The 72089-nt window shown below is 36.9% G+C and overlaps 4 protein-coding genes across 6 annotated transcripts; 2 read left to right on the forward strand and 2 right to left on the reverse strand.

Moving 5' to 3' along the window:
• The first annotated feature begins 2837 nt into the window (after nucleotides 1-2837).
• On the forward strand, nucleotides 2838-3536 carry LOC109121877 (protein FAR-RED IMPAIRED RESPONSE 1-like). Its single transcript, XM_019217508.1, has one exon. The coding sequence runs from the start codon at nucleotides 2838-2840 to the stop codon at nucleotides 3534-3536; it is 699 nt and encodes a 232-aa protein (XP_019073053.1).
• Nucleotides 3537-8978: 5442 nt separating this feature from the next.
• LOC104877818 (protein MAIN-LIKE 2-like) lies at nucleotides 8979-10299 on the reverse strand. 2 transcript variants are annotated; one of them, XM_059735736.1, is made up of 5 exons: nucleotides 10210-10299; nucleotides 10061-10118; nucleotides 9864-9983; nucleotides 9662-9758; nucleotides 8979-9274 (listed from the first exon to the last, which is right to left on the reverse strand). In XM_059735736.1, the coding sequence occupies exons 2-5, from the start codon at nucleotides 10100-10102 to the stop codon at nucleotides 9066-9068; spliced, it is 468 nt and encodes a 155-aa protein (XP_059591719.1). In that variant the 5' UTR covers nucleotides 10103-10118; nucleotides 10210-10299; the 3' UTR covers nucleotides 8979-9065. The 2 variants fall into 2 exon arrangements, with proteins under 2 accessions (XP_059591719.1, XP_059591718.1); XM_059735735.1 differs by having other exon boundaries at nucleotides 8979-9758.
• A 23565-nt stretch (nucleotides 10300-33864) lies between these two features.
• On the forward strand, nucleotides 33865-35508 carry LOC104877817 (uncharacterized). Its single transcript, XM_010646900.1, has one exon. It carries the CDS (start codon nucleotides 33865-33867, stop codon nucleotides 35506-35508), a length of 1644 nt encoding a protein of 547 aa, XP_010645202.1.
• Nucleotides 35509-53718: 18210 nt separating this feature from the next.
• On the reverse strand, nucleotides 53719-58902 carry LOC100250684 (uncharacterized). Of its 2 annotated transcripts, XM_010646899.3 has the most exons (7): nucleotides 58718-58902; nucleotides 58511-58537; nucleotides 58230-58352; nucleotides 56966-57215; nucleotides 56592-56666; nucleotides 56221-56310; nucleotides 53719-54949 (listed from the first exon to the last, which is right to left on the reverse strand). In XM_010646899.3, exons 1-7 carry the CDS (start codon nucleotides 58771-58773, stop codon nucleotides 53903-53905), a joined length of 1668 nt encoding a protein of 555 aa, XP_010645201.1. In that variant the 5' UTR covers nucleotides 58774-58902; the 3' UTR covers nucleotides 53719-53902. The 2 variants fall into 2 exon arrangements, with proteins under 2 accessions (XP_010645201.1, XP_019073061.1); XM_019217516.2 differs by lacking the exon at nucleotides 58511-58537 and having other exon boundaries at nucleotides 58718-58901.
• Between the last annotated feature and the right edge of the window lie 13187 nt (nucleotides 58903-72089).

Raw genomic sequence — 72089 nt, forward strand, 5'->3', positions numbered from 1 at the left:
AACCTACCTTTCTCATATCTAGGATATATTATGAAGCATTAATTAAAAATAAATTACGTTCATTCATGGAAAAATATAGTGTAATGAACTCACTAAGATATAGTCACACCTATTAGATTAAAATTGTAATTAACTAACATATACTACCATAGGGGCATTAAAATTAATTATGGTTGTATGACAAATTGTTCGAATAAGTACGATATAGCATGGTGACTGTAATAAATTAATGAATCTGAATGTATTTAAAATTTCCATTAGTAGAATATCATAACATATCTCATTTTACGTAATTAAGTCTAATTAACTAACCTTTCTCATATCTAGGATATATTAGGAAGCATTAATTAAAAATAAGTCACGTTAATTGATGAAAAAATATAGTAAGTAGGAAACGGTATGAAAACATAGTTACAATAAATAGGCTAAACAACAGTAAGAAATGTCAATATTATCAATTAAGTCCATATCTCCCCTTTATATTTTGTTAAGTTATAGATATATCCATTGCAAATGGGTGTAAAAAATACCACATTAGATTGAGTTTCCAACCTGGTATAAATGTTATATTTAATGGCACCTAAAAAACTGATGCAAATATCCAAACTATCAACCACCAAGTGTACCATTGTGGTGGTAGGTTTTGAACATGTGGCAACCTATTAAAAAATCTAATAACTCCATCAACCAACCACATACATATGTTAGTATATATTTGGAAGGGAACATATTGTAAGGAGCTTAGAGACTGAACGAGGTCTGCTATATGTTGGAGAACAGGTTACAAAAAACATCCAGAAGACAAATCTTCAGGTCAAGCTGCATCACACTTGGACTTTCCATTTTAACGGTATGATCTTTAACTCAATAAAGATTAGGTAAACAAAACCATAGTACAGTTTTTAAGCTGAATGCCCTCATCTTTCAAATGGATGGGGAAATATTCCCAAAACCTAATAGTCATTTTTAAAGGGTATGTAATGATGTTAAAGAGTTTGGATTTTGATTGTCTATAGCACATTGTTAGTAATATGCATCAGTGATCTGTTGAACAGTTGACATTAATTTATTTAATATAAGTGATTCATGTTGGCTTTAAATATCACACTATCATCAAAATTATAGGGTAATACATATTCAACTGACTTAAAAGGAGATAATCAACCTTAAGAAATGTGTATTATTGACTCCCAATATGGGGTAAGTTTGGAATAAGTTTGGCGGCGTACCCAAAACCTTCCATGCTTTTAGATAGAATTATATAAAAGTGATTGTCCATGTTTTTAAAGAATGTGCATGAGAGGTATTAATTATTGTGACTGACAAACTCCTTGAAGATGGTAACTAAGATTAATGATGGAATTTTTGTTAACATAGTATGCCTAAATAGGGCAACATTCTAACGTTCTGATAAGGAATGAAAGCCTGAATGAAATGAATAGTAAACATTTTCTCAACCGGTTAACATATTATAGCAGTAAACATGTACCGGTCAACCGGTTAAATAAGACCGGTTGATACATTTTCTCAACCGGTAGACACTGCCAAATTTTGTAAGCAGCACCAAAATGCATCCGGTGAATTTGTAGGTCAACCACTTTCTTCCACATCATAATAGCTTAGAGCAAGGGAAGAGAATAGATTCGGTTTACGAGGAACCAAACAATTGTACCGATTGATTTTTTATGCTCATCAAGACCAACAACACCATCCCCTACAACGAAAAAGTTGGGCAATCTGAAATATTGTTCTTGCACGAGGACCTCCAAAAGCACTACAACCTTAGCCTCAACAGCAGAACCATGTCTAGGAAGTTGAATTTAACTATTACTTCACTTGGTTGTCTAAGGTCAATTTAAATTATGGTGCGTTTCTGTATAGATGTCAGACGTCGATCATTGTCTAACGCCATGTTTTTAGGGTATTGGTGTCGTATTTGCATTTTCAGAAGTTATTTCCTCAACATAATGATTTTTAAGTGATATGTAATGATTTTAAAAAGTTTTGCTTATGATTGTGTATAGCAGACAAGTATCAATTTTGCAACATATGACCTTTTAAATTGAAAATCATGGGGAAATTATCAAGTGTGCAGTCTACACCGGTTCTTTAATTTCTCAAATTCTCAATTTTTATCCAAAAATGAGAATAGATGACGTTGTCGAATTCGGTTTATCTTCAAGTATGCAATCAATTGATACAAAAGTGATAGGATAATTTGATAAAGTATTATTGGGGCACTTTTTTACGTTATTTATGTAATGTAGATGATGCAATCGGTGAAGGAGAAAACAATCAAGCGGGAGTTTGAAGTGAAGGAGGAGGACATCGTCAATGACGATGCATTTATCGGTGGCACTTACAACCTAGGTGGAAACGGTTTGAAAGAGAAGGTGTTGAAGGGTATTTCAGATGAAGCAGTTTACAAATTGCAATTCAATTGCATAGATGAGGCTGAAACATTTTACAACATGTTAGTAAGAGTAGCCGGATTTGGTATTCGAAAAGATGATTTGAAGCGAGACAAGAATGGAGATATAATATCTTGAAAGTGGGTGTGTTCTAGAGAAGGACAACGAGTGACAAAGTTTATTGAAAATGACAAGCGACAGCGTGAGCCACGATCATTGACTAGGGTTGGGTGTCAAGCTGCATTTCGTGTAGGCTTGAATAGGAAAGATGGAAAGTGGATTGTAAAGGAATTTATAGGAGATCATAATCATAATTTGGTCGATGCTATCAACACACAATTCCTTCGGTCTCATTGAACAATAAGTAATCCAGATAAGGCACAAGTTGATGTTTTGCGTAAAGTAGGTGTTAAAACCACACAAATTATGGACTATATGGTCAAACAATCAGGGGGACATGAGCACGTCGGTTTCACACAAAAAGATATATACAATCAAGTTGATGCAATGCGTAGAAGTGAAATTAAAGACGGTGATGCAGAAGCAGCATTGGCTTATTTGTGTGGAAAGGTAGAAATGGATTCTTCATTTTTTTATAAATTCAACATTGATGAAGAAAGTCGACTAGCAAATTTGTTTTGGGCTGATTCAACTGCTCGAATGGATTATGCATGTTTTGGAGATGTCCTAGCATTTGACACAACCTATAGGACAAATGCCTATAAAAAGCCTCTAGTAGTGTTGGTCGGTGTTAATCATCACCACCAAACTGTTGTATTTGGTTGTGCGTTATTGATAGATGAAAGTGTTGGGACATATGAATGGGTGTTGGAGACATTTCTTGATGCAATGATGAATAAGAAACCCATATCTGTTGTAACCGATGGGGATAAAGCTATGCGTAAGGCAATTAAAAAAGTATTACCCGATACGTGTCATCGATTGTGTTCATGGCATTTGCAACGAAATGCATTCACGAATGTGCATATTAAGGACTTCTCAAGCATATTTGCAAGGTGCATGTTCATGCGTGGGAATGAAGAAGAATTTGAAAAGGTTTGGCATGAAATGGTTGCAAATTTGGGACTTAATGAGAATCGTTGGGTGACCGAGATATATGGGTAACGTAAAAGATGGGCAAAGGCGTATTTACGTGGAAATTTCTTTGGAGGGATGAAAACCACACAAAGGTGTGAGAGTATGAATGCATATCTAAATAGATTCTTAAAAATTCGGTTGCGACTGTATGAGTTTGTACAACAATTTGATAGAGCCAAACTGAGAATACGGCAAAACGAGGCAAAGGCAGAGTTCGAGTCGAACAATTCTTCACCCGTGCTTTCAACCAAACTATCCATACTTGAAAATCATGCTGCAACAGTATACACAAAAGAATCTTTCCTTAAATTTCGTGAGGAGATAAAAAATGTAGAGTTATTCTTTGTGGTAGGTCTTGTAAGTGATCATTCAATGCGGGCATACACATTATCTAAGTTTAGACACCCGAACTTAAATTGGGAAGTACAATTTTGCCCATATATTGTAACATTAAAATGCTCATGCATGATGTTTGAGTCAATTGGCATCCCATGTTGCCACATGGTGGTGGTTATGAAGGTGGAGCATTTGGAAGAGATTCCTCAGTCATGTATTATGAAGAGGTGGACAAAGTTAGCAAAGGTGTATACAAGATCAGTACTAGTGAATGAGACGGATAATGACATGGATCGGTTTGTACGATATGATTCATTGATTTTGATGTGCAACAAGCTCTCCTACTTTGCGTCAGATACGTCATCTTCATTTATAGAGGCCAAAAATGAAATACAAAATTTGACGGCGAGAATGGAGGAACTCTATAACTATAATTTGAAAGGGAAGAAAATAGCAGCAGATGGAGCGACAGGTACTAACCAAGTTCGTGATCCAAATATTGTGAAGACTAAAGGGAATCCAGGCAAAGTGGCAATGAATGTTCAAAAGGGAAGACGATGCAGTCGTTGTAAAAGAGTGGGTCACACAATTCGAAAATGTCTAGAAGCTACAATCCCTCAAAATGCTCAGCCGGGTTATATGGTATGTCATATTCAATAAAAAATTGCCCCGAAGATTAATTTTTCTAGTTGTACTAACATAAATGACTAACATAATTGTTTTGATGGCATTATGAGTACGTAGGAGGAAACTAATTTGTTTTCCCAATGTGACATTCAAATGGAAATGATGCCTTCAACAAATTCATCAGTTGACATCTTTTCAACCATACATGTATGTACAATAGGCTTGTTATATAATTTCCAAACATTGATAACATCTAATTCAATAATAATTGACAACACTTAATTATTGAAAAATGCAGGGAATGTTAGGGGAGCAGTTGCCGAATGACCGATCTGACATGTACATAGATTGGGGTGAACTTAATAATGTAAGATCGGGAATGAAGAAACACTTTTGACATGAATTTCAGCTATGCATTATTTAATGATTAGGTTTAATTAATTGGAATGGAATTGGACAGCTAAAAAAAATAATGGAATGTGCATGTGCAGATAGCAGGATTTCAGCAACATGAACAAAATATGTCAACACCATGTCAAGGTGGGGATCCAAACAAATATCCAAATGAAAAGGATATGCAATCTTTTTTTTATTCCTCAACGGAGTAAGGGATGGTAGGTATTAAATCAGTATTTATATTAGTTGACGTTATCACTTCCACTAATGTGTACTTTTAACTTAACTATTTAATGAAAAGTTTGAATTTTGATCAAGAGTCAAGTTGATTGATAGAATGCAATATCCTCTACATTTATAATTTAATTGATAACAAGGGATAAAATGATTGGCAAATGGAGAAACCGATTCATTTATATCATGTCGAAAAAAATGGTTAATTATGCAGATTTAATTAAATTCAGTTGTGGTTAAAGTTTGACAATTAGGTGGTTATGAGTTAACTATAGGAAAGTAATCAATATGATGTAATTCATATGAAATAGGTAAATTTAGTGATTTTACTCAAAATTTTAAAATCGTAGTTAGGTAAATTGTAATGTCAGTTTCCATCAATTTCAAACCTTATAATTGAACTTAATGGTACCTGTCAAATGTTTACGTAGTGAAAAGTTATTGGTACAACTCATATCATACCCTTTTTGTGCACAATAGCATTGCATGAGGCAACCGGTCGTCCGAAGTGCCTCAACCGGTTGAGGAATTTCCTCAACGGGTTGAGGCTTTTTTTATCCAGTGGCTACCGGTTGAGAAATTTTCTCAACCGGTTGAGGAAATTCCTCAACCAATAACCACTGGTCAATAATTCCTCAACCGGTAACCACTGGTCAATAATTCCTCAACCGGTTGAGGCACTTCGGTAGACCGGTTGACGTTGGTTAAAAATCTCCTCAACCGGTTGATACCCATCTTCACCCGGTTGCCAATGGTTAAAAAACCATCAACCGATTGAGAAAATTTCTCAACCAATTTGCTATATTTGTCAACCGGTTGAGACAATTCCTTCATTAATCAACCGCTTTCCACAACTCAAAATATAGCTCACTCCCTTTAGAAAAATCTTCAATCACTCAATTGAACGCCGACACCGGGTGATTTTGCATCCAAAATTGTTTGAGGTGGTTGGGAAAAATCCTGAACGAGTTCACATTGCATCCATAGGGTCATTATCCATATGAGGAATGTTCTCAACCGGTACGAATAATGCGTATGCCTATGAAAAGTGGACATAGATAAATCGTTGGACTGGTTCTTACCGGCTGAATGTCATTCGTCAACCAGTCTACTAATGTACTAACTATATATTGTTAGCATAGATAAATGAATATTTACAAATCTGATTAGGTTAAAGATCGTACAAAATCACACATGTCGAACATGAATGATACCAATATATTACAATTTCATTTTGCCGACCATATTGAAAGAAGAGTATTTGGATATTCAAATGAAATGGACTTAATCATTAATAATGTATGGTCATCGAATCTCACAACTTCCCAATAAACATGACGATATGTGGAGATGGAAATGATAAATATTAGAAAAATAACAAATATTATAATAATAATTTTTTCATTGCTCGTGTCGACGTCTTTGTACAAACAATAGCCACAATGGTTTGTTTTTCTCTATTTCCCTCGTGTAAAACTAAATCACATGTTATTTCTTGACGTATTTTCATAGAATTACAAAAGTCGGAGCTCGTCATCGGATCACCATTTTTGAATCTCTGCATATGTCTAATGACATGCACTCCACAGTCCCACCTAAGAAAGAGAAAAGAAAAGCAAAACAACTTATTGAATGGTTGTCTAATTATACCTCAGAAAAAGAATAGTAATGTGAGTTATGTATTCATACTAACCCATTCTCTTGGGTCGGAATCGAAGGAGCCCAATCAATGGAGAATTGGAAGACATCTTTCCCTATGTCATACAGTTTGAAGAACGTTTGACAAAATTCAACCTAATTTATTATGAAAGTGTTAATAAATATGGAAGAGGAAAAAATAGAATAGAAGAAAAATATAAACATGAAAGCATACCACTGTTTTGACACTCTAAAACCGAAACTTGTCTCGATTCTTCAATCGTAATGAGTCCAAAATTTGGATATGAGAGTTTTTGAAGTCAATGACGCACAGATACCAATGACCAGGGCATTCATCATGCATTGGAATAAATAGCTGTAAAGTTAGAAAAACAATATATATGAGTTGGGGCACAAAAAATCTACTATATTATAGGTGAAAACAATATCTATTCTAAATTTCATATATGCAATTAAACATTAGAAATAATTACTAACCTTCTCGCAATCATCCAATTCACTAATGTACTTACTCACGATGGATGTTTTTCTATCGAAAAAAGGATGAGGACTCCCGCACAAAATCATTTGCTAATAAGAAAACATAATACGAACATTACTATATTGTACTTAATATGTAAGTAAACAACAAGAGAAATATGAGCTTATTGAAAATGTCGTGGGAAGATAGCATCTTATACTTCGTATGCCTATGAATTGTCTTTCAAAATAATTTAGCTTTGAGGCTTCTAGATTTATTACCTGTTGTTGAACAATAACTTCAATAAATTTATTTAACTAATATAGCATGCATTTGATATAAATGAAGTAGGTACTTACAACATCCATCAAATTTTGTCTAGGACGTAAGCATGCAAAATCTCCACGAACTCCATGTTCATGACCAAAGTCAACAAGAAGCTCACTAAAATAATAATATGTTCAAACAAACTTGAGTAAATTGGAAGCATATGAAGGCTAAAATTGTAACAACACATCTATGAATGTTCTAGACGCGACAAACCTTTTTGACAATGTTTTATTGAAAACATAATCAGCGATAAGAGATTGAAGTACATTGAATGATTGAGTATCCATCACGTCTTCACGAATGGACATGGGGATTGACTAATTCGAAAACAAGACATAATTATTAACTATATATGTTAAGTATCAAAAAATAAGAACAATGATATTAAACTATTTGTATTATACCTCTGATGCTTCACGTTTTACCATCTTCCTTAATTTCTGTACAAACGGGGAGACCTTGAATTTACTTGATTTCCTCTCCCTTGATGAACGTGTTTTCATGACATGATTAGGATAACCACATAGTGCTCGTAATGGTTCCTAACATGGAAAATGTCATTAATATACATCTATTTATTATGTAATGGTTAAGTAGTTGTAAAGAAAATAATTTTTTCTTTTATATGATACATATCTTTCCATAATCTCTTCTACTCCTTTTGATTGGAAGTGGTAAAATATTTTGATTTTCTTCTGGAATGATATGCACTTCAATTGATGTAGCACATGCATCTTCATTCTTTTCATTCAAGTCCTCGGTGCATAACTTCTCATTTGACAAAGTGTGAAGATAATGTTCATTCACATTCATATTGTTCCTATCTTCCAAACTTCTCTCGCATGAGAGCATGTCATTCTTCGTTCCTTCCTCGTGCATTCTCAAAGGTTTTCCGCTTGACCTAAGGAAGAGACCTTTCACTGTAGTATAATTCTCCTCAAATTTAGCCAAAATTTGATCACAACTACTACTACTTGCACCATAAGCCATATCAATTAGATGTGTCTTTAATTGTTGAAAGGTTTTATCCATCTCCATTAAGTTCCCACCATCAACCTAGTGATATATACGAACGTGATTAATAACATCATAATACAAAGGTTCAATGCTAATATAGATAGTCACGATGAATATTGTAAAACACTTACTCGTTTAATAACATCTTTGTTTACATTGGATACAAATTTCTCATCGTCCTCATTCTCACTCGCCATTGTCGTTGCATTTCCATCAACGCAATCCCTTATCTCATTTTCTATCACCCATATTTTGAGCTACAATATATTCATCAAAATATAATACATATCAGATTTTAAATCACTAAAAACTTAAATCAATAGTAAACGACTTTCAAAACTATAACTTACATTCTCATTTACATATCCACCAAGTTTTTTCAATCTTCGTTTCCTGTCTAATACTTCATCATCTCCCCAAGCAGTAATCCGAGGAGAAGGTCGAGTATATAGCGGTAGAAATTTCTCTTCAAATGATATATGCTCGTGGTAGAATAACTACAAGTATATTTGACATAGATATATAGTTAGTTCATAAATTATATTAAAACAAAATCGTATTTCACTATGATGTAAATTAATTACCATTAAAAACAATAAGCAACCGCAAACCCCACTTTGTTGTTTCTTCTTAAACTCTTCAATCCCGTGCACAAGATAGGACAACACAAATTCTGCCCAATTCATCTTCTTTATTGAATCGATGTCTTCCACAAGATGTAAGAAAGAACGATTCACAAAAAGCTTCATTGTTGGGCACAATAATGCACCCAACACAAATAATACAAAACGAACTTTAAAATCGTTTCCACCCTCTTTATCCTCCCTAATTTGATTTTCTAACATCACTAATGGCAATCGCCCTTTTTTATCACAATATTTTTTACATAAATCATTCTTATGGCCAACATCTTTGTTCATGCCAATCTTGAACCCTCTTGCCCTCAATCCCATAATAAATTCAACATCAATGGGGGATAATTTGATACAAGTATTATACAACTGTAACATATAAGTGTTCGGATTAAAACTATTTATCAACCAAAGACATAACCCATGATCAATTTTCCTACATCGAAGTTGCAAGAGGCTACCAAATCCTATTTCTTCTATGGCTGCCTTTTGCTTTGGTTCTAATTTTTCAATCACTCTAATCACTCGCTCGGGGGAGCATCGAGTCTGAAGATATAACTGAAAAGATACACAAACATCAAACATGTTTACATTAATATAATTTCCAACAAATACATAAGTAAAGAAATTAAATATTCATTACAAAAAAAAAAAAAAAATTACCTTTGGAACCACACCCTTTTGAAGTGAATATTGTTTTGAACTTTCTTTGGACTTTGCCATGAAATTTTCTTTTTCTACTTTTGAAAGTGCATTCCACTTCTTGCCCAATTTTTTCCTCAACTACATTAATTGGTCACATAATTTAAATTCTAATTTTAAAATGTAATTATATTAGACATAGCAATATTACTCCTTACATCATCATTTATCTTCACTCCTTTATCCTTCTCTTTCATCATGGCTAATTGATCGTTACTACAAAAAAATTTCAAACAAATTTAACAATAACAACCACAAAAAATACATCAAAAAACATATTATTTTACATATTTCTATTTTCCCTTACTAGTAATGTATCCAAGCGCCGATAGGCCTCTTTGGATTTCTAACAACTTCAAGACCATCGCGTTCGCTCCTAAAAATTAAATCAAATCATTTAAGTCAATTTTTATAATATGATTTCAAATATAATAAATCAAACATACTTTCACCACCACTACAAAATCCTCCCTAAATCTATGTACATTTTAAATGGTCACAAAATTAGCATATCAATCATTTTCAATCTCCAATTATGGATCTAACCACATTATTTTCATTAATGTCATCAATCCATAAATCTCACAAAAAGCATGAAATATAATGGCTACAATATTGTACAACACATTATCAATACTCACATTTTTTTTCCTTGATATAGAACTCGGCAAATAAGTACGACACAACTACCTTTCGATTAACAACAAAATGTGTCCTTTTTAGCTTTCTTTCTCTTAGTACTACATGTCTTCTTCTTCTTTTTCCAGCTATGTCTTCAATTCGGGTCTTCAAACCATGAAATTTAAAAGCCGAAAACACCCCTTAAACAAAATATAAAATATGAACAAAATACAAGGGTTATGGATAGGAGGGAGGGAACGGGAATATCGTACTCTTTACTTCAAAACCCGAAAAAACCCCAAATATGAAAACTAAATATGGACATAATCAAAGGGGATACTAAAAAAGCCAAAACTCACAAAAAGATGTTCCCCGAAACAACTACAATATCTCACCCGAAAACACCCAATAACACAAAAACATCCAACAATACACAAAGACAACTTAAAGCACCTGAAAATAACAGCCAACGGAGATGAGCAAAAAAAACAAGTACCTGAGAAGAGTCGAGTATGGAGAAGAGAGGAAAATATCGGGAAACTCGGTAAAAAATGGAGAAAACAGAAACTCGACTGAAGATTAATGTTGAGAGGGGTCTCTATCTCCTTCTTCAGTGCTTTCTTTCCTCCATTTCTTCATTGTCTCGCATTTGCCTCTTACGTTTCTTCCGAATATAAGATTTCCTTTTTTTTTTTCTGGAGTAGACTCTGGTTTTTAGGTTGGTTTTGAGTTTATTCCGGAGTTGTTTGAGGTGGGTTTTGGAAGATGATGAGATTGTGAGTGAAGATTGAGAGAGGGTTGTGATTGTGGAGACGGGGTGGTGATAAATTTGGCACTAGACACTCCTTGAATGAAGAGAGGAAAACAGAGGAAACTCGACCCGGCTGTCGAGGATGAGTGGAGATCAGAGCACGGGGACACAACCGACTATGGAGGACAAGACGACCGCCTATGGAGGAGTGTGGAGATGAGAGCACGAGACACAGCCACCATGGACCTATGGAGAAGTGTGGAGATGAGAGCACGAGACACAGCCAACCATGGAGGAGAAGACGCTCGGCTATGGAGGAGAAGAGAAGGAAAAACGGGAAAAGAGGGGCTGAGAGGGGGAGCAACAGGTAGCCAGTTTTTCTTTTTCATTTTTTTCTTTTTCTTTTCAATGGCTGAGATTTAATATCTTTCATCCAACGGCTACAAAAAATCTGAGGTATGGTACCTCCCTCAGCACCATAGAAGTTCCCTAAACATATATATATATATATATATATATATATAAACTCATTATATAAAGAAAATATTAAAAATATATGTTAAAGAAAAAATTAACTATAATTATTTTATAATTAAATACAAAATTTTATTTTAATTGATTACCAAAAATATAAAAATTATATAATTTTTTTTATAGTGTTTTTAATATCATTAATAATTAATTAAATATTAAAAAATTATACATATATCATAATTTATTTTATATTTTTAAATACAATTGAATTAAATGTATCATAATTTTAATATTAATATATATTTTAAAATTAGACATATTATAATCAAATAGCATAATATTATATGTAATTTAATAATAAATGTACACTAATAAAATTCATATTTTTATCGATGCATACAATATTATTATCAAATATGATAAATCATATTATATATATATATAAAATTATTTAATAAAATAACTTAAAAATATCATTATACTTCTAATTACGTTTTTATGAAGTTTTTCTTATATTTTTATAGGCTTATCAATATTTTGTTCCAAAATATTCAACGATATATCCATAAAATCAAAGTACTGATATATCCGTGATTACTGATATTTTCATCATTCGTTGAGACTTGGTAAGGGAAGGGACACGCGTGGGACGCAACATTTCCATTAAGCCGGCTCCCCGTCTTCCGCCCAATTTCTAATTGCACAAAATAAAAGTATATAATATATTAAGATATGGATATAATATCTTGTGATATTATTCTCAATATGATATATTTTGGAATATATATTCTACCATACCCAATCAATCTTAATTAATTAATAATCATATAAAATAAAAATATTTTTCAAAAAATATTAAAAGTGAAGTATACTAAATCAATATGTTTAAAGATGTTAAAGTACTTTTTGGAAAATAGATTATTTGTTAAGGGTTTGTGACAAAACTCAATTATTAAGGTTTTATGTTTTGTTTTTTAGATGGAATAAAAGGGGAAGTTGTAATATAAAATATAAAATATAAAACCTTTTCTAAAAAAATTAGAAATTTATGTTATGTCCCTAAAAATTGCTCTAAAAGAATTTAAGAGGTATATTCAAACACCAATTAATTCAATCATTTGAAAGAGTTGAGAACATTAGACTTAGAGTTGTTTTGGAATTACCATTTTTGCCAAAGGGATTTGAAAGGTAAGTCCATAGTTGAATGGATTTGGTGAATGATAATGATTCAATGCAACAATCAATTAGTCATGTTGCATAAGGAAAAGGTAACAAGGTTAACATACCAAGCACTTCAAAGGGTTACAATAGTTTGTGATAGATGTTTAACAACTATATATTTTGAAAATGGGAAATTATACTTTAAGGCAGATGGGTTTGATGGCCTAACAACCACTTAAGTTTCACATTTGAGCCTAAGACTTAATTAATGTAGGAAATTAAGTTGAAATATATTATCTTTCAATAATCCATAAAATGCCCTTGACTGTTAAAAATAAATAAAAAAATACATGGTGGAAATCCAAATATCACGTTGGAAATGGTGATTTGGATCCAAAAAAGCAATAGTTTTTTTTTTCCTTGAAAAGGTCAACTTTGTTGAAAAAAAAAAAGGAAAATTCCTAAAAGCGTTTGGTTTAGAAGCCCTACCTTTGCTTTCATCATACGTCTTCACTGTGGGATGCTCATCACCATCTAACATGATCCTCAAACACTGTCTAGTGCGACGAGACATATTATCATTGACATTAAAGATGATAATGCACAATCAAAGGCTCAATTAAGGCATCTGAGAAGATATTACAGTTGGACAAAGATAAATAGTCATTCTTGACCACAAGAAAGGTATGCCGCCAATTTTTCCACAAAAACTCTTACTTAAGTCTTCCATCTCTGACCTAAGCTTCGGAAAGGTGTACTTGAAAAACCCATTAAGATATTCCTTTGTGCATGTGCAATCGTCGTCTATGTTACATGGAGACTAGCCAAACACCTTTTTTTACTGGTCGTGCACCAACATTGGCATTGTCTATGGGAATCAACCACAAATGCTTAAAAAACATGATGGTTAACACTCCTCCTGCAACTCATTCTGCAAATGTTGACGAGCGATTCCAAGCTTGGCAAAGAAAGATAGAAAAAAAGCAAGAAGAATATGAATAACCTATGCAGTCCCTGTCTAACAGGCAGAACAACTACAGCAAGAGAACCAAGAGCTACGAGCATAAGTGGCTATGGGGTACTGATAAAAAAGTCATCACACCTCCAACCAATAGACAACTTCGAGAGTAGTTTGAAGCCAAACAAGGAAAGTTCTTCAATGATACACTAAGTCGTCTCTACAAACAGTGGATGAGGGACTGTCTACTAGCAGTTCACTAACATTACTTGAACTAGTGCATTCAGTAGCTGATCGAACTCAAGCGAAAGAGGTTGCAAGCTCTATTGGAGAAGAATGGAAAACGAGTTAAGAATGGGGCTTACGTCTCTCAAATGCCCTGAAAACTTATCTTGGGTATTAGGAGAGAAGAACGCTAGCACCACCACACATATTGGAGGCCCTGAAAGCACAATTAGGTCAATCAAACGATGAGGCATCACCAAACCGTCTGCCTCAATGTTCAGTACTAAAACTACAAACCACAAATAACCCATCAACAAAAGCCCCTCTCAGCTCCATAAGCAGATGATTAGATGACATGCTCTTCATGTCGTTTGACCCACATATCATTAGTTATGAGCTACCCAGGGGTTTTCGGTGCCCAAATTTACTATTTACTATGGGATGGTGACTTTTTTGTCCACCTAATGCACTTCCAACAACAGATGACAATGGATATAGACAACAACGTGTTGCTATGCAAAGTCTTCCTTGCCAGCCTCCATGGTCCAATTCTTTCCTAACTCCATCAACTCTCACAAAATCTATTAATTCATTCCGAGATGTTTTAAAGGCCTTTGTGGGCCATTATTTATGTTTTGCTTGCCAAAAGCAGAATATAAGCACCTTATAGAACATTCAGATGTAGGAGAATGAATCGCTAAGGGACTTCATGAAGTGATTTAGACAAGCGGTGCTCTAGATGGAATCCTACAACATGGATGCTATCCTACAGATCTTCAAATGGATCATCAGTCCAAGCACTCAATTCTTCAAGTCCATGGCCAAAAAGTTGCCCACTACAATGAATGACCTATTTAGACGAGTGGGCAAACATGTCATTCTTAAGGATGATGTTCGAGCAACCTCTTAACAGATCCTGGTTATAAACCGAGCAACTAAAAAAAAGGCTAAGAGTTTAAAGCCCTTAAACAGCCAGTCTAGATAGACCAACCATGGACAAGAAAGACAGCAACAACGATAATCGCCTTGGCTCACCTTGTTGACCGTTTTTTATGAAAGAATTCTTCTCTTGATTTGAGAGCTGCTCAAGTTCAAGTGGCTAGAGCCCATCAAAACTGATTCGTCCAGGCATGATCGAGGATTGCGATGATTCTATCATAAGGAGCATGGGCACACCACAAAAGAGTGCAAAAATTTACACTACTTGGTGGAGAAACTAATCATTACTGGACATCTCAAGTTGTATGTTTGAGCAACTGGTGGACATAAAGAAATGACATGTGAAGTGTCAGAGTGAGTTCCTGACTCTCCCACAACACATCGAGTAGTGATTAACTATATCCATGGGGAAATAGTAGATGACAAATATCACTCCAAACAACAAAGGAGACAAATGTTCTGCGCGATTATAGGGAGGAAAAGAGTAAGTGCAGTTCAGTGCACATTTACTGTTGAAAGTGCTCGGCCAGTCAACGACCCAATCACTTTCCCTCCAATTGACATTAATCGAGTGATCCTTCCCAAAAGGATCATTCCAATTTATTGCATATGTCAACCTACAGGCAAATGGGATGTTCGTCGTCTGCCTTAGAAAATCCAGTTCGACTCTTGTTTGGGTTTAATGGGGCCACCACAATATCCCTAGGCGACGTGGTACTTCCCGTCCAAGCCAACCCGCCTACTCTCAATGTATGATTTTCTGTAGTAGAGGATTTATCGTCGTACAACACCATCATAAGGTTGTCGTACCTACATAAGATGAAAGTCATTCCATCCACCTACCATAAAATGGTGAGCTACCTAACAGAATCCGGGTAAGTAGATCTACATGGAAGCCAATTAGCCGTCTGACAGTGTTACCAAGTGGCGATGGATTTCGGGCCCAACTAAAGATGAACTCAAATCATCAACAAGAGAGAGCCAATAGCAATTACAAAATCAGGTCGAAGGAAAACTACAGGATAGAGACTCATTGGCAATCGACCTATTACAATAGCTATCTCTGTCGAAAAATAATGAGCAGATGACTTACGCTAATTTTTTGCTAACCAAGGATGAATGTGGTAATCTTGGTGAAATGCTTTGTAAAAACAAGGATATCCTCGCGTGGATTCATTCGTACATGCTTGGAATAGACCTAGCGGTGGCTCTCATAAGTTGAACCTTCTTCCTACAGCACGACCCATACAATATAAAGTCCGACGTTTCTAGTTGGATCATCAGAAAATTATCTAGATAGAAGTTGAGAAGCTATTAAAAGGAAGATTTATCAAGGAAGTGACCTACTTGGACTAGTTAGCAAATGTGGTAATGGTACCAAGAAAGTAGAAAAATAGCAGGTGTGCGTAGACTACGTGGATATGAATGAAGTCTACTCGAAAGATAGTTTCCCATTGCCCTAGATAGATTAGATAGTCGATGCCACAACCGAGCATGGAATGTTGTCTTTTCTTGATGTTTTCTTTGGATACCACCAGATACCAATGTTTCCACATGACAAGGAGAAGATGACATTCATTACACATAAAGAGTTGTACTTTTACAAGATCATGTCGTTTGGGTTAATGAACATTGGAGCTACATACCAACAGTTGATGACCCATATTTTTAAGTCTTTGATAGGTCGAACGTTGGAAGTCTATATCGATGACATAGTCATTAAGAGAATAACTCGTTCCAAGAAGCTCATCCATTTGGAATAAGCATTCAACTTAATGTGCAGGTATGACATGAAGCTTAATCCACTAAAATATGCATTTAGAGTAAGGGAGGGGAAGTTTCTTGTGTTCATGGTGACTCAAAGGGGGTGTTGAAGTCTATCTGGCTCAAGTGAAAGTAGTGTTAGAAATCCCTGGTCCTATTAGCAAGAAGGAGGTGCAACGCCTAACTGGTTGTCTAATCACCTTAGGTTGGTTCATAACACATTTCATAAATAAGCTCAAACCTTTCTTGAGCACACTTTAGGGAGCAAAGGTGTCTAGTTAGATGGATGAGTGTGAGCATGCCTTCAAAGACATCAAACAGTATCTTACGAAGCCACCAATCTTAAGTAGTCTTGAAGCTAGAGAAGAGTTGTACATGTACTTGGTTGTGTCAAACTTTGCTGTCAATGTCATATTGTTTCCACACAATTAGAGTAATGAACAAAGACTTATTTACTATGTGAGCAAAGCTCCGATTGACACAAAAACACGATATTCTTAAGTGGAACAAATGGCTCTGGACTTACGGATTGCTGCCAAGAAGCTTTGTCCATATTTTCAGGCGCACCAAATAATGGTCTTGACAAATCAACCGTTGTGGGTCACGTTGCACAAGCTAAATCTATCTTGTCGAATGGTGAATTGGGCAATCGAATTGAGTGAATATGACATATGGTACAAACCTCATTAGTCTCTCGAATGGCAAGTTCTCATTGATTTCATAGTCAAACCACCCCAAAAATGGACAAAGTCTAACAATGAAGAACAATGATGTGTTCTCCATGTAGACGAAGCCTCTAGAACATCAGAAGCTAGGATAGGACTAACACAACAATCCTTTACGGGAGAGCAAATTGAACATGTCATCTATCTCAACTTTCCAGTATCCAATATTGAGGCAAAATACGAAGCAATTCTTATGGGACGATCTAGCCTTAGCTCTCACAACCACGAAAGTAGAAATCAAAAGTGATTCATAACTAGTGGGTGAACAAATCTAACTAGAATATGAAGCTTGAGACGAATGCATGGCTCCTTACCTTTCTTTGGTACACTTGAACCGAAAAATTGAATGAATGGTTTATCAAACACGTACCCCTAGAGGAAAACGAGCAGGCTGATGTACTAGCCGAGGTTGTTGCTACCTTACCAATATAAGAAACTATGATGTTTCCAATCTATCTTTAGGTCACTCCTTCATCTCACTTGAACGGATAAATGAGATAGACTAAACAGATTTATTGGTGCACGACCAGCAAAGGTCTTCGACTAGCCTTCACGTGACATAGACGGTGATTGCACCTACATAAAGGAATGTTCAGATAGGTTTTCCAAGTACACCCCTTCAAAGCTTAGGTTAGAAATGGAAGACTTAAGCAAAAGTTTTTGTGAAAAAAATGGCATCAGACTTTCTTGTGGTAAAAAATGGTTATTTATCTTTGCCCAATAGTAACGTCTTCTAAAGGGTCTTAATTGAGCCTTTGATTGTGCATTACCATATTTAATGTCAATGATTGTCGGCCCATAATGGTTGTTGTGTCTTGATGAACCTTATAGTCTAGCGTTTTAGCCTTATAACGGTTGCATTCATCAATGTGTTAATACACTTATTGCTCATTGCAATTAATGCTTGTAGGGTAGGAATGCATAGTGTTTGGTCGAATTGTGTTCGTTTGCTACCGTAGGAGTATCTTGGGGTGGATAGAAAAGCTACATGGCTCTTGTGCCAATATGCCTCACACCAGACGGTGTTTGGGAACCATGATAGACGGTGATAAGCATCCCACAATGCCCTTAATTCTTGCAACTGAGTCTAGCTAGGCTTTAAATGACGAAGTGAAAGTATTCGGTTGCTTGAGTGTTTGAAATTTTTGGTGCCATGGGACATATGTCTACCGCCCACGTCCTGAGGGGTCACATCAATTAGAGTGACTTCTCAGGCGGCTTGTTCTTTCAGATGCCTCAATGTACATGTTGTGTGCTTTATATAGGAGACTATTGTTTAGGTTTCTTTTCCCATTCCATTTTGAGTTTCCTGTTCACCATTTGCACCATTTCTGTGTTTTCGTCATTACCATCAGTGGTACCAATCCTAGTATTTTTGGTCGTTCTCATAAGAGATTCTCTATGACATCATCACCAATCATTCTTCTCATCGTCAAGTTGGTTCTCATTTATTATAGCAAATTGATGCTTTGTTGAAAAGTTGAAAAAGAAATTAAGGAAACAAAAACATTAGAATTGTGCACAGATTAGAGCTTTCAAAAGGTCCAAAGAGGATCAGCATTTGTCCCAATTAAGCTTTGACTAAGAGATTAGATCCAATTTCCCTACACAAACTTGTCAAGTTTTGAATTTTGTATTTCCATTTGTTTCTCAGCGTCCAAATGATGCATAAAGCTTAATTTAATTTCAACGCAGACAAATTCCATGCAAATAAGTGCAACCATGCTTTCAAACAAGACAATTATTCATCACTGTGATTATGGTATTTATAAGCTATATTATGGAAAGTTCCCTATAAAGATGAGAAATAAAAACTAGTAGATCCATCTTATTTCCAAAGCTGACACCACTTCCTTGAACTATCAAAAAGTGTGCAATTTAGTTACTAAATTACTTGTACTTATGTTTTGTGTTTCGAGTAGCACAATAAGGTAGGTCAGGGTCACCCAAATTTTTAAAGAAAAACTTTTCTTAAACAAGAAAATCACATTCCATCGTATATATTTCATTAATTTCTGAAATATCCACAATGATCTTGAAATTGAGAATAAATCCCAAATTAGCGAGAAAATTCCATGAATTCAGCCAAACACCAATACCCTTTAGACCATTTCTCCAAATGAAAATTGTTGTACTTAAAAAACCAAAATAACGCATTTCTTTTTCAAATGTTATAACCTTTCTGCTGATCAGATTGTGGGCATTTGTCAAAGCAGAGAAATGAAGGACAATAAAATACATGGAGGCTTGGAACATTAAACATCTCGATTATTTTCACAAGGAAGAAAACTGAAAAAGGCAACTCCAAATTCTTGAAGGGCAAAGAAATGAAACAAATAGAGCCACATATAGTGGAATGCAATTGAGTAAAATTACCATTCAAGGATCTTGGAAAAAGTACGATCAAAAAATGAAATCAAGGAAAATAGAACCCAATATGCCACCAACTTCCGAATGTCTGAGATTGAGTTAGTCTCTATTACCCGAATTGATGCACATCTGTGAATAACTAAGATGACGTTGATGATTATTATGATAATAACTAATAATCCTTTCCCTTTTCAGTTTTCCAACCCAATAAATGTAACATAACTAAGAATTCATAGAATAAGAAAAGAGTAAATGAATGATCATATCTTGGGGTGTAAGACCAAGACTTATAGAGGATAACCCAATGCAAACAGAGGCCTACAAGTAGAAATCCAAACAAATAACTAACAACCAATGACAAGAATGTGGACAATTCAAACGAAAGGGATAAAACCAATATGGAGAAATCAAAGCAAATCCCAGTTTTGTCTTCAAACATAGAATTCCACTTCATTTTCCAAAATTTTCCAATGACGAGAGAATACGTGGACAATATACCAGCCAAGAAGATCAAAGCATGCAACTAAAAATTTAAGAACATTCATCAAACCCATCGAGGAGTTGAGGGACGAGTTGGGCTTTCTCAACTTATCTGGAAAAAAAAAATGAAGAAGTGAAGTGAGCTCTATTGGAGTGGTTTTTAGCTTTTATGAGAGAAGTCATCATGAATAACTTACAATATAAATAGAATAGACTAAAAGGAAGATAATGCCATTAGTGTGCCTTTTGGGTCTTTAAGGACGATATTGCCCTTGTAATGCCATACTCGTTGGGATGAAAGCCATAGACACGTGCAGAAATAAAGGATCCAAACTCTAGAGTAGAGAAGTGGTTGAGTAGATGGCGAGTATGGAGTTTTAGTGTAGATAAGGAATTGGGGGAACATTCATTGTACGAACGAAAGGACCATGAGGCTTAGATCCATGTGGCGAAATGTGATGGGGTTAACGAAAACGGGACGAAAATACTTAAGAGCTAAGCAAAAAAAAAACGTGTTGGAAATGTTGGAGCAGTTCAGACTCACTAAGAGAAGGGACACGCATGGCACATTGGCACACAACATTTCCGTTAAGCCTCTTGCCACCTTCCACCATCTTGCTAATTGCATAAAATAAAAGTATATAATATGTTAGGATATGGATATAATATCTTATGATATTATTGTCAATAAGATATATTTTAGAATATATATTCTATAATATGCAATCAATAGTAATTAATTTATAGTCATATAAAGTAAAAATATTTTATAAAAAATATTAAAAGTAAATTAGATTGAATCAATATATATTAAAATGTTAAATTAATTTAAAAAAATAGATTACTTGTTAAGGGATTGTTACAAAACTCGTTTATTAAGGTTTTATGTTTTGTTTTTTAAATGAAAAAACAAAAGAAAATTGTAATATAAAATATAAAACCTTTTATAAAAAAAAATAGAGATTTATGTTATATGCCTAAAAATTGCTCTAAAAAATATATGAAATATATTCAAACATCAATTAATTAAATCATTTGAAAGGGTTGAAAAGATTATACTTGAGTTGTTTTGGAATTACCATTTATGTTCGAGGGATTTGAAATGTAGTCCATAGTTGCATGGAATTGGTGAATGATAATGATTCAATGCAACCATCGATAAGCCATGTTGCATGAGGGAAAGGAAACAAGGTTAACATACAAGTACTTCAAAGGGTTACACGTGTTGGGGATAGACGTTTAACAACTATTTTGAAAAGGGGAAATTATGCTTCAGGGCAAATGAGTTTGATGATTGACCTAACATCTATATAAGTTTCACATTTGAGCCTAACACCTAACTAATGTGGGAAATTGAGTTGAAGGATATTGTCACTTAATAATCCCTAAAATGCCCTTGACTATTAAAAAGAAAATAAAATGCAAGGTAGCAATCCAAATACCATGTTGGAAATGGTGATCTGGATTTAAGAATGCATTAGTTTTTTTGTTTTCTGAAGAGTTTACCTTTCTTGAAAACAAAGGAAAAAAAAGTTAAAATCCCTAAAAGCGTTTAGTTTAGAAGACCTACATTTGGTTTCGTTGTCTTCACTAGTGTAGATTTGCTTTCCAATCATCTTCACTAATATAGATTTAGTTTTCAATCATCTTCACCATTATAGATTTGGTTTTCGAAGATTATTGTATTCACCATTGTAGATTGAAATTCGTTATTGAAGCCCTAGCTTTGGTTTTTGAAGATATCGTCTTCACTAGTGTAGATTGAAAATTATTATTAAAGCCCTATTTTACCTTAGCTTTGCTTTCTAGAGATTATCATCTTCATTAATAGTGTAGACTTTCCTTTATTCAAACCCTACCATGCCCTCACTTTGTTTCACCAATCTTTTAACTTCACCTCATCTTCCCATTCACATCCTTGGGTGAAAAGGCAAACCTTAAAATTGAAAACCCCTTCTTAAGCCCTAGGGATCCGTTCTCATAAGGCTCCCTCATATTTGTGGGAGGCTTCCCTCCACGTGTCCCTTTTCCAACTCGGACAATATGACCATTGATGCGACTCATGGTAGCTTAGCTTTAAAGGCGTATCAACAAAATTTATACCTTAAATACTATTACTAAAGTAGCCAAGCTACTATAGTATAGTGGTTCTAGGATCGTTCACTGGGAAGGGTTTTCGCAAACACAAGTGATATTCAAATTAAGAAAATAGGTGATTTTCTTATGGATGTTAGCTTTAAAAGAAGATGTAAATGTTTTAGAAAGATTTAAACTAATCTAAGCTAACATTAAAGACTAAAATGAAAGGGTGTAAAAACAAGTTTCTCAAAGATAGGATAGCTATGCTCTGGCTCTTATGCAAATTGGAAATCTCAGGATAGGCTCCTCGCGTTGGGGTTGCAACTATGGTGATGCTTGCTTCCCGAACCGGTATGGATTTAGCAAATCAAGTTTTAATCCTTTAAAATGGCAAAACAGATGGTAGTGAATTTCATCAATGGTTATTCACCTTAGACTTCCTTTGAATGGCTCGTAAGAGATAACTAATGGTCTAAAGCCAAAAGCTTACCAAATATTGGCAACTCAAAGTCATTCCAGGTGATAAACTCACCTTTCAATGGCCATTGAAATTGGTTCTAACAGATTAATGCAAAACTTGGAATTGAAAACCTCACCTTCCAATAGCTCGTAGGAGATAACTAATGGATAGAACTCCAAAAGCTTATCAAGTATTGGCCGTTGGAAGTTGTCCAAAGGAAATAAAAACCAAACTTTGCATTAATGAACCATTAATGAAAAATGACTACCTTACCTTCCAGGTGCGAGAAATTTCCATGGGATTGCATCCAAGCCATCACATAACATCCATACTTTGAGAAACTAAAAGTTTTAGCCAATCATCCTCTGAGGAAAAGTCCTCAGAGGCTGTTTGGCTACTAAGAAAATAGAAATGGGGAAGAACAGGAGAAGAGAGAAAAACAGAGCTTTATATATTTCTAAGTTAATGTACAGAGGATCGATCCCCCAATATCCCCCTCTCCCTTTTGGAGGTGTTGTGCACCTCTATATATAGCAAAATTACAAGATAAAGCTTTATGTCGGCTGAATACAAGGTTACAAAAGGAATTTACACGAGAAAATATCAAGCTAAAAATATTTGGGAAGTCGATGGTGTGTGCGTGGAGAAACAGAGGATTCAAAGGAATTTCGCAAGGTGCCTAAATCCTCCTTGCGAAATTTTCGCAAGGTAAAATTCACCTTGCGAAATTGGTCATTTGGCATGATACAGTTGTCTTACGAAGGCTATATCTTCCTCATTTTAGCTCCAAATCATACACGGTTTGAAGCGTTGGATTCTTGACTTCCTGAGCTTTGAAATGGTATATAGCATGTAGAAAATGGACTTCGGGAAGTGCTTCAAAAGTGCGAAAGAAGACTGCAGCTGTTTTCTTCACTCTGTTTTCCTCTTCTCCATTGCTTGTGCTCGTGTTTCGACTTGAAATTCAAGCCTGTAATCATCCAAAATCCTTGCTTAACTCGCCCAAATAGCTCCTCCATCAATTGGCATGCTTGAATTGGTTCATAAGCTGATAAAAACATGTAAACTTGCCACAAAATGGTTAAAACCAATTACTAAGGACCTTAATGAATTAATTGGGTTAAATGAATATGATTACTACTCAAAGGTGCTTAAAACCATTATTATTAGGTCTAAAAAATAGCACTTTTTGGTAGTAATCAACCGTCTAGCATAGGTATGCAACTCATCTGGATCACGACCAGTCCGTCTGGCACCAGGCATGAGAAAGCCCTTTTCCCCTACAAGGCTAAAACAACGGCAAGGGGAGGTTGGACCCCCCAAATAGGTAAGGTTGTCCAGTCAAATCTTCAAGACCCACTAGCATGAGTGATCATTCACACTTGACATGTGAATGGCCAATGAGACCTCTTCTAGCCCTCAAGTCCATGTCAATTAATTGTTACACATAACCTCAGACCATCAACAAGCTGAGAGAACAGGTTACTGCATGGTCCAAGATCATGGCACGTCAGTTGATGGCACTTGTCAACCACCCAAAATTGTGATGATTTCCCAGCCGCCTGCAGGACAATCATCATTACAGAAGAAAGTCAAAGTGCCTAGTAAGCATTATAGTGGCATTCTCATCAATATTATATAAACCCCCCAAAAAGCACAAACAAGGTAGGCACATATTCACCTATCCACTCTCTCTCATTAAGCAATTTGAGCTATCTTTGCCTCACTTAAGCTTCGGAGGGGCGTACCTGAAGTACTCATCCGAACATCCTTTTGTGTAGGAAAGGAGTTCGCCAAATCTCATTATTGCTAGGTGGATTCTCTAAGAAGCACAAAAAATGGAGGAAAGTTGTCAAACTTCCATTAAGTTGGACGAATCTGACTTCAGCTAGCTTAGAACCAACATTGGCATCATCTGTGGGAATGACTAAGGATGTCAGTACCCTTTAGAAGCCGATCATCAGCTATGGGTAGCGAAGGCTACTTTTGTTGGCGTGAAAGCATGGAGAGAACCTAGTGCGAAAATGACCAACATATGCAATCTTTGATCTGCCAAACAAGGCGAATCAAGGAAGAAAATGAAGAGTTGCGTGCCTAAATGTCATCAAAAGGTCTCTTTCAAAGCCGATAACCTCGAAGCTAGTGAACAACCTCAAGACATACTGATGAGGCATCTTTCCCTAGGAACATAGAGTTCTCTTTTGGCATTCACACGATGCGGTCTGCCTTAAAGATAAGTGTTTTTCAAGATCTAAGCCTCATAGGATCTCTTTGTAAGGTTGTTGGCGCACTGGGTTTTTCATGCATTACATTCTTTACTTATACACCAAAATCATTCAAGAGTTATTTTGTTTTAAATATTTTTAAAATTGAATGATTTAATGTTTTCAACTAAATCCTTATGTCAAATGCTTTCCAAACTTGTTTAAAAGGTTTTAAGTTGAAAATGATGATTGTTGAGCCAAAAATGGTTCAACCGGTTGAACTGAATGAGGAATCAATTGATTTGTTCAGTTCAACTAATTGAAAGGTGCAAAAACCTTCTCTCTATTCTAGAATGCTTATTTGATCAATTGAGGTTGAACTTTATCCTGTCGAGTACTGGTCGAGGGGCGGTCAAGACCCAAAGGTCACCTATCATGCATTAACTGCTAACGGCTAGTGAACCAGTCAAACTAGAGTTCGACTGGACAAACCCCCAACAACTAGTTTGGCATTTCTCCTCCATAAAAAGGTTTCAATCTTTCTTGTTTCAAGAGCTTAACCTTCTTAAATATTTCTTAAATATATTTGAACCTTAGGGGAATGTTTTTTAGTACACATTGTTTTAAAACTTGCATATTATTAGTGCACCATCAAATCATAGTTTATCTTGTATCATTTGAGCCTAATGTTTTGTACTAGGATTTTGTGAGATTATTTCCTATCTTCATTTGTAAATATTTGAGATGAAAAATCTAAGTGTGAGACATCACTTAGGGATTCTCAAGTGTGAGGTATCACTTAAGGGGTTGTTTAAGAGTGAGACATCTCTTGAAGATTGTAAAAGGTGCTTAGAGCCAACAGTCCAAAAGGTTTGATTGGAACCATAATCTAATTGTATTGCTTGAATGGTTCGGTTGGAAGCCTTGAATTAGTGGAACCTCAAGCTTGGGATTGAAGCTAGAGGAGAATGGACATAGGCCGAGTTGCACCAAACCACTATAAAAATCTTGTGTTTATATTCTCTATTTTCTACCCTTGTACTTTATATGCAATTGTTTTTATATGGTTTTGCTATATATTTGCATATAATTGTCTCTTGTATTCATATAATTTAAATTTGTAAAAAAAGATCATCACCCTATTCACCCCTCCTCTAAGGTGATTACCTTAAGTTGAATTAGCCAAATTTTCTAACACATACCTATGATCTAGATGTTCCCAAATCAAAATTCATCCAACGAAGAAGAAACTTAAAGAGTCTAAAGGTCTTGTACACCCAAGATCTTCCTCCCGATGACTTGAACCATGATCTTGGCACACCAAAGTGTGGGCAATGGAAGAGAGAAAGATTTGGCTCTCTTTCTCTTTCTAGGGGTGGAAGATGACTAACTGAAAGTCATTAGGAAACCCTAACCCATAAGGGAGTATTTATAAGGTTACCCGCTAGGCTTAAGTGACTTAAATTCATCAAGGCTTAGGTCACTTAATCTAGCCTAAACATATCTTAATTGATTAATTAACCACATAAGGTCATCTAATTAATCAATTAGCCTAATCTAAAGACCTTATTGACTATCCCCTATGTAACCTTGTGTAATTACCAAAATGCCCTTATGCACAAAAATGAACATAAAGCCAATCCAACCCTCATAAACTATGTGTAGACCCTCAATTTTGTCCCTCGACACTGGCATTTATCCTTCGGGTGTCACATCCACCCATCGTTCGCATATGACACCACTAGGGCCCCTTTTGGGCTTAGTCGGTGTCCGAGCCTCGTGTGGGTTTGTCTGTGGTCCATTGTGGTTCATATGTGGTTCATTTTGGAGGGTCACCATGGCCATTTTCCTATTCGTTCACATCACGCTATAGGAAGGAAGTGGGGTCATCCCGATGTTTTAGCTTAGTTGGAGTTTATAGGGGCATGTTGAGGTTCGGAGCACTCGGGCTTGTTTTGATCATATCTCCCTCACCCAAACTCGAAATCAAGAACCGTTTATTTTTATGGATTCCTTATTCTTCCAGGAACATTCTGTAAAATTTTAAAAAAAAATTTCAACCGGTCGGCTGGTTGGCTGCCGGTTCAGTCGGTTCATCGAGTCAGCCGGTGTAGAACACTGATTTTTGGTAATTGTTTTGATCATATCTCCCTCTTCTGAACTTAGAATCATGCACCATTTTTTTTCATGGATTCCTTACTCTACTAGGAACATTCTATCAAATTTTCAGAATTTTTTGCCATCGGTTCGACCGGTTGGAATTCGATTCGGCCGGTTCAGCCGGTTCATTGAGTCAGTTGAGGTAAAACACTAATTCTAGTAATTTAGGGGGCCAAATCCTACATGGCTCAGGCCCGTAAGCTCCAGATCAGTTTTGGGCAATGTTGTGGGTCCATTTTGGGCCTTGGTTTGGGTTCCTTGCAGCCCACCACGAATCCATATGGATTCTTGGTGGTGAAGCAAGCTGAAAACTGAAGGGAGTGAGCTGGCCTCGTAAGTTTAAGAGAAGTAATGAGGGGTGTGGTTCCCATGCTGATGAAGGGGATTTTGGTGCTGAAGGGGAAGGAACCCAAGAGGTTCAAATGCTAAGAGGGGTATGAGTATAAAAGGTGAGAGGATAGGAGAGCAAAGGACAAGAGGGGACATTTTGGAGAGGGGAAATTTTGCTGGTGAGAAAAACAAAAGGTTAGTAGCATCTTCTGATTTGAGAGTGTGGGGGAAAGCTTCAGCACTGTGGTTTTTTTGAAGAGGAGAGTGACATCATCTCAGTTTTGGAAGTCATCATCGGCATACACGGATCATATTTGGTGGAGATTTTGAGGTAAGCATGCTGAATTTTCTTTACTTACAGTTTTTCTTCCTCGTCTTCATATGCTTTTTCTCCTTCCTCATCATCTTTTCTTCCCTTTGATATGAAGATTGTATTGCTTGGGTGTGGATAATAAAGGCCACACATGATTGTTGTTGATTGGTTATGAATGGTTTAGGAACTTTCTGAATGAATTTAGGATTTTTTATCAATCGGCTGAACCGGTTCAACCGGTTCAGCACAACAGCTAACTGCCTCTATCAGCCATGAGGAACACCTGCCTTTTTTTGTTCAGTTCTCACTCATCCGAGCTCAGAATTGAGAACCGTTTCTTTTGTTTGCTTCCTTAATCATTTAGGAACTTTCTGATCGAATTTGGGATTTTTTATCAACCGGCTGAACCGGTTCAACCGGTTCAACACCATAGCTGGCTGCCTCTGTCAGCCATGAGGAACACCTGCCTTTCTTTGTCTGGTTCTCACTCATCCAGGCTCAGAATTGAGAACCGTTTCTTTTGTTTGCTTCCTTAATCATTTAGCAACTTTCAGGCCAAATCTGGGATTTTTTATCAACCAGCTAAATCGGTTGGGAACCGGTTCAACCGGTTCAACACCATAGCTGGCTGCCTCTGTCAGCCATTAGGAATACCTGATCTTTCTTTGTTTGGTTCTCACTCGTCCGGGCTCAGAATTGAGTGTCGTTGCTTTTGTTTGATTCCTTACTCATTTAGGAGTCTTCTAAAAAAATTTGGGAATTTTCCTCAACAGGTTGTACTAGTTGAGAACTAGTTCAACCTGTTCTGCAAGAGGACTTTGGGTAGCCCTCAATTAGACTTTGTCTAGCTATGACATTTGGGATTAGAATTAGATGATTAGATTGTGTGTAGATGTGTAGTATGCTATCTCTTTGTGCATGACTATTTGCTGTATGACTGCTCCTTCCCTTGCATGATTGCTTGCTGCTTGTGTTTGTGGGGCACGTGTGTATCCCCTTACTTCCGAATCACTAGTCTTGGTCAACTATTCCTCATGGATTGCTTGTGTTTCTTGGGAGTCATTCCCAATTGTTCGCCTTCGACCAAGCTAGGGGTTTGGAATAGGGTCTAGCATAAGGGCTATATCAATGTTTGGGAGCACTATGAAGAAGATGGATATCTGAGCAACGAAGACCTGTATAGTCCTGAGCTGGATTTCATGGATACATGCGTGGCTAGCATGTCACTTTGATTGTTGATTAATTGTTGGTTAGGACCTTAGGTTGCGTATCCCTGTGGGTACAGTCATCTAGTCTTTTAGGACTTGTCTTTTCTCTTTTTTGACTTTTGAGCCACATTATTCCTAAGGTATCACCATGTCAGAATCCCGTTCCTGCCTGTGGAACTGTATATCAGTTTAGCTATTGACATCACATGTCAGTTCATTCTCTCGAAAGATTTTAGTTATACGTTCCTAGTTTGATTTTAGGATTGATAGTCATGGGAACTGACGTACCCCTTTCCTTTTGTAGGATTATTGATTGAGATCGACCTGGGTTCCTGAGCTTGGATCCGGATTGGAGATAGACTAGTTAGAGGATCAGATTCACCCAGCCAGTTAGAGCAGATACCAGATCATAGAGATATGGACCCTCAGTACGCTACCGTTGACCAATTGGCTGAGATTACCGATACCATGGCGTCACTTAGGGACGCTATCTTAGGACTGGGTCAGAGGATTAATGGGCACCAAGCCCAGCCATTGCCGATTTCGGGGAGCACCTTGCATGACTCTACCACACCACCACCACCACCACCACCACTGATTCAGTCAGCTCCCCAGGCTGGAGCATTTGTGTTGCATGGTCAAACTGAGACTACGCTGCATTCTGTTGTGGCATCGGCATAGATTGTTGATGATACCTAGGCTCGTATTGATAAGATTGAGCAGAGAATGAGATCACTACATGTTTCTGATAGGATTATGGGTTGGGATGGATATGATGATATGCCAGTAGCAGCTTTGCCTGTTAAGTTCCGCATGCCGGACATTGAGAGATACACGGGGATAGGGTGCCCCTGTATTCACTTACAGTTATACAGCACTGTTATGCGCAGGCATAGACTGGATGAGGCACAAATGATTATGTTATTCCCTCTATCATTGAGTGGTGCTGCTCAGCGTTGGTTTGCCTCATTAGACCCTTCGAGACGTAGGACATGGGCTGATTTGGGACAGGAGTTTATTAGACAGTATTCTTTCGATACTATAATGGATGTATCCCGGAGGGAGTTAGAGGCCCTTAGGCAGGGGCCGAATGAGACAGTCACTTCATTCATCTCCCGTTGGAGGGAGAAGATAGCACAAATTATTGATAGACCTTCAGAGTGCGATCAGATCAGTATGATTATGCGTAGCCTTCAACCCCGCTTTGCTAGGCATCTCATGGGCTTCCCTCAAACAGACTTTGGCTCATTAGTGCAGGCCCTCTATGGCATTGAGGAGGGTATATCTAGAGGTTTATGGGCAGATTCTTCCCCTTCAGACTCAAAGGGGAAGAAGTCAGGATCAGGCCCCAGGCCTTCAGATGTTGGTACTATTGGCATGACAGGACACAGGTCCGCACATCGTCCTTCGTTTCAGAGTCAGTTTTTAGGCACTCCTTATCAAATGATACAGCATGATCGGTACAGACCAGTTGCTCCCATTAGGCCGGTAGGGACTACTTATCTGCACCCACCACCACAGCCGGTATATGCTACACAGGCACCCTAGAGGCCGCCTATGCAGTTCCATCATCAGTATAGAGCACCGCCTCCACCGAGGTCGGTTAGACATTTCACACAGCTTGGGATGCCACTGAGCCGAGCTTTTCAGAGATTGGTTGAGGGAGGACTAATTACCCCACTACCGCCTAGACCACCATTACAGCCTACCCCCCCAGGATTCAGGACAGATCTTCACTGTGCCTACCATCAGAGAGCAGGCCATGATACAGACAGTTGTTCAGCACTGAGACATGCCATTCAGGATTTGATTGATCAGGGCTTGGTTGATTTGGGGCGCCCGGGTGTAGCCACAGTCCCGCTACCTACTCATGACACTAGAGCAATACCTCCACCCCCGGAAGGGGTACATTTGATTGAGTTTGTAGGGGATGAGATATTTATGATGGGTTGGGATGGAGAGGCTCCTCAGCCGATCAGTCTATATGAGGAGTCAGATTTTGTTGGATATATACCTAGACAGTAGATCCCCAGGCCATTCAGTTTGACCCCGGACAAGATTTATGGGCCGCTTCTAGTATCACCAGTATACTTACAGCATGTGCCACCTATGACACCCTTCATTCTGTCCCCAGAGGAATATAGGCCCCCTCATAGAGATGTTCAGATAGTTACACGGAGTGGAAGGGTAGCACAACCTCCACCCGTTGACAGGCCATTTGTTGGTATAGCTGCCAGAGAGGAGGTTCAGAAGGAAGATGATGAGATATTATGCCAGTTGCACACTACTCAAGCTCGCATATCTATTTGGAGCCTTTTGGCCTCATCTAGTACACACAGAGATGCATTAGTCAGAGCCCTTGGCCAGATTAGGGTTGACACTGCTACTACCCCAAAGGGGCTTATTCACATGTTGACAGCTGATAGAGCTACATGTATAGCGTTTTCTGATGATGACTTGCCACCAGAGGGATCAAATCATGTTCGACCCTTATTCATTGATGTTGCTTGTTTAGGCCGTCGGGTGTTGTCTGTTCTATTGAACAACGGCTCTGCCTTAAACGTCTGTCCATTGGTTACTGCTATTGCCCTTGGGTTTTCACCAGATGATTTTGGGCCTTCTACACAGACTGTTAGAGCTTATGATGGGACTCAGAGGACAGTTATGGGTACACTCAGTACACATGTCATGATTGGGCCAATTAGTTACTCCATAGTATTTCAGGTTTTGAGGATTCAGTCATCCTTTAACCTGCTTCTTGGCCGCCCGTGGATTCATGAGGCCGGTGTTATACCATCTTCCCTTCATCAGAAGGTGAAGTTCATACCCAAGGGGCACATTATCACGATACAGTCTGATAGAGATATTATCACTTCGTCTGAGCCAGTATTACATATCAGTCACAGTGAGGATGACTTACATTTGACCGGGTTTACGTTCGATGAGGTTCAGGTTGTCAGCTTAGAGGATGGCAGCAGAGATATGGTACCTATGTCATTTGACCAGCACAGCAGCACTTTGGTGCTCAGCATGATGAGAGGCATGTCTTATTTGCCTGGTATGGGATTGGGTTGCCGCCAGTAGGGGCCCCACGAGTTTACTTTTGCAGTTGATCACGACACACCCTATGGATTGGGTTACATCCCCATAGAGGCTGATGCACGTTATATGGCACGGCTGCGTAGGGATAGAGTGAGGGCTCACATGACTGGAATTCCATTTGATTATCCTCTCCGCCCATACACCTTCCAGTTCGCTGACTACTTCATCAGGGGTTCAGAGCATACACCCCGCACAGAGGGGACTGTTCGCATTCCAGAGACAGTTGAGATTCAAGACATCCAGCAAGCCCTAGGTCAGATGCATTTGGACACTGGGACTACTGAGACGCCTGGTGCCATGATAGTTGCGCCCCCATCACCAGATCGAGCTAGTGTGTTCTCTATGTGTTTCCCCGATGAGGTCCCTGACTATGACCTACCTATGGATTTGGGATATGGCACTGACGAGATGGACATGATCGGCATAGGTCGTATCTTTGATGTAGCGTCACACGGGCCTCATACTGTTTTCGACATGTTCGGAGTTTTTGTACTCGAGACTGATGAGGATGACTCTATTCCTGATGCCTACACTGATGATATGGATTTTATAGGCATTGGTCATATCCTTGATGCAACCCCACGCGGGCCCCTTTCTGCTTTTGACATATCTGGAGTTTCCGTAATTGATGATGAGTCAGTCCTTGATGTCGTTACTTCTGATTTTACTTCTGTTGAGGGAGCGTCCGACTTTGTGGACCCACCTCTTTCTTTTGACACTATGTCCGGGTTTGTCACCCGCTTTGATGATATTTCTGATAGTAATAATGATATGAGTATTTTCGAGTACTTGAATGTGTCACAACATTTTCCTTTGATTGCATCACCAGCACCCACGACACATATATATGATGTTGATGATGTGGGAGATACAAATGATCCACTGGGTGTTCAGTCAGAGTGTGATTCTGATACAGAGGATAGGAAAGTCACACTCATTTCTAGTAGCATAGAGTTAATAGATTTTGGGGCACCAGATCAGCCCAGGGAGATTAGGATTGGCTCTTCTCTATCTCCTGATGAGAGGAGTAGATTGATTGACCTGCTTAGGTCATACTTGGATGTATTTGCATGGTCATATGAGGACATGTCGGGCCTTGACCCCACTATAGTACAGCATCACCTGCCCATTTTACCACATGCTAGGCCCGTTAAGCAGAAATTGAGAAGACTACACCCTCGATGGAGTTTGTAGGTTAAGAAAGAAATTCAGAAGCAACTCAGTGTTGGCTTCTTGTCAGTGGTTGAGTATCCTGAGTGGCTGGCTAATGTCGTCCCTGTTCCCAAAAAGGACGGCAAAGTTAGAGTTTGTGTTGACTTTCGAGATTTGAATAAGGCCAGCCCTAAGGATGATTTTCCCCTTCCACACATTGATATGCTGGTTGATAGCACTGCAGGGCATCCAATGTTATCCTTCATGGATGGTTTTTCTGGGTATAATCAGATTTTGATGGCTCTAGAGGATATGGTGAAGACTTCTTTCATTACTGAGTGGGGTACTTATTGCTACCGAGTTATGCCATTTGGGTTGAAGAATGCAGGAGCCACTTATCAGAGAGCTACTACTACTCTGTTCCATGATATGATGCATAGAGATGTCGAGGTCTATGTGGATGACATGATAGTAAAGTCCCGAGACATGGCAGATCACTTAGCAGCCTTACAAAGGTTTTTTGAAAGGATAAGACAGTTCAGGCTGAGATTGAATCCCAAGAAGTGCACCTTTGGGGTGACTTCTGGAAAATTGCTGGGACACATTGTTAGTGAGCGAGGTATAGAGGTTGATCCAGAGAAAATCAGAGCCATACTTGACATGCCTACCCCGAGGACTGAGAAAGAGATAAGGGGATTCCTAGGTAGATTGCAGTACATCAGTCGTTTCATTGCTAGACTGACAGACATTTGTGAGCCTATCTTCCACTTTCTAAGGAAGAATCAGCCTACAGTTTGGAATGATGATTGTCAACACGCTTTTGAGAGGATTAAGGAGTGTCTCATTTCTCCTCTGATTTTAGTGCCTCCCACACCGGGGCTTCCTTTGCTTCTGTACTTATCAGTTTCAGACATGGCCCTAGGATGCATGTTAGCTCAGCTTGATGATTTGGGGAAAGAGCGTGTCATCTATTATTTGAGTAAAAGGATGCTTGAGTATGAGTGCAAGTATATTATGATTGAGCGCCTTTGCTTGGCAGTGGTTTGGGCCACTAGGAGACTTAGACATTACATGATAGAGTATTCCATGATCTTGGTCTCACGATTGGACCCGTTGAGGTATCTATTTGACAGGCCTGTTCTGACCGGTAGGCTCATGAGATGGCTGGTATTGTTGACAGAGTTAGATATTCATTATGTCACGCAGAAGTTAGTAAAGGGAAGCATTGTTGCAAATCATCTAGCTTCTTTGCCGATATCCGATGACCGATCAGTTGATGATGATTTCCCTGATGAGCAGATTGTTTCAATGACAAGTATTACGGGGTGGCGATTGTACTTTGATGGTGCCGCCAATCAGTCGGGGTTTGGCATTGGTATCTTATTGATATCACCACAGGGTGATCATATCCCCAGATCAATCCGGTTAGCATTTTCTGATCATCACCGTTTGACAAATAATATTGTAGAGTATGAGGCTTGCATTACAGGTTTGGAGACTGCACTTGATCTTGGCATTAGACAGTTGGAAATCCATGGGGATTCCAACTTGGTTATAAAGCAGACTCAGGATATCTGGAGGACACGGGATGAGAAGCTAAAACCCTACCATGCTTACTTGGACATGTTGATTGATAAATTCGATGTGTTAAGGTATATACATCTGCCTAGGGCGGAGAATCAGTTTGTCGATGCATTAGCCACCTTGGCTTCTATGATTGTGATCCCCGCGGGGGTGACTATTAGGCCATTGCTGATTGAAACTAGGTCTGCACCAGCTTACTATTGTCTGATTGGAGAGATAGAGGATCATATTGAGTTGCCATGGTATCACGATATTTATCAGTTTCTGTCATGCTGCACTTACCCAGAGTCAACCTCGGCCAAGGATAGGAGAGCATTGAGACAGTTGGCCACCAGATTTGTTATTTGCAGGGATGCACTATATAGGAGATCATCTGATGGCCTGTTATTATTATGTCTAGACCGTACATCTGCAGATCGAGTGATGAGAAAGGTTCATGTAGGGGTCTGTGGCCCACACATGGGAGGTCATATGCTAGCACATAAGATCATGAGGGCTGGCTACTTTTGGTTGACCATGGAGACAAATTGTTGCCAGTTTGTATAGAGATGTCAGGAGTGTCAGATGCATGGAGACTTGATACACGTGCCACCTTCTGAGTTGCATGCACTCACATCTCCTTGGCCATTTTCAGTATGGGGTGTTGATATTATTGGGAAGATCTCGCCCAAGTCTTCCAGTGGTCATGAGTACATCTTAGTAGCCATTGACTATTTCACCAAGTGGGTGGAAGCCGCTTCCTATACTAGATTGACAGCGGCCAGGGTGGCCAAATTCATCAGATCGCACATTATCTACTGATACGGGGTCCCTCACGAGCTGATTTCTGATAGAGGGGTGCATTTCAGGGGCGAGGTGGACACGTTGATTCAAGAGTATGGCATTCAGCATCACAGATCTTTTGCTTATAGGTCGCAAACTAACGGGGCAGTTGAGGCCGTAAATAAGAATATCAAGAGGATTTTGAGAAAGATGGTCGAGACTTCTCGGGATTGGTCAGAGAAGCTCTCTGTCGCATTGTGGGCTTATCGTACATCTTTTCGTACCTCTATTGGAGCTACCCCGTATTCTTTGGTATATGGTATGGAGGCAATGCTACCTGTTGAGATTGAAATGGGATCTTTGAGAGTAGCACTAGAGCAGCATATATCCGAGGCCGAGTGGGCCCAGTCTCATTATGATCAGCTTAGCCTATTAGATGAGAAGAGATTGAGGGCGGCAGATCATGTTCAGGCCTATCAGAGGAAGATGACCCGTGCATTCAGAAAGAGGGTCAGGCCTAGGAAATTCCAGAGAGGTGACCTAGTCTTAAAAGTCCTCAGGGGATTGATCAGCGACCCTAGAGGCAAGTTTAGACCGAGTTGGAGCGGGCCTTATGTCATCCGAGATCTAACTTGAGAGGGAGCTGCCTGGTTGACAGACCTAGACGGAAATCAGTTCACAGAGCCAGTTAATGTGGATCAGCTGAAGAAGTTTTATGCGTGAGATCATGGTCAGAGGATGGGTGGCTGTCACTTCGAGTAGCCATATTCCCTATTGCACACCCATACATTAATATATACTATTGCTAGCCCTTTGAGCCTCACGTGGTTTATTATGGCCTTTTCTTTCATTCAGCCTTGCATACCTTTTCTGACCTAGGTTGGGGGCCTACCCTTGTGCGCTTTGTATTTATTGATTGGATCTATGAGCATTGTGGGCATGGTGTCATTCTTCGTTTGTTCTTTCTTGCATCATTGCCTGTTTCTTTTCGTCTCTATTTTGCATCTTCACATCGTCTACCTGTTAGTCCAGTTTCCATCATCTCTATTCACTTCGCTTCTGTTTTCCCTTGTGTGATGATGATGTGCTCTCGTCCCAGAGCTACCAGTCAGGTTTGTCACACCCTTCGTTCTACCTATAGGCTTTGATCCAGGATTCTTAGGTTGAAGGGGCTGGTCAAGATTGGAGGTTTGGGGTTCTTTTGTTGGATTGTGATAGTATGGAATTCAGCCCAAAAATAAAAATAAAAATAAAAAAATAAAAAATTAAAAAATTAAAAATTAAATAAAAATTAAAAATTAAAAAAAATAAAAAAATAAAAAAATTGTGCTTGTTTGGTATTCGTTAATATACTTGGGATCATCAGAGGTGGTTTTGGGTTTGAGAAATTTCTTTTTCCTTTAAGAGTCGGATGAGAGCATTGTACGACCCTTCTCACCATGGATCTGGGCGACACATTGGGAGTGAGGTTTGGGTTTCCTTGGCACTAGGCCCTTGGATCATTGTCTACATCACCATTCCCATCATATAATGACTTGCTTTGATTTGGTGTTCTTAGGATGAGTTGTTCGTCATTGTCACATATTGCTATATTTGTATCCTAGTTGGTTTCTCCCTTTTCTTCTACACCCATTCATTATTCATCTTATCCCTTTTCGTCTGCTTCTATCCTCATCGATCGTCGTTTCACTTCATGAATGATGAGTTCTTTGGTGCATGTCACCTATTGTTTGTTTTTTATTTGGATGCAGGGTTGAGTCACTTTGCTCACATGGTTCTAAGATATTTGACATTGCGCACATAGGGGTTTGGCATTATCTATTGGGAGATTTGGGCCTTTGTTTCCCATCGTTTCATTCACCTTTTACCCCTATCCTACATTACGGTCCGAGTCGTAAGACCACCCTGAGGCCATGAGATCTCATGTCTACTTCGACGCGGTTCATTCGGACAAGCTCCGTCTACTGATTAAGTATGGGATGTTGACAGGTCTTGATTACTTCGGGGGATATCGAGGGTCACATATTGTCTTTCCATTCAGTTTACTTGCCTCAGGTCCATGACCAGAGATAGATGATACAGAGAGTTGGGACCGTTGAGGGCACCTTTGCCTAGTGTTTTGACACGTTTATACTAGGGCATGCCCCCATCCTTGCATGCTGGCTTTGGCTCTTTATACATGTACGCAGGCATTCTGTTTCGCCTAGCAATGTTATGGACATCAAAGTTTGAGTAAGCCCCGCATTTAGCTTAGTTTCTTCATATAGCATAGTGCTTCTGGGGTCTGACCCGAGATCAGATTCACGGTATTCATCGACCCAGCAGTGGTGCATACCCCATTCATTGTCTTGTTCGTTAGTTCAAATGAGTGGGTCTTCAGTGATGTATTCCAAAGTTTTCATTAAGATATTTGAGTTTCAGATGTACACACTAGGGCATATCTCCTATCAGTTTTTGTGGATATTGGATGTTGTGGATTAGAGTGGAGGGTTTTTTCCTTAGAAATGGATGATTGTGATATTTTCAGCTCTCTGACTTTAACCATATGTGCGGTTATGGGATTCTGACATGATATTGATATCTTAGACTAGGGCATAACTCCTTCCTTTCACCCTTGGTCACATTTGTGAGTTTGTCCTATAGGGGCATACCCCCTTTTTTCCATTTGTTAGTGGTGATTGTGATTTCTCGCTTGTCATTTATCGGCATTTTCTAGTGTTACACCGGGGCATACCCCTTTCTTTTGTCATGATGAAGGTGTTTGATTTCTGGCTTCTTCGAGTCATTTGTTGGCAGTCCCTGGACGTCATACTGGGGCATACCCCTTTGTTATCAAGGTTAGTATATCAGCGGTTGCATATTGAGTTCCCCTATTTTGCTCTGAGTTTTGTTTTAAGGCATCCTCTATCTGTTTAGGTGTTTTGAGCCTTAGTAATGGCATCCCTACCCTCTTTTAGTTCGGTGGTTCCTCGGCATCGTGCCCGAGTTCGATCGCCCGGATTTCACCATTTTCCGGTACCCGTCTAGACCCTTCTTCGGTACTCGCCCAGATTTCACACTTTTTCAGTACTCGCCCGGATTCCACCATTTTTCGGTACTCTCTCGGACCCTTCTCCGGTACTCGCCCGAATTTCACACTTTTCCTGTACTCGCCCGGACCCTTCTCCAGTACTCGCCCAGATTCCACCATTTTTCAGTACCCACCTAGACCCTTCTCCGGTACTCGCCCGGATTTCACACTTTTCCGGTACTTGCCCGAATTCCACCATTTTTCGGTACTCTCCCGGACCCTACTCCAGTACTTGCCCGGATTCCACCCTTTTCAGGTACTCTCCCGGACCTTTCTCCGGTACTCGCCCAAATTCCACCATTTTTCGGTACTCGCCCGGACCCTTCTCTGGTACTCGCCCGAATTTCACACTTTTTCGGTACTCACCCGGACCCTTCTCCGGTACTCGCTCGGATTCCACCATTTTCTGATACTCACCCGGACCCTTCTCCGGTACTCGCCTGGATTCCACACTTTTCCGGTACTCGCCTGGACCCTTCTCCGGTACTCGCCCGGACCCTTCTCCGGTACTCGCCCGGACCTTTCTCCGGTACTCGCCCGAATTTTACCCGTTTTCGGTACTCGCCCTGATTCCACCATTTTTCGGTACTTGCCCAAACCCTTCTCCGGTACTTGCCTGAATCAAATCCATAATCTTTCCCGGCATCGTGATCGGGTCTTCTTTTATCTTTCTCCGGCATCGTGCCTAAATCCCATAGTCCATTCGGTCAGCATGACTTATTTCCCTTAGCCTTCTTTATTGTTGGGTGGGGACAAAATTGTTGGTCATTTGGGTTCTTCACTAGAGTTTATTTCACTCTTGCATTACATGCACTTCGCACTCACAATTCACTCGTTCATTCACTCTAATGAAGAGGGGCATATTTGTAGACCCTCAATTTTGTCCCTCGACACTGGCATTTATCCTTCGAGTGTCATATCCACCCATCGTTCGCATATGGCACCACTAGGGCCCCTTTTGGGCTTAGTCGGTGTCCGAGCCTCGTGTGGGTTTGTCTGTGGTCCATTGTGGTGCATATGTGGTTCATTTGGAGGGTCACCATGGCCATTTTCCTAGTCGTTCACATCACGCTATAGGAAGGAAGTGGGGTCATCCCGATGTTTTAGCTTAGTTGGAGTTTATAGGGGCATGTTGAGGTTCGAAGCACTCGGTCTTGTTTTGATCGTATATCCCTCATCCAAACTCGGAATCAAGAACCGTTTCTTTTATGGATTCCTTATTCTTCCAGGAACATTCTGTAAAATTTTCAAAATTTTTTGCAACCGGTTGCCTGGTTGGCAGCCGGTTTAGCCGGTTCATCGAGTCAGCCGGTGTAGAACACTGATTTTTGGTAATTGTTTTGATCATATCTCCTTCTTCCATATCTCCCTCTTCCGAACTCGGAATCATGCACCATTTTTTTCATGGATTCCTTACTCTACTAGGAACATTCTATCAAATTTTTAGAATTTTTTTCCATCGGTTCGACCAGTTGGCATCCGATTCGGCCGGTTCAGCCGGTTCATTGAGTCAACTGAGGTAAAACACTAATTCTAGTAATTTTGAGGGCCAAATCCTACATGGCTCAGGCCCGTAAGCTCCAGATCGGTTTTAGGCAATGTTGTGGGTCCATTTTGGGCCTTGGTTTGGGTTCCTTATAGCCCACCACGAATCCATATGGATTCTTGGTGGTGAAGCAAACTGAAAACTGAAGGGAGTGAGATGGCCTCGTAAGTTTAAGAGAAGTAATGAGGGGTGTGATTCCCATGCTGATGAAGGGGATTTCGGTGTTGAAGGGGAAGGAACCAAGGAGGTTCAAATGCTAAGAGGGGTATGAGTATAAAAGGTGAGAGGATAGGAGAGCAAAGGACAAGATGGGACATTTTGGAGAGGGGAAATTTTGCTGGTGAGAAAAACAAAAGGTCAGTAGCATCTTCTGAGTTGAGAGTATGGGGGAAAGCTTCAGCACTGTGGTTTTTTTGAAGAGGAGAGTGACAACATCTCAGTTTTGGAAGTCATCATCGGCATACATGGATCATATTTGGTGGAGATTCTGAGGTAAGCATGCTGAATTTTCTTTACTTACAGTTTTTCTTCCTCGTCTTCATATGCTTTTTCTCCTTCCTCATCATCTTTTCTTCCCTTTGATATGAAGATTGTATTGATTGGGTGTGGATAATAAAGGCCACACATGATTGTTGTTGATTGGTTATGAATGGTTTAGGAACTTTCTGACCGAATTTGGGATTTTTTATCAACCAGCTGAACCAGTTGGAAACCGGTTCAGCACAATATCTGGCTGCCTCTGTCAGCCATGAGGAACACCTGCCTTTCTTTGTCCGGTTCTCACTCATCGGAGCTCAAAATTGAGAACCGTTTATTTTGTTTGCTTCCTTAATCATTTAGAAACTTTCTGACCGAATTTGGGATTTTTTATCAACCGCCTGAACCGGTTGGGAACCGGTTCAACCGGTTCAGCACCATAGCTGACTGCCTCTGGCAGCCATGAGGAACACCTGCCTTTCTTTGTCTGGTTCTCACTCATCCGGGCTCGGAATTGAGAACCGTTTCTTTTGTTTGCTTCCTTAATCATTTAGGAACTTTCAGGCCAAATCTGGGATTTTTTATCAACCAGATGAACCGGTTGGGAACCGGTTCAATCGGTTTAGCACCATAGCTGGCTGCCTCTGTCAGCCATGAGGAATACCTGATCTTTCTTTGTTTGGTTCTCACTCGTCCGGGCTCAGAATTGAGTGCCGTTGCTTTTTTTTTATTCCTTACTCATTTAAGAGTCTTCTAAAAAATTTGGGAATTTTCCTCAACAGGTTGTACCAGTTGAGAACTGGTTCAACCTGTTCTGCAAGAGGACTTTGGCTAGCCCTCGATTTTGGCATTTTTCGAGCCCGTATCCATTTGCGATGGGGCACTTGTGAGCCATCTTGAAGGTTTAAGTCCGGGTTTAATTTCAGTTAGTGTGGGCCAATTTTGAAGTTATGGATGGTGTGGTCTAGATGAGTCTAGTTTGATTTGTATGACAATTGGGGAGTCCCTCACCTCATTTCAATCAACTTTCTTTCTTTTTGGCACAAACTTTGATGCTTGATTCTAAATACATGTTGCGTGGCTAACTCACCCTCTGCTGTAGCACATGGCTAGGGACTACAGGTACGCATCGTTGGTTTTGATTGTTGAATCATATGCATGCATGGTGCGTAATCTTGGATGTTTGTTAGGTGTTTATCGACCTTTTATGCAGCGCTTGGCTAGGGACCACAGGTACGCACTCATTATTTTGGTTGGTTGAATTCATATGCATGCCAAATACCAACTAGGATTGTGTGATTCATGACATCTATTTGGCTTAAGGTTTCATTTGATCTTTGGCCCATATGCTCCCACATACCCAATTCATTAGTAGAGACCGAGTTCCGGGTCTAGAGGGGTGCTACCTCGCATGAGGTACCTTCCCAATGGGTAACCTGATCCCCGGACCCAGAATCTAGTTTTCGCAGACCGTTTTTTCCATACTGGGGTCATTAGGGGTTTTTGTTCTTACTTAATTTTCCCCATTTTAAAAATAAAAATAAAAAGTAAGTGGTGACTCCATACAACACCGTTCCTCACCGGGGGCGAGTTTTTCAAAACTGGAAAACACCAACTTTTTCATTTCTTTCTTTTCTTTTAAAAGCGAGTCGCGCCGGTCCGGTGGATCGGGTGAGGGTCCACACTATGTCATCATGGTATATGAGCTTAGAGTGGGGACCATTAAGACCCATAAGAGTATTGGCTCCCTCATAATCCAAATTTGAAGTTGATTCAACATTCTACTAAAGAGAATCAACTGCACTCCAGTATCTTATGTTAATAACAACGAGACGAAGCTCGCGTTCGTGACATACCATCCACTGCATGTAGATTCCCCATGAATTGGTATCCATAATCTAACAAGGTAGTGCTATCACTTATCAAGATTACCTCTCAAATCCTTAAGTTATGATCCCACTTATTATGTGATCGACTGACATACTCTAGCTCGAAGGGGTATATGTCAAATTTCACTAAAGGAATTACTGTGGTCACAGATTTTATGATCACATGTCCTTTGTATCACCCAAGGGGACACACCGTCTCAATCTCATGAGATGTCATGGTGTCTCTATTGAGAATACCTATTACCACCAACCTTCATCAATAGTGACTCAATCCATAGGGATATATGATCACTTTAAGGTCTCATCTATAGGTCAAAGCTTTTTGTTGATTTTGGCACAAGTTCAATGTCTTCTCAAGATTGAGAGTCCATGAAGTATCGTAACTTGGTGAATCATGACAATTGATAGCTTTGCGTCATGATTTATCGTAGGTCCTATCCAATGTGCATCATATATACAAGTGCACTCACCATAGGAAACCCATCCCAACTGCCAAGACAAGTCATCCCTTCAATTAGGAGGTGGTGCATTACAGTCTCTACTAGATTTCCCAAATCCATGAACTGACTATGAATAACTCATCTACTTACAAGGAATCCATGTATCTTATGAGCAACTCCTAATGCACCTAAGTCATGTACAATGTAAAATATATGAGTTGAATGTTTAAATCAATGTTAATACACCAAAATGATAGCAAGGGGATAGTTAAGTCTAACTTTGTTACATCATGTCTTGCTTTTAAGGGCTCAATCCCAATAAACTACACATCGCTTCTGGCCCGTATGAGCTTAAATTGCCTACGACACAAAAAATAAAAAATAAAAAACAAAAAAAAATCCACCTGTAGACCCCCATTTGGGGCTCATTTTCTGCAGCTTGCTTTTAGCCAGGTGTCACCATCTGGGGGAAGCCACGTGTCACATTTTGACTAGCTGCTAGAGAATCACAATAGTGGAGTTGGAGGAGCAATCAGGGATTGACACCTGGAGGGGAGCTGCAGAAGGGTGTACGTTTCTGTTATGGAGGAGCAGCATGCCAGCTGTAGGAGGAGGAGCATTTTTTGCTGTAGAGATTGTTGGAGGGGCAAATCCGGGAGAGAAAAGAGATATGGGCAGTGTGGTTGCTTTTAGAGAAGGCTGCAGAGATCTTTTGGAGAGGGAGGAGCTTTTGTTTGGTTTTTTTTTGGAGAGAGGATGCTAGAGAGAGTTTTGAGGGTATGATGATTTTAGGACGTGAGACTGGAGGGGGAAGCTTTTGTTTGGTTTTTTTTTTGGAGAGAGGATGCCAGAGAGAGTTTTGAGGGTATGATGATTTTAGGACGTGAGACTGGAGGGAGGAGAAAGGAAAGCTTGAGAGAAAAGGAGACTGATTTTCTGGGGGGTTAACTAAGAAGAAAACGGAGAGAGATTTTTAGGAGGAGGAGCGTATCTGCGGGGGAAAAAGGTGCTTTTCAGAGGGCATGGTGCTTTTGGAAGGAGCGAGCAGAGGAGGTTGGCTTTTGGGAGGCTTTTTCAGAGAGTTCTAAGTCTCAAAAGGTGAGGTGCCTGGGCTGCGAGAAGAGATTTCTGGAGCAGCTTCTTGAGGGGGATGCCGAGCTGAGCATAGACCAGAGAAGGAACAGTGAGCTATAGTCCTGGACACCTAGTTGAGGAAGAGATTTTCAGGTATGGCCATTTGTGGTTTTTCCCGTATATTCTCTCATCTTTCATATTTCTCTGGTCTGATTCTCTATGATTTCATCTCTGTTTGTTGGGTTGCATTGTTTTGACGATTATTGGTTTAATATTTGAGGGGTTTGAGGCTTTTTATGCTCTGTTCTAGTAAACGCTTTCCACCTGAATCCACTAATTGTTGGACCCATGGATAAAATAATGAAGTGGGTTCAACACGTTTGTTAAGGGCTTCATGATTCTTTTTTCCCAATTGCTATTTTCTTGCCTCCCCTTGTCTTTCTTCATGAGGATACCTTCAAGGTTTTGAGATTGGAAGAAGTTGGTTATAGCTAAACCTGACATTATGGCAAGATGGTTGATGGGCCCTGTTTCCCACATTGATTCATTCTGGAGATTGACTCGACCACTTGTGATTTTTGAGATGCTGTGACGCCAATGTGTTCTAAAATAAAGCTGTGAAGATAGCCAATATGGTGAAGAATAGATTATGTTTTGGTGATGAGATTCAGCCATGAAGTTCCGGAAATACTCTGTTAGTTCAGAAACATCATTTGGAATCTGTTGATAATCAAGTCGTATGCAGAAGAGGGGTTCAGTGGATCATCTTCTTAAGTGATTTCATTACAGGGCATTCTTTTGGTCATCAGTTTGAAAGATAGTGTCCAGGGATTTATTCTGAATCTAAACACCAAGGATAACTAAGGAGCACCTACAGCCATGACAGAAAACGTATTCGGAGCTTCCAATGGCCTATCTCCAGAAGCACAAAGGGAACAAGGGATCCCTTAGAGATCTGACTTTTCTTCCCTGAAGAATTCACAGCTAAAGGGCATCACCCCTCTGTGATCGGCATGAAATTCAATAACCGTCCCACTCCATATGATATTTCAAAGCTCTGTTTCATGCTCACTGTATCAAAGCTGAATTTTCACGAATCTGGATATGTACATGAATATGGAGAAGTTGTTATCATGATATTGAGGCATATACGCATGATTTCTACCCAGGTGGGCACCGTCCTTCATGTATGCCATCTTCATTTCTATCTGGCTCAATGAAGCGGCCCCCATGAGCGACATAGTTGCTGGTATCAAAAGGTGCACCGTTCAGCTTGAATATTTCAGAGGGGAACTCAGACGTTTATCTTATGGGGGTTTTATGTCGACTAGTGCAAGCACATCAACGTAGTAGCACACCACCTCGGCTGGGATACTGATGGGCAATTGATGGCAATTGGTCCTTGCAAGAAACGACTTCTGCATTATGATGTTAAAGTAGATCTTCATCTTCTACACCTGAGGGCAGCCTTTCATGATGAGCACATTGGAGATGTGTTGAGGTGCACTACAGGAATATAGAGGTGTCATCTCTGTAGATCCTGACCATCAAGGGACATTGGAACTTCATAGCCGCGTCAATAGTCATTACCCATTCCATCCATGATGCCCATTACCTCCATTCATTACACCCATCTGCTACAATCCATTCCACATAGCCAAATCCTTTGTACTCATTTTCTCACTACCCATATATATGCTTCATATCCTTCATCCCTATTCCCATGCACATACCTCACTAATCACCACCCTACTCTCGAATACCCAACTTGTCCATTCTTTTCTTCACCATACCCACTGACCATCTTTTCATACTAATATCATACCCACAGTTACCACTCCAACATATCCAATGCCATATACCGTTCATCACACATTCATGGAGACCATACCCATTTCTTGTACACCCATTTCTTCTTCTTATCACCTTTCTCTCTCTACACCACAACCATACCTATATCACTGCATTCCCTCATATTTCCAACCCTACTGAATACGTTTCTCTCACTATCCTCATCCTCCACACTACGCAAAGGCCACCCAAAACCCATCTCCGAACTCATCATCCCCGAATATTCATACCCGTTTCTTGTAGCTGGGCACTGTCCCAATTCACGGGATTTAAACGGAGACTGTGTTGAGGGAAGGAGTCGTTTGTTTTCTTGGGATTCATGGTCATGATTGCAGTGAACACTCTTGCCCTAACAATTGTAATGGACATGACAAGGGCCTTCCATCTGAGGTCTGCCGATATGTTAATGGATACACTAGCATCAACTGCCCTACTGCTGTTTGTGATGAAGAATGCAGCCTTCATGGAGGGGTCTGTGATAATGGAGTTTCTGGAAAACGACTAGCTTGTTGGATCTCGATTCAAAAGTATGACAAGGATGGTGACAATAGGCTTCGGGCGTGCCATAACAGCATGTCAGTCTTACAACTCAGTTGGTAGAGTTTCCCTTGCCTGCTCTGATGAAACCCTCTTCGATAGCCGGGATGAAGGGGAGAGCCAGTGCACAGGCTCTGGTGAGATGAAGCTATCACGGTTACATTGATTGTGGAGCAGGCTTATCTTTAGTTCTCATTCCTTAAAAGTGGTGGGCGGACACGCTGGGATCCCTATTCTACCACTCCTGTCAAAGACAAAACCGTTTGCGGGTTTCATTGATGAATAAGAGGAAAAGTTAACTGTGAGGATCCAGAATATTGGGACAGAAGTTGTGGAGGCAAAGGCAAGTGTAGGCTCCGCAACACTATCCGTGACAGGTGCTGCTGTCAGATTTGTCGAGTCATCTCTCAAGGCTTCCCATTTCCATTATACCATGGTAGTATCAACGATAAGATTATATCGACTCTATGGCTGAAGACTAGGGATGCAAATTTTCTTTGAGCCCAAAGGGTGCTGATATTCTTCGGTGCCCATGGGGTATGCATCAGCTATGTCGGGGATGCTGGAGATCCATACAGAGATCAGATGGAGGAGTGCATGTACAACTCTTATCACTGTAATTGCTAATTGGTTCCAAACCAATCCGGATATCATGCCCATTAAGTCTCAGTTTGATAATTTTGATTAGAGAAGGCTCATTAGAATGAAGGAATCTTTGTGACAATGCAACCTATAGGGAATGGTTTTCTGAATGGGTGGTGGGAGGACAAAGGTCACTAATAAAGAGCTGCAGCGGGGTTATTGTGTTGTGCCAAGTGCAAAGGAATCCATTTTTCTGTATTCTTTCTTGAAGAAGAATTTGTCAAAGAAAGTGGTGATTTTCTTCTCTTCATGTAATTCAGTGAAGTGCCATTCAGAACTTCTTGGACACATTCAGGTAGATTGCCTTGATATTCATGGGAAGCAAAAGCAGCAGAAGCAGACCTCCACCTTCTTTGATTTCTGCAAAGTCAAGAAAGGCATCTTGTTATGTACCGATGTGGACTGGATGCGTCAAAAGGTGAGTAAGGTAGAATCTGACCGTGGGACCCACTCTTGCCTGGCATGCATGGTCACCTCTGGACCACATGCCACCTACTGCTCCATCACCTTTGTTTTGAAAATGATTTCTCAAATCCCATTTTTGTAAATATCATTCTCCGATTCTGATTTTCAAATAATCCAAATTTTCCCATTTTCCATCCTTAGAATTTTCAGATACCAACATCTCATTTTTAATAAAATTTGGTCGCCATTTTCTTTTTGGCGGGCCACTTTCAAATTTTCTTTGTTTTTCAAAATGTTTTAAAATAAGTGTGAATTTATTTTTCGTAATTCTTGGTGATAGAATTCACGAAATTAATTCATACAAAAATAAACGGGCTTTGGTGGGGGCCCAACATCAAATAAATTTTCATCAAAATAAAATTGAGTGAAATGACACATGTGCTATTGATGATTTTGTATTCAGTTTAGTGACATGTGAGCCATGTTTATGCTTTTTATTTTGCACTAACCCTCTCTCTTGATAGCGCATAGTGGCTCGCTGCTCAGGTACACACTCATTCCCACTCTGGTTAGTTTATATGCATTTTCTAACTCTCATATGTGCATGATTGATTCGAGTATTTATTGATTTTCTCATTGATTGCTACATCAGCTTCATTCTATTAGTAGAGACCCGACTTTAAGGACTTAGAGGGGTGCTACGGTCTTTACCGTACCTTCCCGATAAGTAACCTGACCCCCGAACCCGATCCGGTTTTCACAGACCACCTTTTCCAAAAATAAGGAGTCGCACTTAGGGTTTTTCTTTCTTATTTTGTTTACCATTTAAAAATAAAACAAAAATAAGTGGCGACTCCAAGTCATTTTCAAATAATCAATAAAAATCAATTTTTCGAAATCAAAATCGAGTTTCGCCATCGAGTGGGAAACGCATTCGAGCGATCGAAAATGCGGAGTCCACACCACCACATTGAAAACCTAAAAATCTACTTAGGTAAAAATTATGACATGCTTACAAGATTAAAATCTTTAGTCTTGGCAAAAGTTAGAGAACACAAAAAAAAAAAAAAAAAATGTTTGCTAAGTTGAAAACTTGGAAAGTTGACCTAGGCAAAAGTTAGGACATGCTCACAAGATTAAGATCTTTAGTCTTGGCAAAAGTTAGAGCACAAAAAAGGAAAAAAAATCTTGAACTACATTGTGACTATGTTAGAACTTGATCCCATCCTGGATACGTAGGTAGCTTAGAAATTCATTCCAAGTTCAATCACATAAAAAATAAAAAATCTTTTTCTTAAACTACGTTATGACTTGATCTCAACCCAAGTATGTATGCAACTTGGAAATTCATTCCAAGTTCAATCACATAAAAAAAAAAACATTCTTTTTGTTAAACTACAATAGAACTGATGAGAGAACACAAAACGACTGAGGGAATTCTCAAGGACCAGAGAGGTATTTATATGGTAGTTAAGGGTTCTTTAGGTTTTTCTAGCCAAAATAAGAAGAACACTATAGAGTTTATCAAGCAGAAGGGAAAGTTCAAGGCTAAGGGGAAGAAGAAGAAGAGTAAGGGTCATGACAAGTGTTTCCTTTGTGGTAAAAAAATGTCATTAGAAGAAGAAGGAATGTCCTTAGTTCTTGAAGAGATAGTCAACTATGCATCATTCTCTTATAGTTGAATTATGTTTAGTGTTGGATTCCACTAACTCTTGGTGGATAAATTTTGGAGCCATTGATTATGTTTATAATTCTTTATAGGGGTTTTAGCTAAGAGAAAGGTTGAATGATAGGGATATGTACTTTACATTAGCTTTTGAAGCGAGAGTTGTTGTGTAGGCAATGGGATATGTTACCCTTATCTTAAATGATAGTTGTCTTCTAGAATTAAAAGATTGTCTTTATGTTTTTTGAGTCTAAGAAGAATTTGATTTCGGTTTCTAATTTATGGAAATAGAGTTTATCATAAGCTTAAATTATGACTAAAAACTTACGTTGTTTGTTTGATAGTCAAATGGGTAGAATTTTAATAGTTATATGTCTCAATAACAATTTATAATTTTTAACTAAAATCAAATATATATTTTCACCTATTTATTATTTCACTTAATGTTGTAATTATAAAATAATTAATGAAATATAAAACATTTCAAGTTAATTAGTTATTTAATATTTTAGTAATATGATTTCATAATTGAAAAAATATATTTAATTTTTATAATTTTTAAATATATAAAATTAATAAATTTATAAAAGATGAACATGTCATAAATGGATTCAATTATGAATATATTGTTTTGACACCAATAAACAAAAGATTTAGATGGGCTGAATAAATAAATCCAAATACGACACGGTTATTATAACATAATTACAATATAAATACGAAGAAGTCTCATTCCAAACCTTCAAATTTGTGTGAATTAAGAGTGGTGTTGTTGGGTGATGTGAAAATTAAGGAGAAAAAGAAAAGGGAAAAATCATAACCCTTGTCCTCAAATGCTTCCTATAGCTACATTAATAATTTAATATGGTCCCTATTTTTGAAGATTGGGTATTCTTTTACGAGGGCCCATGTATGGGCCATATTAGTGTGGTGGCACAGCCGTTCCCTTTTGTACACGAGTTCATGGGTGTAGTGATTTGGGCTGAACTGGACTTCAAAGATCATTTCAAAATTTTGAAAGTCAAACTCAAAGAATTGGTGACGTAGCAATAAATATCGGCAAATAGTCAATAAAAATATTGATATTTTGCGAAAAAAAATAAGTTGACAAACACTTAAAAGACCGTATTTGGTACAAGAGAGAGGATGAAGAGTCAAATTTGTTTGGTAACTTAAATAATATTTTAAAATTACTATTTTACCCCTATATTTTTAGGTTGTTATGACTTTTTATGATTAATTTCATTTATTGAGTAAAAATTATTTTTCTTAAGTTTATTATTTTAAAAAACTTTTAACCCATATTCTTCTAAATTAAAAATAAAAAATATTTTAAATTAAATATAAATGTATTATTATCAAATTATTTTTTAATTCATAATTTCATTATTTTCAAATACTAAAATAAAAATAAATAATCATTTCAATTTTACATTCCTAAATACATCCAAACACAATAATTAAAATTATTAAATTCATCTCTATTAAAAAAAATAAAAATAAAATATTCATTTTCATTTGTTATGCCTCTTACAATAACAAAAAAATATATATATAGAAAAGAAAAAAAAAATGAAGATAGCATAATCTAAAGACACTTTCCATGTCTTGGAACTGAGTCTTAATTCCTAATTTGAACCCATTCCACCTCTTCCTAACACAATCTCACGCTACAGATACTGCACTATAATCCGACCGTTCCTACACTGCACCATAATTCAGATAAGGGTCTCCAACGGGTCGGGCCGGGCTGGACAGGCCGGCTTGGGAAAAAAATAAAATAGTTTTCAATTTTGAACGGAAGGGGATTCGAAGCCCTTCCCTTATGGATCCATAAGGGAGCTAGCCACCAACTGAGTTAGCCCTCTTTTGTGTAACTATTTTGCATTAGTTATATATATATTAGAAATGTTGTATGATTTTTGAAGAAAAATAAAAGTGAGTTGGCTGTTCAACGGTCACATGACCGTTGAACATGCCTGCCACTCATAATTCAATATTATGACCGTTGAACGGTCTTGAAATTTAAAAAAAAAAAATTAAATCCTAATATTTAAATCCCTATAAATATTAAATACCCTCAATTTTTTTCTATTCTCTCAACTCTTAAGCTCTCTCTCATTCCACAATATTTCCGATTATTGCATTTTGTCTCAAATTATTCAATATTATTGGTGGTGAAAAACAAGCATTGGTGGTTCAAAGAGTTCAAATTTGAAGGAATTTCTGCTTCGGTTCTCCAATTTAGTAACATACTTCACCTTTACTTTTATTTATTTGTTACATTTTAATTTTACATTTATTATTTTTAGCATAATATTTTATCAATAATTATAATTATGGCAAGTGGTTCTTGTTCTTCATCTAATGCATGTGATAACAAAAAATTTATTTCAAATATATGAAATTTTTTTTATAGAATAGAAATAAATTTAGAAAATAGTAAAAAAGAAATAAAAGCAAAATGTAAAATTTGTAACAAACTTCTTAGTGGTGGCTCAAATGCAGATACAAGTCATTTAAAAAGGCATCATGAAAATTGTAAAACTAAAAATAATGTAGATATTAGAAATTATATGCAATTAGGTAAAGATGAAAGTGGAAATTTAAAAACATTTTCTTATGATGAATCTTATTGTCGTGAATAAATGATTGGTTATATAATAAGAACAGAACAACCTTTCAATTTCATGGAAAGTCATGATTTTACAAGAACAATGCAACGAGCTGTTAATCCTCAGTTTCAAAGTTGCTCTGGAAATACAGTTAAAAGAATTCTTATAAAAAATTTTGAAACACAAAAAAAAAAAATTAAAATTTTTTTTGCAAATTTTGAAGGAATAATTTGTTTAACATATGATATTTGGACATCTTTAACTCACAGTGGTTTTTTATGTATAACTGCTCATTATATTAATAATGAATGGAAATTAAATAAAAGAATTATTTCATTTAAAATAATAAATGCTCCACATAATGGTAAAAATATAGCATCTTTAATAAATGATGAAATTATAGATTTTGGCATTCGTGATAAAATATTTACAATAACATTAGATAATGCTTCTAATAATGATGCAACAGTATCTAGATTAAAACGATATTGGCAAATAAAAGAAGAACAATGTAAAATATTTCATGTGCGTTGTTGTGCACATATTTTAAATTTAATTGTAAAATATGGATTAAAACACGTTGATGATACATTATAAAAAATTAGTGGCATTGTTGCGGGTCTTAATAGTTCTCAAGCAAAACATGAATTATTTGTTGATTGTTGCAAAATGTTAAATATGAAAAAAAGAAATATAAATTTGGATATGCCCACTAGATGGAATTCCACTTATAAACTATTATAAAATATAGAAAAGTAGTAGAACTATATGAAATACAATTAATTAATAATGATTGTGAAACATATATTGATGTATTAAATGATTATGATTGACATATTGCAGATCTTTTAAGAGATCTTTTTGAAGTATTTGATACTTCAACAAAAAAATTTTGTGGTGTATATTATCCATCTTCAAACCGAGTTGTCATGCAAATAACTAATATTTTTATTGTACTTCAAAAATATTTAAATTTGGATATATTTCACGATGCAATATTTGCAATGATAGAAAAATTTAGAAAATATTGGGGAGAAATACCTTTAATTTTTTTATCTTGGTTTAATTGTGGACCCTAGATTGAAATTTGAAGCTTTGGATGAATGGTTAACAATTATTTATTTTAATGACCAAATAAAAATTGAAGAAATTAAAAATGAAATAAATTCATTATTATATAATTTATATAACTATTATAAAGAAAAATATGGTGATGATATTAGTTCTATTAAATTACCACCTACATCTATAAGTTCTTCATCTTTTTATAAAGGAGCTTTAAAAATGTTAAAAAGTCGAAAGAAGACAACAAATAGTTTTCTAAACAACACAACTGATTTAGATAGATATCTTCATATTGATTTAATTTCATTTGAAGATGATGAAGATTTTGATATTTTAATATGATGGAAATCACAACAACACAAATATCATGTGCTTTCTATCATTGCTCGTGATGTACTAACAGTTCCTGTGAGTACAGTTGCATCAGAAGCTGCTTTTAGTGCAAGTGGAAGAGTAGTTAGTGATAAACGATGCAACTTAGCGCTGGATTCTATTGAAGCAAATATATGTATGAAAGGCTGGGCAATAGCAGATAAAAGGATATTTGATTCTATTCAAAAAGAAAATATGCTTGTCGATATGGAAAAACTAAAATCATCAAGATCTTCATGGATTTGCGATAATTCGCTATCACCGCCAAGAGATAATGATTAAAATATTTTACTAAATGTATGTCATATTTTTATTTTTATTTTTGTGGTTAAAAAGTACAAATGATTGACAAATAAGTAAGTGCCAACTTAGTTGGGATGTATTTATTTTGTAGTGATGTAAACTTTTCCCACATTTTCAAATGTAATGTATACATTTAATGAATAAAATAGTTAGCAATGAATATTTTTATTAATGTAGCATTTTCTATTTCTTGAATTTATATATATATATATATATATTTTTTTTTTTAAGTGCCGGGCCTACGACTGGGCCAGTCCGTCGGACCGGACTGTCCGGACCAGTCCGCCGGACCGGACCAGCTCGCCGGACTGGGCCAGCCCACCGATCTAGGCCAGCCCGTCGGACCGGGCCAGCCCGTCAGACCGGGCCAGCCTGCCGGACCGGGCCAGCCCGTCGGGCCGAGCCAGCCCGCCGGGCCGGGCCTAAATTGGGGCCCATGGCCCGGCCCATCCAGAAATGGGCTCAGCCTTGCCGGGCTCGGGTCGGGCCTAAATTGGGGCCCATGGCCCGGCCCATCCAGAAATGGGCTTGGCCTTGCCGAGCTCGGGCTGGGCCTTAGCCCGCTGGGCCGGGCCGGGCCTAGGCCGGGGGCTTTTAGGAGACCCTTAAATTCAGACGGCTCCTTTATCATATTAAAGTGCCTCCATCCATTGAGATGAGAGGCCATGTCAAGCTCACTTGTGCAGCTTACATTACCGATATTGCAGCATAATCTCAACTCTTTCATTCCATCGCCAGTTTGCTTTAAATTCTTCTGATGGCCTTGCTCATTGGTCTGTACCTCTTGCTTTTTGTTATTCTTCTGGTTCGGTTCATTGCTAGATGCAGACTTTTGTCGCTCATCATCTTTGGTGTCATCAGGTTTCTTCACTGTTGAAGCAGCTGAGATTCCATTGTTTTTGGAATTCAGATTGTTGGAAGTACACTTCGGTTGCTCCTCTTTGGTGGACTGATCAGATTTCTTGGCCATTGAAGCAGATGGGGAACAACTGGTTTTGGTTGCCTGGTTTTTGGCTCTCAGCTTCTCAGAAGTGGCCTGATGTCTCTTCCCTTGAAGGTGGGAATTGAAGGTCGCTTCACTTTGGGTTGTGACCTGGCATACAGCACAAGCCCACTCTTTCTGGACTTTCTCATGAAGAGGTATCTTGGGGGTTCTATCGTCTCTACATGCCTCAATTTCTGCGGCCACCAGTGCCGCTGCCCTTTCTTTTATCTCCACAGCACAGGTTGTATTACTTCTAGTTTCACCAAGATTTATCTCTGTTTGTTTAACCTGAAAATGTGGCAGTTTGTAAAAGTTAACATAAAGCTGTTTGTTGGTTTGCCCTGATTTGGACTGTCAAAAACATAATCTCAGCAGAGCACATGCAAGAAATTAATGGGAAAAAGGTACTTATGACCATAATCAGTCCCTCATTTTGGTAAACCCTATAGCTGATAAACAACCACAATGCACATGAGCATGATCCTTAAAATCCTACAGTATATTGGCTAAACATCAAGAACCATTTGCAATAATTAGAATTCCAACTTCCTTAGTTCTCAAGATAACCTGAATGATGACTTCTGTCATCCAACACATGGCTTAATGATCCCTTTCCTATGCCAAGGAAGGGTGGTGTCATAAACCTGCAGATGCTGATCTCATGGATGCAAGCTGGATCTTCTTGGTTAACCATGAGACATGAATGCAGAATTAAGATGGATGCAGAGAAATGGATTTGAGTACTTCGATCCCTTGAATTAAAGAGGCTGACCATGGCATATCTCTCTATGATTTGAAGCAGAAGGGAATCCTTGCACTCAGCCCAATGAGCCAGAAGTGCATGGCCATGATGGACTCAGAGGAAAGAGTATGACCACTTCACTCTTTCAAGATGAAGAGGATACCATGTGCCATATATCCAATAAGGTTCAAAAGTGGGTTAAGCCCCCTAAGTTTAACCTCTATGATCAAGGGAATAAGAGGGTTGACAAAAGTCAGACCCATCTCAATGGATCATCATTAAAGGTCGACTTAGGGCAAGACACTAATGGTTATATGCTTCACCAAGTCATGAATATAACGGAATTACTGAAGGGACTGCATTTTCCATTCACAAAGGATGACAAAAATTACTTAAGCAGTAGGGGGAACTACAAAATAGTATTTGGCCATTTTTCAACTTAGCTATTTTCCACTCTCATTGTGTTTCACACAAGAGTTGTGCATGTGTCTAAATTCGTTCATTACTTATGTCTCAGCTTTATCAGCATCTGGAACTCTCTCTTAACTTGTAGCCAAATAGTTTGTAGGGGCAAAATTAATCCTAGTGAAATATGAGGAGCCATTTAAATATGACATGAAACATTAAATATGTCCAAATGTTCTGTGTGTTACTTCTGTCACTTTGACCTCCTTAGCAGCATTAGGCCATTCACACTACACATGATTCATGGACAATTCCAAAAGCATTCAACATTCATGTCTTAAAGATAATAACAATAATAATAATAATCCTTGTGTGAAGACAGCCTACTTTATAAATAAAAAGCAAAACTTACCCTCTTTGCTCCATCCCCCCCATTCTTTATGTCTGTTACTTTGACATCTTGGATCTCCTTTTCAGCAACATTAGGCTCTTCACACTTCCACTGAGGTGAGAAAAAAGGTAAGAAGAATCAATCATAAAAGGAATTCATGAATTGCAAAAACATGCACGAATATATTATTATTTTGAAAATTATTGATTAATCCACCATTAAAAATATCATATAATCCATAAACTTGTTCTCTTATTCACAGAAACATACATAAAGTGGTTTTTCTTTTAAAACCATGGCCATTGAATCAAATGCATCACTAATTTACATGAGCAACATTTTTCTGGGGATCTGCCTCCATAGAAATAAAATAGCCACATTAGAGTGCATACCTCTTCCCCTTTTTTCTCCGGTGCTGCAGGTGCTTTGATCTCTTTCACTTCAACATTAGGCTTTGCGCTCCTCAACTGAAGCCAAAGTCATGTATAAAGAAGAGGACAGTGAGAGAGAAACCATAACCAACATGTTCCCAGAAGAGTTGATTACTGAAATAATTCCGGGCTATCACAGTTGAATCTGATAATGCATATATAATTATGTAAATCTAAATATGCACATGTGAAAAAAAGAGAACACAATTATATATAGATATATACATGAATTTTTACCAAATGATTCTAGATGACCTACTATAGTCATTTTTTACCTGAACATCTCAAATAAAACTCTGTTTGACTTGTTGATAATCCTACTTATAATGGCATACCTTCCTAGCAAGTAGTTTCTCCAAAGCTTCAGGTCCATTCTCCTTAATATATTGGTCTGCTGAAACAAGAAAGTTTTCTCTGCTATGAAACTTCTTTTTTGATTCATTGAAGAGCCAGTTCATGACAACTTGTGGATCCATGGACAAGCATGGCTGAACTAGGTGTTGATAGACATAATATGAACCATCAAACTGCCGTATCACCAGCCAGCAGATGACCATCAGCTTTATGTAAGGCCAGACTGGTACCCTGACATGCATTATATAAGAAAATAAAATATTTAAACACCATTTACAAAAGGGAAAATAAATTTCTTCGAATTTCAGTTTCTGTTAAATTTATATGCATCCACTTGGATGGACTGCATAAGTTCGGTTTTAACTTTTGACATCTATTGTGAAAAGTTGAAAAAGAAATGAAGAAAACAAAAACATTAGAATTGTGCACAGATTAGAGCTTTCAATGGGTCCAAAGATTATCAGCATTTGCCCCAATTAAGCTTCAAGTGAGAGATTAGATCCAGTTGCCCTACAAAAACTTGTCAGATTCCAAATTTTCTATTTCCATTTGTTTCTCAGCATCCAAATGATGCATACAGCTTAATTTGATTTCAAGGCAGCCAAATTCCATGGAAATAAGTGCATCCATGCTTTCAAGTTCCCTATAAAGATGAGACATAAAAACTTGTAGATCCATCTTATTTCCAAAGCTGACACCCTAAAAGAAGAAAACCACCTCCTTCAACTATCAAAAAGTGTACAATTTAGTTAATAAATTACCTGTACTTATGTTTTGTGTTCCAAGTAGCACAATAAGGTAGGTCGGGTGCACCCGCATTTTCGAAGAAAAACTTTTCTTAAACAAGAAAATCACAGTCCACCGTTTATATTTCATTAATTTCTGACATATCCACAATGATCTTGAAATTGAGAATAAATCCCAAATTAGCTTGAAAATTCCATGAACTTAGCCAAACACAAACACCCTTCAGACCATTTATCCAAATAAAAATTATTCTACTTAAAAAAAACAAAAATAAACCATTTCTTTTTCAAATGTTATAAGCTTTCTGCTGATCAAATTGTGGGCATTTGTCAAAGCAGAGAAATGAAGGAATATAAAATACATGGAGGCCTGGAACATTAAACATCTTGATTATTGTCACAGGGAAGAAAACTGAAAAAAGCAACTCCAAATTCCTTAAGGGCAAAGAAATGAAACAAACAGAGTCACATATAGTGGAATGCAGTTGAGCAAAATTACCATTCAAGGAGCTTGGCAAAGGCATGATCAAAGAGTGAAATCAAGGAAAATAGAACCCAATACGCCACCAACTTCCGAAAGTCTGAGATTGAGTTAGTCTCAATTGCCCGAATTGAAGCACATCTGTGAAGAACCGAGATGATGTTGATGATTATTACGATAATAAAGAATAATCCTTTCCCTTTTCAGTTTCCCAACACAATAAATGTAACTGAACTATTCGTAGAACAAGAAAAGAGTAAATGAATCATCATATCTTGAGGTGTAAGACAAAGACTTACAGAGGATAACCCAGTGCACATAGAGGCCTGCAAGTAGAAATCCAAACAAATAACTAACAATAGATGACAAGAATGTGGGTAATTCAAAGAAAATAGATAAAACCAACAGGGAGAAATCAAAGAAAATCCCATGTTTGTCCTCAAACAGAGAATTCCACTTCATTTTCCAAAATTTTCCAATGGCAAGAAAACGCGTGGACAACATACCAGCCAAGAAGATCAAAGCATGCAGCTGAGAACTTGAGAACATTCATGAAACCCATCTGGGAATTGAGGGATGAGCTGGGGTTTCTCAGTTTATCTGTAAAGAGAAAGAGGAAAGAAAAAAACGAATAAGATTCTTGTAGTGTGCTCTCTTGGAGTGGTTTGCTTTAGTTTTTATAAGAGACGCGGGAGAAGACTAGGAGCAAAAGGATACTAAGAAGTCAATCACGAATACGCAACACTGGTTTGGCTGTTGTGTCTTTAATGACGATATTGCCCTTGTAATGCCATACTCGCTGGGGTGAAGAGCCATCGACACGCGCAGAGATAAAGCATTCAGACTCTAGAGTAGAGAAGTGATTGAGTAGGCGAGTATGGAGTTTCAGCGTAGATGAGGAATTGGGGGAACATACATCGTATGAACACAAGGACATTGAGACTTAGGTCCACGCGGCGAAATGTGATGGGTTTAAGGAAGAGTGGAAGAAAAGACTTAAGAGTTAAGCGAAGAAGGGCGCGTCGGAAATCTTGGAGCAGTTGAGACCAGGATGAAAATATCGGTAATTACGAATATATCGGTATTTCGATTTTACGGATATATCGGATATATCGGAGATATATTGGATATATCGGAGATATATCGGCGGATATTTTGGAAAAAAATATTGGTGCTTAAAATTGTTAAAAACTCATGAAAATGTAAAGAAAACCTCATAATAATATAATTAGAAGTATAATAGACATTTTAAAGTTATTTTATTGAAAATTTTGATATATGTATAACATGATTTATCATATTTGATAATAATATTGTATGCATCGATAAAAATATGAATTTTATAAGTGTACATTTATTATTAAATTACATATAATATTATAATATTTGATTACAATATGTCCAATTTTAAAATATATATTAATATTAAAATATGATCCATTTAATTCAATTGTATTAAACAATATAAAATAAATTATAATATATATAATTTTTTAATATTTAATTAATTATTAATGATATTAAAAACATTATGAAGAAAATTATATAATTTTTATAATTTTTGGTAATTAATTAAAAGAAAATTTTGCTTTTAATTATAAAATAATTATAATTAATTTGCTCTTTAAAATATTCTTTTAACATTTTCTTTATATAAGGACTTTAAGTATATATATGTTTAATGCACTTTATATCATAAGGGTGAGTTAGCCCAGATGGCAAGAAGGCAAAAGGTTTGGGATTCAAATCCCCTCGGAAGCAATTTGTTTGGGGAGGTGCACTGTAGCACATTTGACTTTCACTGTGGCGCGTTGACTTCGTTAACCCGCATTGACCAGGTGATATATCGAGGAAAAATCGTCGATTTCTCGCCAAAATCGTCGATATATCGCGATAAATAGCCGATTTCTTGATATTTATCCCGAAAAATCGTGTCGATACCCTTCGACACACGATATTTTCCTCCTTGGTTGAGACTTGGTACGGGAAGGGACACGCGTGACACGCGGTATTTCCGTTAAGCCAGCTCCACGCCTTCCGCCCAATTGCTAATTGCACAAAATAAAAGTATCCAATTGCTAATTGCACAAAATAAAAGTATATAATACGTTAAAATATGGATATGATCAAGGATGAAAATATCGATAATCACGGATATATCGGTATTTCGATTTTATGGATATATCGGTGGATATTCTGGAAAAAAAAATCGGTAGGCTTAAAATTGTTAAAAACTCATGAAAATGTAAGGAAAACCTTATAATAATATAATTAGAAGTATAATGGACATTTTAAAGTTGTTTTATTGAAAATTTTGATATATATATATGATATAATTTGCAATATTAGATGTAATTATATCATGTCGATCTATAAGAAATGTTAATTTTGTAATTGTTCTCATTATAAAGTCACATAAAATATTTTATTTCATTAAATATCAATAATTTGTACACATTAAATTCATTAAATAAACATATTTCATATTCAAAATATACTAGTTCATGTTAATTAAATTAATTAAATAATTTAGTATGTTAATTGAATTAATTAAATAATTTAGCTAAGTTAACTAGTTTAATTTAATTCTAAATGTGAAAATAAATCACAAATAATCATTTAAAATAAACATATCAATTTATAATTAAATAATCAAATTAACCTAAGTTAATTCAATAAAAATATAAAAATTAATTACAATTGAATGTAAAAATAGCATTAAATAATCCATATTGCAAACATACTAATTAATTGAAAATACATGAATTAATTACAATTGCAAACAAAATTAATTACAATTTAAAACAAATATACCTTAAAATGATTAAATAATTGAGCAACCTTAATAAAAATTGGAGTAATGAGAGAGCAAATAAAGAATGAAAGCAATAATAGATGAAATTTGGGCTATTTATAAAATAAATTTGGGCCAAAATAGCCGTTGGAACATTAATTTACCGTTGAAAATCAATTTTGGCTGTTGGATAAAAAATTGGGAGCAATCTGGCCGTTGGATCGCCATATTACCATTGGAATCACATCTAGGTCGTCAGATCAACACGGGTGTGATCTGGGCCGTCAGATCACGTTGCATGAAGGAGGGGAAATATCACCAAAAAATCAGCGATATATCTCTAATATATCACCAATATATCGCCGATATATCACCGATATTTTGCCACCAGAGGCAATTTTTTAAAAATATCTCCGATATATCTCTCCGAACCGATATATCATCGATATTTTGGCAATATTTATGGAAATATCTCTCCTCCGATTTTTCTTCACGAAATATCGTGTCGACCCCTCCCGATACACGATATATCGCCCGTTAGAAAAAATAATTCAATGCAACACAAAATTTTTAACTCTTTACAATATCCAATTATATAATCTGAGGATTTATTTTATAAAAATTAAAAAAATATTGAATAATTTGTGAAAATATAAATTTTCTAAAAGAAAAGAAATTAAAATTTATTTTATTTTTTAATATAAAGTGACAAACCAAAGAGGTGAAGAAAATTTTTTTTTTTAAATAAACTAAATATTGTAAATAAAAAATAATTCAATGACATAATTTATAAATTGAAAGTCAATTAGTTTATTTTATTTTAAATTGAAATTATTTTTTCCAAATGAATATTGAAAATACGAAAAGTAATATAATTGGTTTATGAAGTAAAAAAAATGAATAATTTCAATGAATTGTAAGTCTAATTAGATATTTATAAAAAAATAAAAAAAATTGAAATAAATTTATATAAGTATACATTGTTAAAACACTACGATAGTTATGTGTATTAATAATATAATTCTTATAATTTAAATTTAATTATATAAAATATTGGTTGAAATATTGAAAATATAAAAAAAATTATAATAATTAGTAACAATATGGAATTTCACAGCTTTCACTAATTTTTTTAGTAATTTTGATTTTCTGCTTCTCTTTCCTGGCTACTCTCTTTTGCTTCGTGTCTTTGCTGCTCAAAACACACCTTTCTCCTCTCTAACCCTCTCTAGAATGCCTCTCACTCAAGCTAGAATCCTTTCTGAAAAACCAACAAAACTTCCTCCTCTAACCAAACCCACTCTCTTTGTAACTCCTCCTAAGCTCTCTACTACTCCTCACAACAATGAATACTCTCCTATGTAGATGTCTTCTATGCTCTTCCCTTTTCTTCCTATTTTTCTCTCTAGTTACTCTCTAGAAAAAATATCTTCCTGCCAGTAACCAAAAAAAACCCTGCTCCTTATTTGTGTCTTTCTCTATTCTGTAACGTTTTGAATATGGATCCATCATTGCTTTTGATTTTGAAGATCACGCTCTTGCTTCCTTTTGATTCCACCATATCCACCCCATTAGCATTTATGGAATGGAGTGAGATTTAATAGTTCTTTTTTTTTTCTTTTATACATGCTCTGTTTTTCTTCATCATCTCATCTGTTTTTAGCATTTTTAGAATGTTGGGTATCACATTTGGACTGGCCATCTGAGTCGAGGTGTTTCTGGGAAGCCAAATATGGGAGATGACTGTTTTTGGGATCATTTTTGAGTTGGGCATCAAGGGATGACATAAACTGAGGATATTCAGACTTTTTTCTGATGGGACTAGAAGAGTCAAGGCTGCTTTTGTTGGAAACGATGCTCTGAAGGTCTGGTGGATGAAGGGGAATGCAGTGAAAGACTTCCTTCATGCAAAACCTTTGAAGATCATAAATCAGAGAGGCAATATGGGAATGAACCTGAGTCAAGTACACCTGATAAGCATATTCTGATGGGTGAAAAGGAAATATTTCCAAAGTGGGGGGCATCCAAAATTGGCAGGAAATACCATCTAAGTTTATCCAGCTTTGATGCAGAAAATGATCCTAGAAGGAGGTGAGGGTTCAGCATGAGATGCAACAATGCAGTCCCGTTTGCAATCACGGGCCCACATGTATAATTGCTATTTGCATGGCCATTTTTTTTTTCTTCTCACCACTCTTTTAACCACTATACCCATGAACAAATCCAATACCCTTCATGCCCACTGTGATCCATCACACTCATCTCTATGTTCATGTCTCCTATTTCCATTCGACCACAAATCCCTATTTAACCAATCACCATTTTCCATCATTCAATATTCATCGAATCCCTTTCTCTCACCATTCTTAACTCAATCCGACACTGATCCATACGAGCAAGGCTGCCTTCATTTCACTACCTCTCAATATTCACACCCATTGTTATACCCATTTCCTACCCATGCACATTTTCCATACCCACCTTTCATCCTCCTCATGCAACTATCCAAGCCTATCACCCTCAACCCTCCATCTCACCATACCCTTAAACCCACCTCTCTCTCTCTAAGTCTTCATCCTTTAATGCCATACTCTCCATAGTCAACCTACCTTATATCATCGCACCCACTATCAGCTGCTTATTCCTCTATCATGCCATCTTTCCACCCTTCATACCCACTGAACTTGACCACCCTAATACCCCCACCCGCTCAACTCATCACCTTCTAGACTACGCTGTCAACCCCCCTTTAGGTTTATTTCCTTCCTATTCTCCTGTGAGTGAAGACCTACTATGCATGGTCACCTTCTAGTGAATCCTTCAAGGGCCCCGTGGGAAAGGTGTTTCAGATACATCATTCGTAATAGATATCGGGTTGCTCACCAGGAGGCTAACTCTTTTAAATCTAAAACTTACTATATGAGTGAAGATTTTGGAGGGTGTATGGGCCACATGCTGATGTATGATCGTGAGGAAGAAGGCTGAAAACTATGGTTGTCTACAAGGTTTCCAAGTACGTCATTCATTGGTTGAAATGGGGAGCAAGTAATATTTGAATCTTGTTCATCTAGTGGTTGATCCCCATTATGGAGCTCAGACAAGTGTTTCTCATGATGGGTACGTTAGTTAGGGTGGTGATTGGATTAGGGGCATCCCCCTCTCAGTCGATGATGGTTTTGAGGCATAGTTGTTCCTTGGAGGTGATTAGATTCCTTTCACATTGGAGTAATATAACCGGGTGATTTCTTTGATGTGATTACAGGAGCATAGCCTTCTCATCATTGTTGACAAATTTTTGCGATGATTGGATCAGGACACAGACACTTATGAGAGCTTGCAAAGGAGTTTAGTCATTTCAGAGTTTGCCCTATATTGAGGCATAACCTTTTCATTGGCGATTGATCTTAGAGATACTAGCTTACATCAGGGCATGATCATGTCTGAGCGCATTTTTGTTGAGGCATACCACTTTGCTTGATCTTTTTCACATTGAGACATGTTTTTTCTTTAGAGGAGGTCAGATACTCTCTTCATGTTACCACGATGACTTTGAAAAGTGGAGATTCATTTTGATCAGATGATGTATGATTGGTTGTACTCCTCTCATTGATGTTTGATTAGGAGATGCTTACACTGGGGCATAGCCTACTCATCAATGATGATTTTGTGAGATGATAGTTTATGCCAGACACATACTTCCTAGTGTTTATCTTGCACTGAGGGCTTACCCATTTTGAGATGATGCATTCATACTAGGGCGTAGCCATCTTGTTGATTTTGACATTGAGACTCCACCTCCTATTTATGATTGCTACTTTTGATGGATCATAGAGTCATCGACACCCTAGGTTCAGTATTCTCAACATACTTGGTCTGACTTGGGTACCCACTTTCCTTTGTTACACACCCATACATCCTACATTGGACACCGTTATACCTGCACCCATCTTATCAGAGCCTTACATCTTTTGAGCTCACATATATCATCGTCTTACATGACCTTATCCCATTCTATTGATCAAAAGAAGATACAGACTAGTCTTGAGCTTTCTGGTTGAGTTTTCACATGCCTTTGGACATTAGGTTCAACATTTTCCATGATGGTGGGGCCTGTTAGATTGTTAATACATTTGTGATGATGTACTCATATTGATAGTTGACATGTCGTGTCTTGATTTGCTTACATTTTAGACTTAGAGTCTTGGTTAGCATTTGTTTGATCCATTATTTTAGTTTTGCTTTGTCAACATAGTTTCGGTGATGTTTGGTATTGTTTTAGCATTTGTTCATTGAGGCTATGTATATATTTTTCATTGCATCATCGTTGAGCATATCCTAGAGTGTTTTGTATGGTGACATTCTGTGTCTTATGTTAGTTACTATCCTACATTGGGGCATACCTCCATTCTTGAGTTCATCAGATGTTTTGCAGATCTTTCTCATTGCTCGATATATTTCTTGATCTTTGTGAGTCGTCATATCGAGATATTCCCCTCATTTTAGCGTTTTTTCTGCTAGGGATACCCCCTTCTTTGGGTTTTCCATGTCTCATGCTAATTTCATGGTTGTCAGACTCATTTGTCGATCTTTACGAGCTATCACCTAGGGCATCCCTCTTCTTTCATCTTGTTTAAGATATTCCCTCACCATTAGTTTGTTTAAGGCATCCCCCTTCTTTCGGTTTCACCACCATAGATTTTCATCTATGGGCATTTTAGATTCACCACCATAGATCAGACATCTAGGGGCATTTCAGATTCACCACCATAGATCGGACATTTAGGGGCATTTCAGATTCACCACCATAGATCAGACATCTATGGGCATTTCAGATTCACCACCATAGATTTTCATCTATGGGCATTTCAGATTCACCACCATAGATTTTTATCTGTGGGCCTTTGAGAGTTTCACCACCATAGATTGGCATCTATGGACATTTTTATTGTATCACCACTGTAAGTCTTCACCTATGGGCCTTCTAGTTTAGTGTTTAGAGTTAGCTTTTTTGTTTGGCTTCCAAAGCCATTATTTTTCTCAATTTAGCATTTAAAGTCAGTCTTGTCATTCAGAGTCACAACTCCTGACATTCATATTCACTGGCATTGCACATCTTACCTTCATGGTTTTGCATTTGTCCTCAGTTTTCCTCACTTCATTACCCTGCGCTTGTTGTGTATTCATCACGTAGTCCACATAGGGCAGTGTCCTTTGGACGCATTCTTTTCAATACTCCAAGGATTGGAAATCTTCATGTACCCTTTCTAATTTTTAAATATTTTTGAAGTTTGATTTTTTTTGGGCATCATTTGAACACCTCTTAAGTGTAATGAACTTATCTAAACAATATTCAAGTCATATGAAGTCCCAAAATTATTTTAAAATTTCAAAGAAATGGAGAATCGAGAGGGTACGAAGAATGTGAGGAATTACACCCCTTAAGTGTAATCAAAGATAAAAATATAAGATATATCGGTATTTCGATTTTATGGATATATCGACGGATATTTTGGAAAAAATATTGATAGACGTAAAATTGATCAAAATTTATAAAAATATAAGAAAATTTTTATAAAAATATAATTAGAAGTATAATAGATATTTTAAAGTTGTTTTATTAAATAATTTGATATATGTATAATATGATTTATCATATTTGATAATAATATCGTATACATTGATAAAAATATGAATTTTATAAATGTACATTTATTATTAAATTACATCAAATATTATTTCATAATAATATTATGATATTTGATTATAATATGTCTATTTTAAAAATATATATTAATATTAAAATTATGATCCATTTAATTCCATTGTATTAAATGATATAAAATAAATTATGATATATGTACAATTTTTTAATATTTAATTAATTTATTAATGATATTAAAAACACTATGAAGAAAATTATTATGATAATTTTTATATTTTTGGTAATCAATTAAAAGAAATTTTTGCATTTAATTATAAAATAATTATAATTAATTTGCTCTCTAAAATATTCTTTTAAAATTTTCTCTATATGATGACTTTGAATATATATTTTTAGTGCATTACATCTAACAAGGGGCAAACTTGCTTTGGTGGTAAAATGAGTTGAATCCCAAACCTTTTGATTGAGGTTTGAGTCCACTCAACGGCAAAAAAAAAAAAAGAAAAAAAAAAGGCATTTTTTAGGGAGCACTCTAGCGCGTTGACCATTCGATATATCGGGAAATAACGCCAAAATTTCGCCTATCGTATCCATACCCTTCGATATACGATATATCGCGATATTTTCTTCCATGAGTGTAATGAACTCATTTAAATAATATCCAAGCCATATGAAGTCCCAAAAAAATTTTGAAGCATCAAAGAAGTGGAGAATGAGGAAGGTACGAAGAATGTGAGGATTACTCACATTTTTCATACCCTTTCTAATTTTTAAGTATTTTTTAAGTTTGATATTTCCAAATATCATTTGAACATCCCTTAAGTGTAATGAACTCATTTAAACAATATCCAAACCATATGAAGTCCCAAAATTATTTTAAAATTTCAAAGAAATGAAGAATGGGTAGGATACGAAGAATGTAAGGATTTCTCACATTTTTTGTACCATTTCTTATTTTAAAGTATTTTTGAAGTTTGATTTTTTTGGGCATCATTTGAACACCCCTTAAGTGTAATGAACTCATTTAAACAATATCCAAGCCATATGAAGTCTCAAAAAAAATTTAAAACATCAAAGAAGTGGAGAATGGGGAGGGTACGAAGAATTTATATATATAAATTTGAAAAGCAACCCAAAGTATATAGGGAGAAAAAAACATTCTAATCCCTAACAGACGTAGAAAATCATACATGTAGAAAATGAATAATGCTATATATTACAATTTCATTTTGCCTAACATATTCAAAGAAGAGTATAGCATATTCAAATAAAACGAACTGATCATGAACCCCGTATGCTCATCCAAGGTCACAACTTCCCATGAACATGACCATATGCGGAGATGGAAATAATAAATATTGGAAAAACAACAAATGTCATAATAATAATCTTCTCATTCTCTTGTGGATGTATTTGTACAAACAATAGCCAAAATGGTTTGTTTTTCTCTATTGCCCTCGTGTAAAACTAAATCACTTGCTATTTCACGATGTATTTTAACATAATTACATAAGTTAGAGGCCTTGATGCAATCACCATTTTGGAATGTCTGCATATGTTTAATGACATGCACTCCATAGTCATACCTAAGGAAAATATAAGAAAAACAAAATAACTTATTAAATTGATGTATAATTATATCTCAGATAAACAATATTCATGTGAGTTATATATTCATACTAACCCATTATCTTAGGTCGAAATCAAAGGAGCCCAATCAATGGAGAATTGGAAGACATCTTTCCCTATGCCATTAAGTTTGAAGAATGTTTAACAAAATTCAACCTATTTTATTTTGAAAGTGTTAATAATTGTGCAAGAGATAAAAAAAAAAAAAAATCATAGTTTGACAGCATATCACTGTTTTGACACTCTTAAATCGAAACTCGTCTTGACTCCTTGATCGCAATGAATCCAAAATTTGGATATTAGAATTTTTAAAGTCAATGACACAAAGATACCAATGACTAAGCCAATTATAATGCATTGGAATAAATAGTTGTAAAGTTAGAAAATAATATCTATGAATTGGCACACAAAATATCTACTCTATTGTAGGTGAAAACAATATCTACTATAACTTTGATATATGTAATTAAACATTACAAATAATTACTAACCTTCTCAAAATCATCCAATTTGCTAATGTACTTACTCACGATGGATGTTTTTCTATCAAAAAAAGGTTGAGGACTCCCTTAAAAAATCATTTGCTAATAATACAACATAATGCAAACATTAGTATATTATACTTAATATGTAACTAAACAATAAGACAAATGTGAGCTTACTAAAAATGTTGTGGGAAGATAGCATCTTATATTTCGTATGCCTATGAATTGCCTCTCAAAATAATTTAGCTTTGATGCTTCTAGATTTATTACCTGTTATTAACCAATAACTTTAATAAATTTATTTCATTAATAAAGCACTCATTTGATAAAAATCAAATAGATACTTACAACATCCAACAAATTTTTTCTGGAACGTAAGCACTCAAAATCTCCATGTACTTCATGTTCATGATCAAAGTCAACAAGAAACTCACTGCAACAATAATATGATAAAACATTCTTTACACACATGGAAAAATATGAAGGCTAAAATTGTAACAACACATCTATGAATGTTCTAGACACTACAAACCTTGTTGACAATGATTTATTGAAAACATAATCATCAACAAGATATTGAAGTACATTGAATGATTGAGCATCCACCACATCTTTACAAATGGACATGGGGATTGACTAAATTGAAAAAAAGACATAATTATTAGTTATATATTTTGTGTAAAAATAGAACATGGTATTAAACTATTTGTATTATACCTCTGATACTTGACGTTTTCCCATCTTCCTTAAATTGTGTACAAACGGGGAGACCTTGAATTTACTTGTTTTCCTCTCTCTCGATGTACGTGTTTTCATGACATGCTTGGGAATACCACATAGTGCTCGTAATGGTTCCTAATATGGAAAATGTCATTAATATACATATATTTACTATGTAATGGTTAAGTAGTTGTAATGAAAATAACTCTTTTTTTATATTATATATACTTTTCCATAATCGTTTCTAGTTCTTTTGATTGGAAGTGGTAAAACATCTACATTTTCATCGGGAATGATATGCACTTCAATTGATGTAGCACATGCATCTTCATTCTTTCCAATCACGTCCTTAGTGCATAACTTGTCAATTGACAAAGTGTCAACATAATGGTCATTTCCTTTTTTATTGTCTTTCTCTTTCAAACTTCTCTTGTATGAAAGAATGTCACTCTTCATTCCCTCCTCGTGCTCCCTCAAAGGTTTTTCTCTTGACCCAAGGAAAAGTCCTTTCAATGTTGTATATTTCTCCTTAAATTTAGTAAAAACTTTTTCACAAGTACTACTACTTGCAACATGACACAAATCAATTGCATGTGTCTTTAATTATTGAAATTTTTTATCCATCTCCATTAAGCTCCCACCATCAACCTAGTAATATATAGGAACTTGATTAATAGCATCATAATACAAGGATTCACTACTAATATTTATACTCATGAAGAATATTGTAAAACTTACTTGTTTAATAACATCTTTGTTTGGATGGATTTCAAATTTCTCATCCTCCTCATTCTCGCCCTCCATTGTCATCTCATTTTCGTTAACGCGATCCCTTATTTCATTTTGTATCACGCATATTTTCACCTACAATATATTCATCAATATATCACACATATCCTGTTTAAAATCACTAAAAAAAAAAAAGAAATATTAAACAACTTTCGAAACTATAACTTACATTGTCATCGCATATCCACCAAGTTTTTTCAATCTTCGTTTCATATCTAGTACTTCATCATCTCCCCAAGCAGTAATCCGAAGAGAAGGTCGAGTATATAGCGGTGGAAATTTCTGTTTGAACGATATATGCTCGTGATAGAATAAATACAATTATATTTTACATAAATATATAGTTAGTTCATAAAATTTATTTTAACAAATTCAAAATTCACTATGATGTAAATTATGTACAAGGACATTACCGTAAAAAACAATAAGCAACCGGAAACCCCACTTTGTTGTTTCCTCTTAAACTCTTCGATCCCATGCACAAGATAAGACAACACAAATTCAACCTAATTCATCTTCTTTATTGAATCGATGTCTTCCACAAGATGTAAGAAAGAACGTTTCAAAAAAATCTTCATTGTTGGGCACAATAATGCACCCAACACAAATAATACAAAACGAACTTTGAAATCGTTTCCACATTCTTTATTCTCCCTAATTTGATTTTCAAACATCACTAATGGCAATTGCCCCTTTTTATCGCAATAATTTTTACTCAAATCATTCTTATTCCTAACATCTTTGTTCATGTCAATCTTCAACCCTCTTGCCCTTAATCCCATAATAAGTTCAACATCAATTGAGGATAATTTGATACAAGTATTATACAACTCTAACATATAAGTGTTCGGATTGAAACTATTTATCAACCAAAGACATAACCCATGATTAATTTTCCTACATCGAAGTTGCAAGAGGCTACCAAATCCTATTTCTTCTACGACTGTTTTTTTTTACTTTGGTTCTAATTCTTCAATAACTCTAATCACTCGCTCGCGTGAGCATCGAGTCTTAAGATATAACTGAAAAGATACATAAACATCAAACATGCTTACATTAATATAATTTGCAACAAATACATAAATAATAAAAAAATTTATTCATTACAAAAAATTTACCTTTGGACCCGCACCATTTTGAAGTGAATATTGTTTTGAACTTTCTTTTGAATTTGTCATGAAATCTTCTTTTTCTACTTTTGAAAGTGCATTCCACTTCTTGCTCAATTTTTTCCTCAATTACATTAATTTGTCACTTACTTCAAATTCAAATTTTAAAATTTAATTATATTAGCCACAATAGTATTACTCCTTACATCATTATTTATCTTCACTCTTTTATCCTTCTCTTTGATCATGACCAATTGATCGTTACTACAAAACAATTTCAAACAAATATAACTATGATAACCACAAAAAAAAAAAAAAAAAAAAACATATTCTTTTACATATTTTTATTTTCTCTTATTAGTAATGTATCCAGACTCCAATAGGTCTCTTTGGATTTCTAACAACTTCAACACCATCGTGCTCGCTCCTAAAAATGAAATGAAATCAAATCATTTAAGTCAATTTTTATAATATGATTTCAGATATAATAAATCAAATATACTTCCACCACCACATTATTTTAACATAAGTTTTTTTCACATTTCAGTAAATTTTATATTCATATCTTACTACAATCAATCAAATGCTAAATAAAATACAAATATCATTACTACCCCAAAATCCTCCTTAAATCTCTCTACATTTTCAATGGTGACAAAATTAGCACATAAATTATTTTCAATGTTCAAT

The sequence above is a fragment of the Vitis vinifera genome, chromosome 3 (assembly GCF_030704535.1).
Source record: "Vitis vinifera cultivar Pinot Noir 40024 chromosome 3, ASM3070453v1".
NCBI lineage: Eukaryota > Viridiplantae > Streptophyta > Magnoliopsida > Vitales > Vitaceae > Vitis > Vitis vinifera.

Excerpts from the sequence above, each read along its gene's own strand:
- LOC109121877 (XM_019217508.1), top strand. The coding sequence starts at position 2,838 with ATGGACTATATGGTCAAACAATCAGGGGGACATGAGCACGTCGGTTTC.
- LOC104877818 (XM_059735735.1), bottom strand. The coding sequence starts at position 10,102 with ATGATGAAAGAGAAGGATAAAGGAGTGAAGATAAATGATGAT. Across the intron at positions 9,984-10,060 it reads GAGTGAAGATAAATGATGAT|TTGAGGAAAAAATTGGGCAA; the intron begins GTAAGGAGTAAT and ends CAATTAATGTAG. Across the intron at positions 9,759-9,863 it reads AAAAGGGTGTGGTTCCAAAG|TTATATCTTCAGACTCGATG; the intron begins GTAATTTTTTTT and ends GTATCTTTTCAG.
- LOC100250684 (XM_010646899.3), bottom strand. The coding sequence starts at position 58,773 with ATGGGTTTCATGAATGTTCTCAAGTTCTCAGCTGCATGCTTTGATCTT. Across the intron at positions 56,311-56,591 it reads CGGAGAAAAAAGGGGAAGAG|TGGAAGTGTGAAGAGCCTAA; the intron begins GTATGCACTCTA and ends TTCTCACCTCAG. Across the intron at positions 54,950-56,220 it reads GGGGGGATGGAGCAAAGAGG|GTTAAACAAACAGAGATAAA; the intron begins GTAAGTTTTGCT and ends CCACATTTTCAG.
- LOC104877817 (XM_010646900.1), top strand. The coding sequence starts at position 33,865 with ATGGCAGATCACTTAGCAGCCTTACAAAGGTTTTTTGAAAGGATAAGA.